Source organism: Helianthus annuus, chromosome 11, assembly GCF_002127325.2.
Source record: "Helianthus annuus cultivar XRQ/B chromosome 11, HanXRQr2.0-SUNRISE, whole genome shotgun sequence".
Classification (NCBI taxonomy): domain Eukaryota; kingdom Viridiplantae; phylum Streptophyta; class Magnoliopsida; order Asterales; family Asteraceae; genus Helianthus; species Helianthus annuus.
Genome location: NC_035443.2, coordinates 110,749,964 through 110,822,052, shown reverse-complemented (window position 1 = coordinate 110,822,052; position 72,089 = coordinate 110,749,964). Strand labels below are relative to the sequence as shown.

The 72,089-nt window shown below is 38.5% G+C and overlaps 2 protein-coding genes across 2 annotated transcripts; one reads left to right on the top strand and one right to left on the bottom strand.

Annotated features, from left to right (window-relative positions):
* Positions 1-12,940: 12,940 nt before the first annotated feature.
* On the bottom strand, positions 12,941-13,858 carry LOC110920139. Its single transcript, XM_022164372.1, has one exon. It carries the CDS (start codon positions 13,856-13,858, stop codon positions 12,941-12,943), a length of 918 nt encoding a protein of 305 aa, XP_022020064.1.
* Positions 13,859-16,711: 2,853 nt separating this feature from the next.
* On the top strand, positions 16,712-29,431 carry LOC110920137. The gene is made up of 3 exons (XM_022164371.1): positions 16,712-17,092; positions 17,195-17,316; positions 29,203-29,431. Exons 1-3 carry the CDS (start codon positions 16,712-16,714, stop codon positions 29,429-29,431), a joined length of 732 nt encoding a protein of 243 aa, XP_022020063.1.
* Positions 29,432-72,089: the final 42,658 nt, after the last annotated feature.

The following is a 72,089-nucleotide window of genomic DNA, read 5'->3' as shown; positions in this document are numbered from 1 at the left end:
ACGAAAGAATACTTACGGAGGGTCCCCGAATGCTAATCTAGATCAGAGAAACTCAGGTATGAAGCAATACTTCAACTTAGAGCTTTTAGATCTGATTCTTGTGATTTTTACACAAAAGGGGGGGGGTATTTATAGGAAAAGTGGAACCGTTAGGATCGTTTATCGAATATCGTGCCGCGATCTCGTGCGTACACTTGTCGAAATGTTGTGGTAAGTCAGAAAATGCCCCTTGGCTCTTGATTGGGTGAAAGGGCATCGCCCCTTGATCGAACGAAAGGCCAACTGCATTAAATGCATACATTGAATCTGCCTGACAGTCCCACGCGCCCCGCGTAAGGATTTGGTCAATCCTTACGCGCCCCGCCTGAGGTTCACAGATCAGAATTTTCAATTTTGGTCCCTGCACTTCAGAAACACGTAATTTGGCCCATTTTTGGCACGTTTAAGCCCCGTTAACCTCATTTCAAGGCTCTAAGATGAAGTTAAAGTGTAGGGGACTTGAAATATGCTCAAAAATATTCCGGATGTCGGTTCGTTTGGCCGTACGATCGCGATATTCGCTTAATTACGACGGAATGCGCATAAGCGCGAAAGACGATCCAAATGACGCGACGAATGGATTTTTCTCATGCCAAACACTAAGGCATAATATTATAATGCTTACATAAATTTTTGGATGTCCGGATGTATTCAGAACGTAAGTTATGCGCGAAAGTGCAAACTTGTGCACTTTTTGACACTTTTAGCCCCTGAATGATCCAAAAGTTTGTTTTAGCATACCAAACCCCTCAAAGCCTATTTCTAAGCTATGTAAAGGATATTTATGGTATGTTTAACTTATGGACATGTTTTGGAATGTCCGTTACAGTTCAAATTGGCATACTTTCGCAGTTTGTCAAGTTTAGTCCCTGTAAGGGAAATTAACTTGTTTTTGCTATACCAAAGCCTTCAAAACTTATTTCTAAGTTATGTAAGGGTTATTTAAGGTATGTTGAGTATATGTTGATGTTCCGGAGTATTTGTCGCATTAAACTGAGTACGTTTACGCACCAGTTTGCGTATAATTCCCCAGAAAGTGATGTAGAGCTCGAAATCGAACAAGAGTTGATATGTGCAAACGATACACATATTTATACAAGTCCAAAGTATGAAATACAATATTTCATTGGTTTGGAGTTTGTTTGATGGTTGAAGTGACACAGGTGTCACAGTCTCCCCTACTTTAGGAAATTTCGTCCCGAAATTTAGTTTTAGAGGAAACTTGTGCGTGCTTGAAATCAGAATTGGGGAGTGTAAGGATAAATGACATTGGTCAAAATCCAAGACTTTTCCCGTATCATTACTCTTGTCACTGTAGGTCTTAACACATGACAAAACTCCCTGTGGTTTCTGTGCACTGAATTCCATAATTATGTAGGCCTCCATAATTACGTACTTCCTTGCACAGTCCGCACAGTTCATTTCATAATGCGTATGGGAAAAATATCAAACGAATAATCTCTTCAGCTAAACTACCCAAGAGAAATATTTAACTACATCAACGTAGGATGTCTTTAACTAGATTGTCGAGCCAATCTATTTAACTTAGATCGACGTAGGATCTCTTTAACTAGACCACCCGAGGGCCTCTTTAACTATATCAACGCCTGACATATTCAACTAGATTGTCGAACCAATCTCTTTAACTTAGATCGACGTAGGATCTCTTTAACTAGACCACCCGAGGGCCTCTTTAACTATATCAACGCATGACATATTCAACTAGATTGTCGAACCAATCTCTTTAACTTAGATCGACGTAGGATCTCTTTAACTAGACCACCCGAGGGCCTCTTTAACTATATCAACACATGATATATTCAACTAGATTGTCAAACCAATCTCTTTAACTTAGATCAACGAATGATCTATTTAACTAAACTACCTATGGGGAATATTTAATTAAACTACCCACGGGGAATATTTAATTAAACTACCCACAGGGAATATTTAACTAAACTACCCACGGGGAATATTTAACTACATCGATGTAGGATGTCTTTAACTAGATTGTCGAACCAATCTCTTCAACTATATCGACGCGTATTGTCCTTAAAGTTTGGAATAGTACTTTATAATCCAAGGGACTTAACTACAACGTAGAAGTCCATTAAGGATTTAAGATAGTACCTTTTTGAATATCCTACTACGAATCCCTCATATGAAGGTATGAAAGATTCTACGAGGATTTGGATAGCGAATATCCAGAGTATACAAAAACACAAAATGCATAAATGGAAAGACAAGATGCATAAACACATAGTCACATAACCACAAAATTGTTTATCTAGATCTTTAATTTGTTAATTTGTTTTGTTGATTACGTACATGCATTTAAAGCACACTAGGAATCCATTTCATGGATTTCATTCGGTACTTTAAACATTAGCAAGAATCTAACTATGAAGATAGAAAGATCTCCTATAAATTCGATTTCGTTTTCAAGAAAACGTAATTTTCGAATTGAGGTACAATAATTTTTGAATATACGGAAATACCCTTAGGTACCCTATTAAGAATTTATAGTGGTACTTTGGGTATTCGTGGAGAACACAAGAGATGATAAAATGGAAAAAAATTACGGGGTAGTCTGTTCTTCAAGGAATACGGTCCCTTGATTGTCGGTATTGAAGAGGATACGTTGTTTATACATAACATCACATTTGAACATTGCAATGTAAAATAAAAAGATTTATTTATAAACAACAACAACTGTTTCATGGGCCTTGATTACAAAAGAAAATACTACATAAGGCTTGATTATCTCTAAACAACATTGTCTTCTAGTTGGTCCGATGCTCATCCTTGCGCTGGATTCGCATTAGCAATCTTTGGGCAATTTCTCCGGAAATGGCCCATTTCGTCACAGTTGAAGCAAGGACCTAGTGGAAGACGAGCTTGAGCAGGATTTACTTGAGGTTGGTTTGGACCACCTTGGTTTGGGGTAAATCGACAAGCATTTGCCAGGTGACCGAGTCGCCCACATGATGCACATAATCGGCACTGTAGGTGAGCTAAGTGGTGTGCATTACATTTGTCGCATTTCGGTGCAGTACCGGCATAAGGTTTCTTTGCAGGAGGTTGAGTTGGTTGGTTGCGGGTGTTTTGGTTGGGTTGAGCAGCAATCGCACAATTCTGCGAAGCCTTACGCTTCTTAGACTTCTCAGGGGATCCAGTTTGTTCATCCATGGTCTTTGATTCCTCGATTGGCTTCTTGTCACCCTTTCGAAAAAGTTTATGCTTTCTGATCTGCGATTCAGTCAAGGTTGCAGATAGCTCAATGGCCTGACAGAGTGTGGTAGGGTTGCTACCAGTGATAATGTCTTGTACCGAGTCAGACAGGCCGTCGATGTACCTTTCGATAGCCTTGTCGAGTGGGGCGACCATAGTCGGGCAAAGTAGACTCAACTCCTCAAACCTATCAGTATATGCCCTGTGTTCGCCACTATCTTGTTTCAAATCATCAAAATCCTTCTCCAATGCTCGTTGTTCATGACGAGGACAAAACTCCCTCATCATAAGAGCTCTCAGTTCAGCCCATGTCTGTGCTAGAGCAACATCTGCACCACGGTCTCTCGTTACCCCGTTCCACCATGTAAGAGTCCTCTTCTGAAACACACTCGAAGAAAACTCGACCTTGCGATTATCCGGACACTGCACGTGGCGAAAAGTATTCTCGATGCTCTCGAACCATTGAAGAAGCCCAGTTGCTCCCTCAGAACCACTAAACTTGAGTGGTTTAGCCGAGTTAAAGTTCTTGAAATTGCATGTGCCATTGTTGTTGTTGTTGGCTTGGTTCCATTGAGCAAAGAGATTTGGGAATTGAGCAGCCATCTGCTGCGCAATAATTTCTGCCAGCTCGGCAGTTGCTATCTGGTGTTCGCGTCGAGGAGGCATTCTAAAAGAGGAAAACATGAAAGGAAACAAATAAAATGGTATTGGGTAAGAATAAGATGTTACAATCAACGACCGTAATCACGGTTGATGGTCATTTGTTTGAATCATGAATCAAACAAACAACACCAAGGCTGAATCAAAGTAAATAGATCCTTATAGTGTATCGCGAAGACATGCTCGCCTATAAGTGGACACTCACCCCAAGAGTTCCCAGGTAAGAGTGACTGGTCCGATTATGTGGATTTGTACGAACACTCTAACCTTAGACAGAAAACCCAGGGTACAGGCATTCACTCTTCCAGTTCGCACGTGTTCACACTATTTCGGACCCAAAACTTTGACGAGAGTTTTGAAAATTCAAAGGGGTTCAAAACCTTATAACAGAGGGTTCAAAACCTAGTAATCAATCATCCTAGAACAGATGATTGGTTTTCAAAGCGGTTTTGAAATTTATGTTCTTGTTGTGGTCGTCGCCTAAGGATAGGTGACGGTATTGTTTTGTGACTAAACGCAAGTAAACTCGCGTTAGGGTCCTAGGAAGGTTATAGACTAGGTCAAAGCATTACTAATAACCTAATTCCCTATAACCATTGGCTCTGATACCAACTTTTCTGTCACACCCCGACCACGTAGAACATACAAAACGTGGCGGAAATGTCGGGGAGTGTTGTAACAGAATTAATTGTTTCAAATCCATGGCAATTGAAGTTCCGTTTTATTGATTAAACATGAAAGTTTACATTGTTCAAACAAGAACCAAATAGTACATAACATAAATTAACTAGTTCTTGTCTCGTTTTAAGTCACTAAGGCACATGTCCGCCTAAGTATATCTTGATAAGTCCTATGCATCATCTCCTGAAAACACATGTGAAAATAGGTACGTCAGCATAAAAATGCCTGTGAGATACATTGGTTTTGGGAAAACGGAATTCATGACTTATGTTTGAGAAAATGTTTAGTCATGAACCTTGTAATTTGCTTTATCTTGTAAATCATTTGAAAAACGATAAAATCAGATGATATGTATAAATAAGAAGACACTGTATGGTTAAACGGATAACCATGTAAAATGTGTTTGTATAAGATAAGTCGTTTGTAAAACAATGTCTCGTAAAAAGTGTGTTATTTGTATAAAATGTCATATGTCTCAAATTGAAATGATTCAAATAACGCTACGATATGTAATACCATACAAACACTTATATATAGGAAGTACCAGCGGCGTATCCACCATGCTTGTATCATATTACACATGCCTCGTTACTTAATCATTTACCCAAACCATCCACCATGTAAGATTGTTCTTGTATAACTCAATTGTTTATTGTGTAAACCATGTCAAATGTCTATGTTCAATGTAAATCACCAAATGTGTATGTCAATGTCAACGTGTTTATGTTCAATGTAAATCATGTAATGTGTATACCAAAATGTATCATGTATGGTAAGCGAGATGTATCAACTTAAACCATATGTAAAATGCACAAAACAAGTCGTTGAAGTAAAACGTGGTTTAAATCAACGTTATGTTCTGTGGAAAAATGCATGCTCTATTAATATTAACATTTATGCGGTATTGTGAAATATGCATACATCCAACCCTTGAGACTGTGGCGATAAACCCTCAAACAAATTAAAGGTTTATCTAAGTTATGTATATCGAATTCGGTCATTCCTTCCAATCCTATCAAACCCAGGATTTCAGAAACGGGAGTTGTCAATTCCTATGGTACCACTACCTACTAACGAACGGCGTAGCTAATGTTAATGAATGTATTGTTCCATGTTAAACAAACCGAATGTCATAACAAAATGAAGGCATGTGATCTAAACAATTTTACTAAGTATGCTAAGTAAACATACGAAGCAGAAATGTTCATGTAAATCAATGTGTCCATATGCTGAGTAAACAGATGCAACAGAAATGTAATGTAAATCAATGTACTAAGTACGCACACAATGGGCATACATAGCATAAAATGTAATGAAATCGTGTACTATAATGTACTAACAACATAGCAGGCATATGATGTGAAAACATGGAAAGCATGAATGTAACAGATAGGCACATGTGTTTCACCCCAAAACAGTTTGGAAAACAGTAAAAGAGGGGTTCAATGTACTCACCTGAGATTGCTTTGGAGTTCTTGTGTAATAACCAAACAATGCTAGGTCACAGAATATCAAACGACACCTAATAGGTAGATTTGTTAATATACCGTACCTAAAATCGGAGGAACGGATAGTATGCGGGTTCGTAAACCAAACGAGTATGGGGACTCGTGTAATATGGTTTAACAAAGCCTACATACTAAAATGAAACTTAACCTAGGTGCTTGTGACCCATCACGACCCGCTTAGGTAGCTTATGCTACCTTACGCGTCGTTCGCGTAGAACGCGTCTGGAACGCCTAACATCGTGACCACAAGGTATAACCTCGGAAGGTTATAGCTATGGTCACCTAATGTGTTTGGTCGGATCCTAATGATCGACCAAATGGGTCGGGTTCGAAAGTATAAGCGATGGTTTAGATCGCTTACCTTACGACCCTATATAAGCACTAAACTAAAAGTGACGAGCTAAGCGTGTTAGAACATGCTTAACTAAGTTTAGAAAACAGGTTTGACATCAAAACAAACGGCTTTGATGCCCACGAGTAGTTTGGTTACAAAATATGCAAGAATGCACATTTTGGCCGAAACTACGACTCGTCACTGAGCCTAGATAACGTGGTGATCAGTAGGTATAGTCACTACGGACTATAACCATCGTGATCACGCTCACGTTATGAAGTTCCATGAACTTCGCATCGACCATAAGCTGGTCAATGCAGAAAGTCAACAAAACGTTGACTTTCGGACTCGAAAAGCGATAAAACAACGAAAGAATACTTACGGAGGGTCCCCGAATGCTAATCTAGATCAGAGAAACTCAGGTATGAAGCAATACTTCAACTTAGAGCTTTTAGATCTGATTCTTGTGATTTTTACACAAAAGGGGGGGGTATTTATAGGAAAAGTGGAACCGTTAGGATCGTTTATCGAATATCGTGCCGCGATCTCGTGCGTACACTTGTCGAAATGTTGTGGTAAGTCAGAAAATGCCCCTTGGCTCTTGATTGGGTGAAAGGGCATCGCCCCTTGATCGAACGAAAGGCCAACTGCATAATGCATACATTGAATCTGCCTGACAGTCCCACGCGCCCCGCGTAAGGATTTGGTCAATCCTTACGCGCCCCGCCTGAGGTTCACAGATCAGAATTTTCAATTTTGGTCCCTGCACTTCAGAAACACGTAACTTGGCCCATTTTTGGCACGTTTAAGCCCCGTTAACCTCATTTCAAGGCTCTAAGATGAAGTTAAAGTGTAGGGGACTTGAAATATGCTCAAAAATATTCCGGATGTCGGTTCGTTTGGCCGTACGATCGCGATATTCGCTTAATTACGACGGAATGCGCATAAGCGCGAAAGACCATCCAAATGACGCGACGAATGGATTTTTCTCATGCCAAACACTAAGGCATAATATTATAATGATTACATAAATTTTTGGATGTCCGGATGTATTCAGAACGTAAGTTATGCGCGAAAGTGCAAACTTGTGCACTTTTTGACACTTTTAGCCCCTGAATGATCCAAAAGTTTGTTTTAGCATACCAAACCCCTCAAAGCCTATTTCTAAGCTATGTAAAGGATATTTATGGTATGTTTAACTTATGGACATGTTCCGGAATGTTCGTTACAGTTCAAATTGGCATACTTTCGCAGTTTGTCAAGTTTAGTCCCTGTAAGCGAAATTAACTTGTTTTTGCTATACCAAAGCCTTCAAAACTTATTTCTAAGTTATGTAAGGGTTATTTAAGGTATGTTGAGTATATGTTGACGTTCCGGAGTATTTGTCGCATTAAACTGAGTACGTTTACGCACCAGTTTGCGTATAATTCCCCAGAAAGTGATGTAGAGCTCGAAATCGAACAAGAGTTGATATGTGCAAACGATACACATATTTATACAAGTCCAAAGTATGAAATACAATATTTCATTGGTTTGGAGTTTGTTTGATGGTTGAAGTGACACAGGGGCAAACCACCGTAAGCATCTGACCTCTACCGTAAGTTACACTAGTCCCTGGAAATCCATATCTTGTTTAATTTGTTCGTTACACTCAACCCCAAATTCCGGATTTCGCTTTTCTAGCATACTATTATTTTAAATTCTTGTATTTCTAATATGTTATCAATCAACCAATATCAAAGATCAATCCATCATATTCCGAAGCATCAACCATGCCTTATTTTGATTATTCGACCCGTTTGGCTCGTCTAAGGAATCCTCCTTTTGTGACGACTACCAACGAGTTCTAACCAACTTTGACCTATTATTCTATGTAGCGACATCTCTGCTTTAATTCAAACAACTCTTATTCTAAAAATTCAATTACGCATTATATGATTATCAAAATCTACTTAATGTAACGGGTCAAGTTACATACCTTCAAAGCAAGCCCTTCAAACGTGTGTCCACACCGGTTTGCCCGCTAGATGTCCCGTCTTCCTTTCCTATAGAGTTCAATCACTGTATGTTCAGAACTCTTTGTTTCACATACATAACGCACATTTTGTCATTCATCATAATCATGCGTTTTTAACTTACAATTCAGTTTTCAAGCCTTCTTTGAGGCATTTCAACAAACACTATAAGGGCAGAATTTTTACATGTTTAAACATCAAATCTCTAGTTTATTATTTAGCCCTAATTTCACATCATTCAACCTTTTTACATGATTGATAATTTCAAATTTTCTGGAATCACTTCAAAATGGTCAAATTACACTAGATTCACAATCTATTTCCTAGTGTTCATCAAATTACACATAACCCACTAATCACCTACAATGGTGTTCATGGATTCACCCAAATTTTCTTATGATTTCAACTTCTATTTGTCTAGGGTTTGTCCCTAAACACCATAGTTGTTCCTAAATCATCATAAGACACACATGCAACTAACAATTCAGATTTTCCCAATTACATGAGAAATTCAAGTTGAGGGTTTTCATGAAATTTTACATACCTTGTAATCCTCTTGTGATGAGGATCAGTAATCTATGCTTTAATTTCGATTTCAACTTGGATTAAGCCTTCAATTTGCAAGTTTAATGAAGTTTGAGGGTTTTGGAAGAGTGGGGATCGCCCCTGGTGTGCTTGTTCGACCAGACACCTCCTTTTTGGGGGTCTTTGGTTTGTTTTAGTTACTTAATTAAAATTAAGTTTCAATTTTTACAACTTAAGCCCCTCCACTTTAATCAATATTAAATTTAGTTGCATTTAACCCTACTATCAGTTATTTCTAAACTTGTAACTAACTAGATTAAAATTTCTAGTTAGTAAAGTCTGGTTTATTTATACTTTATAACTCTAATATAAAGTTTTATATTTTCGGGGTGTTACAAGTCCACCCCCTTAAAAGGGTTTCGTCCCCGAAACCGAAGTACGTACCAAATAATGTTGGGTGGAGACGTCGCATCTCCTCTTCGGACTCCCACATAGTGTCCGAACCTTTCCTGTGCTCCCATTTGACCTTGACTTGATTAATCACCTTGTTCCTCAAACTTTTCTCTTTACGATCTAAAATCGCAATTGGTTTTACTGCACAGTTGAGGTTGTTATCCACCTCGATATCATCGTAGTGGATATGAGCAGTTTCTTCGGCCAAACATTTTCGGAGATGTGACACGTGGAACGTACTATGAATCCCACTCAACTCCTCGGGTAATTCGAGACGATAAGCTACTTTGCCCACCCGTTCAGTGATCCTGAATGGCCCAATAAATCTCGGGCTTAGTTTCCCCCTTTTTCTGAATCTAATAATGCCCTTCCATGGGGAAACTTTTAGCATAACCATGTCGCCAACTCGAAATTCAATTGGCCTATTCCTTTTATCCGCATACGCCTTTTGCCTGTCTTGAGCCGCTTTCAAGTGTGCCCGAACCATGTCGATTTTCTCATTTGTAGTTCGGATTATATCGGTAGGTGCCAGCCCTCGTGGACCCACTTCTCCCCAACATACCGGAGTTCGACATTTTCTGCCATATAACAGTTCATACGGGGCCATCTTAATGCTCGCGTGATAGCTATTGTTATATGCAAATTCGACCAAGGGTAGATGGACATCCCAACTACCTCCGAAGTCAATAATGCAAGCTCGCAGCATATCTCCCAACGTTTGTATTATTCTTTCACTCTGCCCATCCGTTTGTGGATGGTAAGCAGTGCTAATGAACAATTTAGTCCCCATTTGTTCTTGGAATTCCCGCCAAAATTTTGAAGTAAATCGAGTATCTCTGTCTGACACAAAGGATATCGGTACCCCATGCCGTGCTATGATTTCATTGGTGTACACTTCCGACATCTTCTCGGATGTATAGGTCTCACGAATTGGAATGAAGTGAGCGCTTTTCGTCAATCTATCTACAACTACCCATATAGCATCAAACCCGCGGTTAGTTTTGGGCAATTTGGTCAACAAATCCATGGTGATTTGTTCCCATTTCCAAACCGGAATTTCCAACGGTTGAAGTTTACCGTATGGTTTTTGGTGCTCCGCCTTGACTTGTAAACATGTCAAGCATTTCTCTACTTTCTTCACCACATCTGTTTTCATCACGGGCCACCAATAGTTTTGCTTTAAATCATTGTACATTTTGGTCGCTCCCGGATGGATTGAATATCGGGATTTATGAGCTTCCTCAAGTAAAAGTGTCTTCACCCCACAAGTATTTGGAACCTATATTCTCCCGAATCGAGTCTTCAACCCGTTATTCCCATCCGTCAAATCTTTCAACTGCCCAATTATTCTTTCCTTCTTCTAATTCTCCTCTTTTACTGCTTCTAATTGTGCCTCTCGAATACGTTCAAGTATACCTGAGGTCACCACGAGTTGCATCGACCTTACCCGTATTGGGACGTAATCCGCTTTTCTGCTCAGAGCATCCGCTACCACATTTGCCTTTCCGGGGTGGTAGTGTATTTCACAGTCAAAATCCTTCACCGTTTCTAGCCATCGTCTTTGTCGCATATTTAACTCCTTTTGATCGAAGAAGTATTTCAAGCTCTTGTGGTCGGTGAATATGGTGCACTTTACCCCATATAGGTAGTGCCTCCATATTTTTAAGGCAAATACCACCGCAGCTAACTCAAGATCGTGCGTGAGATATTTCTTCTCATGTATTTTCAATTGCCTCGAGGCATAAGCTATAACTTTGCCCCGTTGCATCAAAACGCATCCGAGCCCCGATAGAGAAGCATCCGAATAAACCACCATATCTTCGACTCCGTCCGGCAATGTCAGTACCGGAGCTTGAGTTAACTTTTCTTTTAGCGTTTGAAACGTTTTTTCTTGATCGACACCCCAAACAAACTTTTCTTTCTTTTGGGTTAGCTTTGTTAGCGGTGACGCAATCTTGGAGAAATCTTGAATGAATCTCCTATAGTATCCCGCAAGCCCCAAAAAGCTTCTAATTTCCGAAGGGTTCTTCGGGGAACTCCATTTTGACACGGCCTCGATCTTTGACGGATCCACCAATACTCCGTCGGCACTTATGACGTGGCCAAGGAATTGTACCTCTCGTAACCAAAAGGCACACTTAGAGAATTTCGCATACAGCTTTTCTCGTCTAAGTGTCTCTAACACTTCTTGTAAGTGGTGTGCGTGTTCAGCTTCACTTTTCGAATACACCAAAATATCATCGATAAACACAATGACCGACTTATCCAACATTGGCTTGCAAACTCGGTTCATGAGGTCCATGAAAGCCACGGGTGCATTTGTTAGCCCAAATGACATCACGAGGAATTCATAATGTCCGTATCTCGTGCGGAAAGCCGTCTTCGGCACATCTTCTTCCTTGACCCTTAGTTGGTGATACCCCGATCTAAGGTCAATTTTTGAAAACCAATTCGCACCTTGTAATTGGTCAAATAAATCATCTATCCTCGGAAGCGGGTATCGGTTCTTTACCGTGAGTTTGTTTAACTCCCGGTAATCGATACACATACGCATGCTTCCGTCTTTCTTCCTTACGAACAACACCGGTGCGCCCCAAGGAGACACACTCGGCCTAATGAATCCCTTATCAAGCAGGTCTTGAATTTGGGACATCAACTCTTGTAATTCCGACGGTGCGAGTCGGTACGGAGCTTTAGCTACGGGTTTTGCGCCCGGAATCAATTCGATCCCGAACTCTACTTCCCGTTCAGGGGGTATCCCCGGTAAATCCTCCGGAAACACATCTCCATAATCTCGTACTACCGGTACATCTTCAATCCTCCGTGATTCTTTCTCGGGTTCATTTGCGTATATCATGAATGCCTTGCATCCTTGCTTCATAAGTTTGTGAGCTTTCAACATTGAGCACACTATGGGGTTACCTCCTTTTTCACCATAAATGGTGACGTGTTTCCCGCTCGGAGATGTTAGTTTTATCTCTTTACGAAAACACACGACTTTTGCATGGTGCTGGGCTAACCAATCCATCCCAACGACTACTTGAAATTCCCCCATTGACATCGGGATTAGGTCTATCAAGTATTCCTCTTCGTCAATGTTTAATTTGCAGTCTCGACAAACATTACAAACTATAAAACTTTTGTTATCCCCTATTTCAACTTCTAAGGGCACAGGTAATTTCATCAATACAAATGAAGGATGTCGAATAAATCCATGCGAAATGAAGGATTTATTCGCACCCGTATCAAACAATACACGTGCTGGAATTGAGTTAATTGTGAATATACCTGAAACCACATCGGGTTCTGTCTTTGCTTCAACCGCGGTAAGTTGGAAGGACCTAGCCTTCGCTTTGGGAGCTTCTGTTGGAGATTCTTTAACATCTCTCTTCCCAACTAAGTCCGGACATTCGGACTTTTTGTGGCCGGGTTGATAATAGTTGTAGCAAACAGAGACTTTTCCCGGGCATAGCGAGGCCGTGTGCCCCGTCTTATTACATATGGGGCATGGCTTGTCCTTGAAACGACATTCCCCCTTTGTGTCCCTTCCCACAAACTTTACAACTTGGCGACCCACCTTTAGCATCCACCCTCTTTCCCGATTCTCCCATTCGGGCTTTCTTTGTAGGGCTTGGATTCACATCATGTGTCCTTCGCTCACCTCTTTCCACTTGTTTCTTTAACTCGATTTCCCGTTCCCGGGCGGTGTTAATAATCTCCGTGAGGGTTTCATATTTTGACGGAGTCATAAATTCCCGGTACTCAGCACTCAGCATGTTGTAATAGTAATATATCTTTTGTTCTTCAGTGGTGACTAACTCGTCACAAAATCTGAGCTTATCCATGAAGATGCCTGTGATCTTATCGATTGTTTCACCCTTTTGTCTCAGCTGGATGAATTCTTCTTTGATTCTGTTAATAACCGCTTTGGGACTGTGGTGTTTAAGGAACAGTACCTTAAACTCGTCCCAAGTCATAACCCTCGCCGCTTCGGCTCCCATTTCCCTCTTTTTGTTATCCCACCAATCCTTGGCTTGATTTCTCAATTGACCCGTTCCGTAAGCAACAAAGTCACCTACGTCACAATGGGTTCGTTCAAACACTCCTTCAACATCACTTATCCATCTTTGGCAAATTATCGGGTCAACCTCCCCGTTATAGATTGGCGGTTTACACGCCATGAATTCTTTATATGAGCACCCTTTACGTTCTCCAGTTTTGTCTTTCATAAGGTTGACAGTATCCTCCAACCTTTTAACTCGTTCTTCTACGAGCGACAACACCGTGCTTTGAATCTTGTCTATAAACCCGGATAGACTGCCTTCAATTGCCTTTCCTACTTCCTCGGCAATTATTTCTTTCATTTGTTCGGTGCTTGTCGGCACCGGATCATTATTGTTCCCTTTCGACATCTTGAAACTGAAATGTTTACATCAAACATTAAACATTTCATTCATGACATTGCTTTGTTTGTTTCGGTTTAGCCAAGTTCCTAACTTGCTTTAACCATTCACATTTAATGCACTTTCCGGGTTTGAGTGTGTTAACACGCTCTTCCCATGCATAACAATTCATTTCTCATTCCTTACATAAGACATAATCTACTAACATAATAAGTTAATTCTTATCGGACGATCGATCAAGCTTGAACCGAACACTTTGTTAACAACCTTAAGCTCTGATACCAACTTGTAACACCCGTCTAATTTTCTAAATTTTAATAATAGATTATGCCAATTTTAATAAAATACTTCATAAGTAACACAACTTTCATTAAAGAAGGTCATAAGTAGTACCAACCCTAGTCAACTACGACTAAGTTAAAATGTTTCAAAAAGCTGTTTAGAAATTGTTTACAACCCATACACAAAGTCTATTAGAGTTTTAAAACATTGCGGAAGCTTCAAAATGTAGTGTTCGGTTCTTCATCATTCGCTCGACCGCCATCCGTAAGATCCACTTCGTCACCTATGGTCAAAACCATTAAAACATTAGTTTTGACATTATTATATAGTATATAAACACGAGATCCAACATCTGATTATGAATAATAAATTACAAGTTTTTCTGGTTCCACCGTAACTTACGGTGTCACCGTAAGTTACGGTAGGTCCTGGAAACTTTTGGTCCGCCGTAAGACAGGGGCAAACCACCGTAAGCATCTGACCTCTACCGTAAGTTACACTAGTCCCTGGAAATCCATATCTTGTTTAATTTGTTCGTTACACTCAACCCCAAATTCCGGATTTCGCTTTTCTAGCATAATATTATTTTAAATTCTCGTATTTCTAATATGTTATCAATCAACCAATATCAAAGATCAATCCATTATATTCCGAAGCATCAACCATGCCTTATTTTGATTATTCGACCCGTTTGGCTCGTCTAAGGAATCCTCCTTTTGTGACGACTACCAACGAGTTCTAACCAACTTTGACCTATTATTCTATGTAGCGACATCTCCGCTTTAATTCAAACAACTCTTATTCTAAAAATTCAATTACGCATTATATGATTATCAAAATCTACTTAATGTAACGGGTCAAGTTACATACCTTCAAAGCAAGCCCTTCAAACGTGTGTCCACACCGGTTTGCCCGCTAGATGTCCCGGCTTCCTTTCCTATAGAGTTCAATCACTGTATGTTCAGAACTCTTTGTTTCACATACATAACGCACATTTTGTCATTCATCATAATCATGCATTTTTAACTTACAATTCAGTTTTCAAGCCTTCTTTGAGGCATTTCAACAAACACTATAAGGGCAGAATTTTTACATGTTTAAACATCAAATCTCTAGTTTATTATTTAGCCCTAATTTCACATCATTCAACCTTTTTACATGATTGATAATTTCAAATTTTCTGGAATCACTTCAAAATGGTCAAATTACACTAGATTCACAATCTATTTCCTAGTGTTTATCAAATTACACATAACCCACTAATCACCTACAATGGTGTTCATGGATTCACCCAAATTTTCTTATGATTTCAACTTCTATTTGTCTAGGGTTTGTCCCTAAACACCATAGTTGTTCCTAAATCATCATAAGACACACATGCAACTAACAATTCAGATTTTCCCAATTACATGAGAAACTCAAGTTGAGGGTTTTCATGAAATTTTACATACCTTGTAATCCTCTTGTGATGAGGATCAGTAATCTATGCTTTAATTTCAATTTCAACTTGGATTAAGCCTTCAATTTGCAAGTTTAATGAAGTTTGAGGGTTTTGGAAGAGTGGGGATCGCCCCTGGTGTGCTTGTTCGACCAGCACCTCCTTTTTGGGGGTGTTTGGTTTGTTTTAGTTACTTAATTAAAATTCAGTTTCAATTTTTACCACTTAAGCCCCTCCACTTTAATCAATATTAAATTTAGTTGCGTTTAACCCTACTATCAGTTATTTCTAAACTTGTAACTAACTAGATTAAAATTTCTAGTTAGTAAATTCTTGTGTTTTTATACTTTATAACTCTAATATAAAGTTTTATATTTTCGGGGTGTTACATTCTGGAACTACTAAAGAAAGAGAAGCTCTACGCAAAGTTCTCAAAAAGCGAATTTTGGATTCGCGAGGTACAGTTCCTTGGTCATGTGGTGAACGAGAATGGTATCCATGTGGATCTAGCGAAGATCTAAGCGATAAAGAATTGGGAAAATCCCGAAACACCGACTGAAATTTGGCAGTTTTTGGGATTAGTGGGCTACTACCGCAGATTTATCGAGATTTTCTCCAAAATAGCTCAACCGCTAACTTCCCTTACTCAGAAGGACAAGAAGTATGACTGGGGAGACAAGCAGGAAGAAGCCTTTCAACTACTCAAAAACAAGCTATGCAATGCACTGATACTATCCCTACCCGAAGGCACTGAAGACTTCGTGGTATATTGTGACATTTCGCGTCAGGGGTTGGGTTGCGTGCTCATGCAACGCCAAAAAGTCATTGCTTATGCATCACGACAATTGAAAGTACATGAAAAGAATTATACCACCCATGACCTGGAGCTAGGTGCGGTGGTATTTGCCTTGAAGATTTGGCGACATTATTTGTATGGTACTCGATGTACTATCTTCACAGATCGCAAGAGTCCGCAGCACATATCTGATCAAAAGGAGCTAAATATGCGTCAGCGACGATGGGTTGAGTTGCTGAATGATTATGACTGTCAGATCAAGTATCATCCTGGAAAGGCAAATGTGGTAGTAGACGCATTAAGTCGAAAGGAAAGGGTTAAGACCCTAAGGGTTCGAGCTTTAGAAATGACAATTCGGACGAATCTCACTTCACGCATACATGACGCACAACAAGAAGCCCTTAAGAAGGAAAATCATAAGGCTGAATATCTCCGAGGCATGGAGAAGAAGTTGATGTCAAATGAGGAAGGAATCTTATACGTTATGGGACGCATTTGGGTTCCACTCTATGGCGGGATTCGAGAGGTTATCTTTGACAAAGCTCACAAGTCGAGGTACTCGATTCACCCAGGATCGGACAAAATGTACCAAGACTTGAAAGAGTATTATTGGTGGCCAAAACTCAAAAGTGACGTAGCCGTTTATGTTGGAAAATGCCTAACCTGTGCTAAGGTCAAGGCTGAATACCAGAAACCTTCTGGTCTATTGCAACAACCTGAAATACCCGTATGGAAGTGGGAGCAAATTTCGATGGACTTCATAACGAAATTACCTAGGACTCCTAGAGGACATGATATGATACGGGTAATAGTGGATCGATTAACAAAGTCTGCACACTTCCTGCCAATTCGAGAGAAAGATAGCACTGGAAAATTGGCAGAATTGTACCTTAAGGAGATAGTGGCACGTCATGGAGTGCCTATCTCGATAATCTTAGACAGAGATGGACGGTTTGTATCAAGGATTTGGCAATCCTTTCAAGAGGCCTTTGGATCTCAATTAGATCTAAGCACGACCTTCCACCCGCAAACAGACGGTCAGAGTGAACGAACCATACAAACACTGGAAGATATGCTTCGCGCATGTGTGATGGATTTAGGTGGCAACTGGGATACCCATCTACCTCTAGTTGAGTTTTCCTATAATAACAGCTATCATACGAGCATACAAGCCGGACCATTCGAAGGTCTATATGGCCGTAAGTGCCGCTCACCGTTGTGTTGGGCAGACGCTGGAGGTAGACAGTTGGTTGGTCCCGAACTTGTTCAAGAAACAACCGACAAAATCATGCAGATCCGAGAACGCATCAAGGCGGCTCGTGACCGACAAAAGAGTTACGCCAATCGAAGACAGAAACCTTTAGATTTCGAGGTAGGTGACAGGGTTTTGTTGAAGATCTCACCTTGGAAAGGTGTGGCAATGTTCGGAAAACGTGGGAAGTTGAATCCACGATACATTAGGACATTCAAGATCTTAGTAAAGGTTGGTACCGTAGCATACAAACTGGAATTACCAGAAGAACTGAACGGTGTACATGATACGTTCCATGTGTCAAACCTTAAGAAGAGCCCGACCCAGGAAACAGTTATCGTCCTTGCGGATGAGGTGCATATCGACGACAAACTCCGATTTATAGAACAACCTGTTGAGGTAATGGATTGGAAGATCTAGAAAAAAAAGAAGGAGTCGCATTAAACTTGTCAAGGTACGATGGAACTCTAAGCATGGGCCAGAATACACGTGGGAACGCGAAGACCAGTTCAAAACCAAGTATCCCCACCTTTTCAAGAAAGCTCCTGCGAGAGATAGCTCAGCTTGAATTTCGGGACGAAATTCTCTTAACGGGGGGAGACTGTGACAACTGTCACTTTTCCATGTATTTCCATACAATGTAAACAGTAATTGTTCTTTAATGACTGTGTATGCTTGGACCAATGATATGAATGATTTTCTGATTACTCTTATATACATACAAATGCATTTCATGTTGCAAGAATGTTTATCATTATTAGATGCAACACAATGTGGTTCAATTAGTCCACAGAGCAAAGTTAGCACAGTTATCAGACAAACTAGAAGTACTGACAGGAGTTCAGTACTAAGAAAGACATGATGACAAGACACAGAATGAGCCCTAAAACCAAGAGTTGCACTAGAATACTGTGTAGGAAAGTAGGGATCATAAAACTGGCTTCTGAGTGATGATTTAAGTGCTGGAAAGTGCCCGAAACACACTAAAACTGCAGAATTCTGCAGAAAACCACAAAATTCAGCAATTATCAGCTTTTAAACTCCAAAATATAATGCAGAAATGTGGTTTAATGATCCAGAATACTTTCATAAGTGTTGGGAATCAAAACTGTCATAAAAGACAACATAAACACACTAAACTGTGCAATTTAGCACCTTAATGAACCGGTAACCAACCGGACACTACCCGAAACATCAAAATTTCACTAGAAGCATTGTTTTATGTTTCAAAGCTAGTTATGATCACCAAATATCACAACACATCTTAAAAACCCTAAACATCTAAAACACTAACTAATATACTTGAAATCTAGCTATCTTGCATAACTAAGGATTGAAACCAAACTAACACCCCCCCCCCTCATTTAACGGTCACAAGTGGGTCCCCCCACTTGTGATTTCTTTTGTGTATTTTATTTGATTTGTATTATTGATTTAGAACATAAAAACCAAGGGTTAAAATGTTGTTGGAAGATTTATTTAAAAACCACAAGACATTAAGCTCTTTTCATTTTCACTTCAAACCAACTACATCTTCTTCTCCTCTCCCTCAAGTAGCTACGGCCCAACACCCCCATTATACAACCACTATTTCCAACTCTTTCTCATACAATCCAAGGGTTCTCTAAGGTGTAAGAAGCATATCTAAGAAGCTTGGAAGCAAGGGAGCTTGAAGGACCTCATCTAGGAGCTTTTATCCACTCTATTTCTTCATCATCTTCATACTTGTTCTTCCCTAGCCTTAGAGCTAGTAGTAAGCTCCTTAAACCTTGTTCTTACTTTTAATTTTAGTGGTTCAAGTGTTATGTAACTTGTCAATCTTAAGAATCTCAAGAAAACATAAGCAAGAACACTAACATAAAGCTTAAAAACAAGAAAATCAAAGATGTTTAAGTGTATGTAGTATACTTGTTTGTTGATTTCTTGTGATTATGATGTAGATCATCATATGAAGCTTGCTAGATGATGATTAAACACATGATCTAGCAAGTATAAGGATGGATCTTGAGAAATTTGTGATGATCATCCTTTACGTAAATCATGAACTTGAAGATGAACTTGTTTTAGTGTATGATGAATATTTCTACAAGTTAAAAGTCTTGAAAATAAAAGATTTCAAAAATAATATTTTCAAGAAACTAAAGTTTATTACAAGATTTAACATGAAGTTGGTTTTTAAAGAAAGCAATCATGTATTAAGGGTTAAAACAAAGACAGTAAAGTATATGTAACCAAAAAAATATAAGAAGATTGATTTTTGAAAAATCATCATACAAGTTGTGAAGAATGAAAATTCACAAGAATGAGTTTTATAAACTAAAAACCATGTTTTTAGAGATAAATAAGATTACTAAACAACATGTGAAATTACTACACATTTTTGTTAAACTTCAGGTTCATGACATGTTGTTAAAATGCATATTATGGCTCATGGTAAGTCTTGTGTAAATTGTTGATGATTGATGATGAGTTTTTAAAAGAAAATTATATGTTTTTAAGCATGGAAACCTCCATTTTTAAGGGGAAACTATGGCAAAATTTTTGTAGAAATTAAACACTTAGAAAAACATTTTCAAACAAGTGTTTACAACTAAATTTTGATCATGGTTTTCATATAAAAATTTGCCATAATTTTTATTACAAAAATTACAAATATTGGATGTTGGTTTTTGATAATAAAAATCACTAAATGTATATTTAGGAAAATATATATTTAGATGTCACAAAATTGTGTGTTACTTGTATATTGATTGTATTAGTTATATTATTTTAGGAACTTGAAATAATATAACACATCAAAATACCAAAATTTGAAATATAAAATATTACCAAAATCCCGAGAAAATAAATATATAATTTATACCCAAATATTGGACAATCGGACATATGGACTATAAGTATATATATTCCGGAAATAAATTCGTAACGTAACAAATGTGACGAACGGTATTTTTGAAACCGAAGAAACGGTAAAATATGGATTTTTATAACTATTACAAAATATATCATAGTCAAATAGAAAATATATTATTTTTCTAAAGTTAATCTTAAAAATATATATTATTTTTGAGATATATATGAAGGTATATTTATTTTTGCCAAGTAAAGTTATAGATATTTTCTATAAAAATTCTCTTAAAATATGAATATTTTAAGAATATAAATTTGGTGATTTTTAGTTGTCTAAAAATAATATTCCGGAAGATTAATTACAAAATTAAGTATAAAATACTTAATAAATACAAGAAAATACGTATTCCTATACGTACAAATATACACCGGAATACACCACCAATACTTGGCAAAATACACATGTATGAAAATACACAAGTACAAGTATACCCATACTTGAAAAAATACATATGTGAAAAATACATAATAAACCAAGTTAAAAATATATTGTTTTGACAATATTCCAAATAAATGGATAAATATAATTTAAGTTAAAATATTATTATTTTAACTAATAATTATATACTTTGGACTTATATAATGTACATCAAAGATATAACTCAAGGTATACCAAGAATTCCAAAATAAGTCTTAACGAATAAGACTAAGAGTCGTTACACGACCTAAGCGTCTAATTAAACATAACACGTGTGTAGGTAGTTGCACGACACCAGGAAAAGGCCTTTGAGTTTACGTGACAGCAGGACGCAAAACCGTGAGTTAATGTCCCCCCTTTTCTTTTAACTGTTTTCAGTTTTATAACTTCGGCGGTGAAATACATGTTTCAAATGTTACAAACCTCTACAAATGGTATGGTTAGCTAAGGAATGAACTGTTAGATCATGTGAATGGTGGGTACAACACTTAAGACCATTAATCCTTGTATAAGGACCGAGGGGCATGAGTGATAGATCTTTTTGGGTGTTGCGAGCCCCACCCATGGGACCGGGAGTTGGCCCATGAGGTGACTATGTCGTCCCCGCCGGGTGGACCGGTACAAAATTCGCTAGGTTTGATCCTTCCTACACCATTGCACACATATTAATAACCTTGCAAATCATTAATTGATCTGTTCATAGACGCTTTCATAGCGGTGATCAAAGGCATACTTACAAATGTTTACAAGGATATTCATGCGCACATACAAAAACACATGAACTCGCTCAACTTTTGTTGACGTTTTCAAATTACATGTATTTCAGGAAACTAATGGATCTGGCGGTGTTTGAAATATTTCAAGAAGTCTTTTCAAGAAGTGGGGTCATCCTATTTTGGAAGGGTTTGATTTGGATATCCTATCTTAGATATGACATACTAATCAAAGCCTTGGATTTAAAGTCTTTTGTTTTAAAAGTCCTTCATGGAACTTGTTACTACTTGAATGGTTGTAAACTTAACTTGAAGTTCGTGGTTTGAAACTTAACAATTTATGGTTGTATTATTTTGGAAACTTTTGAATGGATGATTGTCACGTTTTTAATCATATAGTTGTTTGTTATAATTGAATGCAATGATATTGAGCAAGTCACACATCATACTCTTCCGCAAAAGTCAGGGTGTGACACTCCAACCTTCACCCCAAAGATAAAATAACAAGACTAGAACCCAAGCATGGGACCGTGCCAGCCGGGCATGGGCCGTGCCCCATTCAAGATTCCAGAAGATAAAGACAAACAGAAAACAACAAGGGACACGGGTCTGTATACCCTAAAGCGCAGGTAGTGGTCAACTCTCAGATTCGCAAATTTGGGTTTGCACAACAAGTACAGAAGACACGGGGCCGTGCCGTTGATACACGGGGCCGTGTGTGTAGAAGAATTGACACCAGCATTAAATGAAAGCAGAGAAGGGAAGGATACGGGGCCGTGCCAACCAGGCACGGTGCCGTGTGATGTCACACCCTAAAAACATCGCAGCGGAAATACAAATGTGGCGGTGACGGAGGTTGGTACCCTTAAATATCTTAGTAGACGATGCAATGTTTATTTTGGACATACAACTTATTTAAAGCATAAAGTTTAAAGTTTAGAGTTTAAAGTTTAAACATAAACCACAACCATGACTTAGTTATTTTGATCCTTATGGATCCAGATAAACAAGGTCCCAAATTAGTTTTAAAAGTTGTCCAAAGCATTGTTAAACACGACAAGCATCACTACAACAAGATATGCCAAAATCCCGAAGCCGAACTCATGTACCTGAAGAACCCATAAAATCAAGTGTAAACACAAAGGAAGGTGAGTTCACATATTCAAATTCGTAACAATTTGTTTTAGGAAAACTTTCTTACTATGAATTTTTATAGCAAAACATCCATATATAATTAAGAAAGTAAATTTTATTTCCTTCATTGAAATCCGAAGGTCAGCTATCATGAGCGTTTTCTGAAAACCTCCGATACAGATCATTTTCCCAAGGTTTATATATTAAACTTCATCCCAATTGTTCAGATTCGCAAGTTTGCAAGACATTACGAGCTATATATCAACTGTGAGGGTATAATCAAGCTAGACACATAAAAGAATATAAATTCGTCGCTTGACTTGACATGGAGCTACCGGTCACGACGGGATGATCAACCCGATAGACCTATCAACAATTCCACGCATGCAGTATTAATGATTAAATTGGCCAAGATTGCGCCAAGTGCCATGTAATTGGGTCACTCAATATGGCAGCCTCATTGAACAATATAAATATCCTACTAAAAAGTTAAATTTAATATACGGTGTTATTCAAACACTGTCATCCTCCCCATTTCTCCTTGAAACGTATTTATATCAGTCAAGTTCCCGTTTTCCTCGAAAACAAATTTTATACCATACACATCTCCAAAACCATGTTTTCCTTAAAAACATAACATATCATTTCCAAACCATATTTTCCACGAAAATATTTTTATACTTTATTCAAAGGCATATTTTATTCAAAAACGTATAATTATCCTTTTTATGGCATGTTCTTCCCCCAAAACAATATATAAAACAATAAAAGAGGGGTTAGTGACACTCACCTTTGGGTGCGTTTTTATATTAGCACAATCCCTCAAATTGGTCTACATGTCCTAAATTAAGTAGGAACGATTTAATAACCAATTATTCTACTAATACCTAAGTTTCTCCAATACTTAGAATTTTCACATAACTTTGAGATTTTCTCGAAAAGTCTTTATTTTGATTATGTTGGCGTATTTATATATATATATATATATATATATATATATATATATATATATATATATGTGTGTGTGTGTGTTCATATATATATATATATATATAGGACAAAGATCCGTTAGGAACCACCCTTTATTGTGAGAACCGCGAGAACCAGTGTGAACACAAACAGTAATAGCTAAAAAAATCTAAAAAACACCCAAAATTTTTTTTTTTTATTTTTTTACTATTTTTTATATAAAAATCGCTACTTTTAGTATCCAAAAAAAAAAAATTTTTTTTTTTAATTTTTTTTTTTAAAAAAAAATTTTTTTTTGGCTACAAAAAGTAGCGATTTGAACATAAAAAATAGTAAAAAATAAAAAAAATTTTTAGATTTTTTTTTGATTTTTTTTTTTGATTTTTTTAGATTTTTTAGGTTTTTTGGGGGTTTAGTTTTTAGCATTTTAGCTTGGGGGGGTGGGGGGGGGTTTAGGTTTTTGAGGGGTGGGGGAGGGGGGTTTAGGTTTTTGGGGGGGGGGGGTTAGGTTTTTGGGGGGGGGGGGGTTAGGTTTTTTCTTGGGGGGGGGGGTGGGGGGTTTAGGTTTTTGGGGGGTGGGGGTTAGGTTTTTTTTAGGTTTTTTGAGGGTTTTAGTTTTTAGCATTTAGCTTGGGGGGGGGGGGGGGTTAGGTTTTGGGGGGGGGGGGTTAGGTTTTTTTTTTTGGGGGGGGGTGGGGGTTTAGGTTTTTGGGGGGTGGGGGGTGGGGGTTAGGTTTTTTTAGGGTTTTTTTAGGTTTTTTAGCTATTTTAGCTTGTGTTCACATTGGTTCTCGCGGTTCTCGCAATAAAGGTGGTTCTCGCATGAACCTTACCCTATATATATATATATATATATATATATATATATATATATATATATATATATATATATATATAAAGATTTTCGCAACTTGAACAATTTTATTGGTGACCCTCATTATGTTATATCCGTTATCACACCCGTTTATATACAATATATCTATGATTTGCGCTTCGTAATATATTTACATAAACATGAACATATTCATCGAATATCGTAATTCACGTATTTCATCAACTTATATATAGTTTATCATTTTTAAAGTATTCATATACAAAATAACTCATCAAGTTAACCTATGTATTATTTTCATGCTGAACAAATAAATTATATATTTAACGTGACATTTAACGAAATTACCGTTTTAACCATACAAGTGTACATGCATAGTCTTAATTCCTACTATCATGTCAACACTTAATATATCACATTACATATATTCATATTCACATATCATATGATAACACATATAGTTCACCCTTGAAGAACCCGTTTTCGCGTACGTTGAAATATGCGTATTTTAACATTTCGGTAACGTTTTCGGGCGTCGGAAGTCACGTATGACTAGCCAAACACCAAGGATACTTAATATAAGTTAAAATACTTATATTTATCATAAAAATATCAGTTTACAACCTGATCTAAAATAGTTTTACAAAAATCACTTTAAAAGCCGGTTTTTACTGTTTTAACGCATATTCTTGTACCGAACTTTACTATAACTTGATATTTTAACACAACACCCATTATTTATTGAATAAAATGGTACTTATATTCATGTTAGTGCAGATTTCATGAAAGTCACATAAATCATGCAATTTCACCCATTTTACTACTTTTTAAGCTTCATGTACAACATGCAAGACCATCAAATTTATGACACATCTTTGTATCATCAAAACACATCCTATATCATCATTTTAACCTGCATACAACCTAAATTAATTCATCATTCATATATCATATCATTTCATCATCAAATCACCTTCATATCATCATCTAGTCATCACTAACACTTATGTACAAGTATTCAATGCATGACCATTATTTCTACATCATCTTGAAACTTAAATGCTCATCAACACATATTTATCACATCTTCAAATAATCCAAAACATCTACTTCACTTAAATTATTCTTCTAATCATTTTGATTTCATTGCATATAACATTCTTACATATTTATGAACTATCAAACAAAACTCATATACTAGCACATATGCATACATATATATGTATAGGCCACACATATGCATCCCAACATATACTTTTCACCTATTTAACTCAAATCATCATCATCTTCTTTGCATAAATCAACTTTGATCAAACATGCAACAACTTTTCAAGAATCATCACAATCAAATATCAACTTTTAAACAAAACACAATCTCTAGCACATACACACACACACACACTCATGGCCACACACACATATATATATACACACATGCTTCCATTTTTTTATCTTGATTAAAACCATTTTCTTGTTTAGATTTCAAGTTTGTGAAGAATTCCAAGCTTTTGGGAAACTTTCCATCATCATCATCATCAAGAAATAAGAACATAAATTTTTAAAAGGAAGTTTATACCTCACACAAATTTTTAATGAGATTTTTGATGATATGAAGCTTGTTCTTCTTGGAATTCGCCTTGGAAACTTATTTGGATCTTTAAACCAACTTGAAACCTTCTTGAAATGGACTTGATTCTTCAAGATGAGGTTCAAAAAATTAAAATTGGAGGTGTGTATGAGTGTGTACGGTTTTGGAAGAGAGAAGGAGAAGATTTTGTGGAGTTTTGGTCTTTGAAAAAATGCATAATATGGAGTGTTCATGCATTTACAATGATCACCAAACATGTAGACACTTGGCACAAATGGAAAAAGGTGGGCACTCCATGGGGCCGCCACCTACATCCCACTCACACATGAGACGCATATACATATGCATATATTATATATATTAGGCTAAAACAGGTGTTTTACTGACTACATGATATTTTATCTCGCGTTTTAAGACATTTAAAATTATTTTTTTCATTCTATATAAATCAACTCACCATAATATCGTTGAACAATATTTTATTTTCCTTGACTAACTGCATTGTCTGTATTTTGTAATATACGCGCGGTATTGCGCAGTATGCGCTTAAATCCGCAAAATAGAGATTTTAAGCGTTTTAATAAATTTTTCTTTATGGATATGATTAAAAATAGTATTTTAATCATAATGGAATATTTTTAGGATTTTAATACTAACCGGGCAGTCACCGACGTTTGTTTCGCATTTTGTTCGTTACGCGATAAGCGTTTATCTTATTATTGCCAACATAATTTTTAACAAAGTTTGGATTTACCAACACATCAAATATTATATATTAACACCAAATTTAATAAAATATTTCCTTTATTTATTCACACCACATGTCACACTAGTACGGTACAGACTCAAAATAGTCGGGTGTCACATGTGAAACTACTATTTTCAAGTATAAAAGGAGGTGCTTGGCTCATTTGCAAACCAAACCCTTAGCAAACCACTTCTCTCATGCCTGCCACCACTCCACCATCACAATACCACCATCATCCACCACCACTTTCATCCATCATCCATCCTTAGAGTGTGTGTGTAGTCTCAGGATCCAAGATCGTTAGTAAGAGTTTTTGTCAAACAAAAGTCATGCTTGGATAATCTCTTACATCACTTGGTGAAGACAAAATCATTTATGTATTACTTTTGATTTCCTAGCTTTGGTAACTTTTTATTTGGGTTTGTATTAATGACTTTAATAACTAGTTTTTGTATATTGAAGGTGATCTTTACTTAATCATTTCTTCATATTTTGTTGATTCACTCATTCATGTCTTTACGGTCTATATAAAGCTCGTTAACTACTTGGAAGGGGGTTAGAAGGGTGGTTGGGTAAAGTTCTTGCCTCGTTCAGTGTATGGATCCTACGAGGACCTGATTCAAGCTTATTAGGACTTCTCTTGAGGCAGATAGCATCAAATTGGGGGAAGTAAGAATGACTTGTAATCCCTTATAAATTAACTACTATTAAAACTTTAAACCAGCCTTGCGGGACTGTATCCCTGCTGACTCAGACCAATATGGTTGAGGGTAGCGTTGCCTCCAAAAGAGGGACATGCCACTTTTTGCATTAATAACTTACTTAATTATCTTTTAATAATCCGGCCTTGTTGGACTGTATCCCTGCTAACTCAGACCAATATGGTTGAGGATAGCGTTGCCTCCAAAAGAGGGACATGCCACAATAACTAAGATAATCTCTTAAAATATCCAAAGCGAGGAAATCATCAAAGGATAAATAAATAATGAGTCGGATCCAAGTGATTATATCTTGTCTATCTGTTTTAATTATTTTATGTCTTCATTTTTATTTATTTAAAAACAAAAACAAAAAATTTTCTCTATATTCGGTTAGATTAGACGTCGACGATATTCCGGTATTAAAAGCTCTTGTGTCCTTGGCTGACCTCGGTATCTTACCATCACTATACTACGCCAACGATGGGTGCACTTGCCCCAGCGTGTTGTAGAGAGTGATAGTCTTATATCGTGTTTTATAAATTTAAAGCTTGATTAAAGGGTAAAAAAGGTACTAAAATTACATAAAAAAATCGTACACGCTCCGACACGTCATTAAGGTAGATGGATTTCTTAGGTCAGAAGTTATTTGATGAGTTGAGGGAAATTGTTTTCCAAAGACTTGCCCAAGCAGTTCTTTTAGTTTAGCATCTGGATGCCGATACATCAATTCATTTTTGATCGAGTAAACTACCATTTTGGTCCCTATGGTTTAGGCAGTTTTGCCACTTTAGTCCAAATCTCAAACCTTTTACATCTGGGTCACTGTGGTTTCAGTTTTATTGCCATTTTGGTCCAAAAATGAAATCAGGTCTTGTTTGTCTTATAAAACCCTGCTATTTTGTCCTTTTCCTCAAGGGCAAAATGGTTATTTCATTTTTATAAATAAATACCAGCCGACATCTCCTTTCCTCTGCATTCTTCATTCTTGAATAAACCCTAATCTACAACACCTCCATAGCTGCACCCCATCTCTCTCTGTCTATCCGGCGCCTCGTCTTGCTGACAACGAACACCCACAACCATCCCTCAATCTCTTTTTCTCCTTTTCATCTCAAATACACCACACCACACCATCCCCATTCCGCCTCGATTTAATGGCCGGCCACCACTGTGGTGGTGGCGACGAGAGGGAGAGAGAGAGAGAGAGAGAGAGAGAGAGAGATCGGAGAAGATTCTGTCCAGAGTGTTGATTTTAATCGTCGATTTGATTATTTGATTCTGAACGGAAAAACAAACTTCTCCGGTGTCAAAACATAAAACAGGGGTTTTGATTTTTGTGTTTGATTTTGAATTCGAAACGATTCTCGATTGTATGAACGATCTGGGTGTGTATATGATAATTTTGAACAGGATTTGATCACAGGTTTGATCAAATCTTTGAAATGGATTGATTTTGATTCTTGATCGAAAAACAGGGATGGAGTTTTCTAGTTTTGGTTTGATGATAATTCATAGGATTCAAGATTGATTAAACAGGGGATCAGATTGTTGATTGTGTGTTTGTGATTACAGGGATGGTTGTTTCAATGATGAGCGGTGGTGGAGGTTGAATTTGAGAGCGTGTTTGGTGGAGAAGAGTGGTGGTGGTGTGGTGGTGGTAGTGAGGTATGGAGTGCGTAGGATAACTGTGGAGAGGGATGAAGACGCCATTGGAGTAGAGGTTGCAGATAGGGAAGAAGAAGAAAGGGGGTGGGGGGATAGGATAAGGGGATTTAGAGGTTTTGGACCATTTTGCCCCTGAGAAAAGGACAAAATAGCAGGGTTTTATAAGATAAACAAGACCTGATTTCATTTTTGTACCAAAATGGCAATAAAACTGAAACCACAGGGACCCAGATGTAAAAGGTTTGAGATTTGGACTAAAGTAGCAAAACTGCCAAAGCCACAGGGACCAAAATGGCAGTTTACTCTTTTTGATCCCTTCTTTTCTTATTTCATCTTCATATTTCTTCAAATCTTCTGCAGACATCTCTTTTTGCCCTTTGAGATAGTTTTTGATAGCTAAAGAGACATTCTTTGTAGTGGGAGGCTCTTCTTATGGGTATGTTCAAGTCTTCATAATTTGGGCTACTTGGGACTGAGGATTTTTTTTCGTTTTGATAAGGGTGGGGAGTATGGTTAATCACTCTAGGGTGATTGAGTGATTTTCTACCCAATAATATTATGCCATGTCAACTTCCCATTCCACTCCCCATTTTGCACTCAATCAGGGGGTATGGTTAATCACTTTAGGGTGTTTGAGTTATATATTTTTTGATTTGTTCTTCTCTCCTCTCTCCTCTATCTCTCTCCTCCATCACCCTTCTCCACCTTCGGTGACTTTACACCGATTTCTCACCCTCTCTCCTACTCAAACACCCTAACTCAATCATGGGGGTATAGTCACCGATTGGTGACACCCACTCAATCACCCACTCCCCACACATCATACCCCCACCCTAAGACGCTACCGACTCGAGATGAGATTCTAGTTACCAAATAAGAATTACAATTTTTTATTGCAACAAAAATTTTGATTTCGAAAGACCGGTTCTTCTGATTTCTTTTTGATGCATTATGATTGAATCAAAAAGAATTCGATTCTAGTTTCAATTTTTCAAGCCATGGAATCCTTGTGATGCTATGTTCTTCAGATTTTTATTCAAAATTTTGGAGTTGATCAACCGGTTCAAAAGATAATCCAAAATGATGGGTTGGTTTCGGTTTAATGATATCAATTGAAAGGGTGTGATTGGAAAACAGGGGTTAAACACTTTCTTTTGATTATAATTTCTGATTTGATCGTTCCATGATTTCGAGGTCCTTGTTTAGGGTTTAATAATCTAAATACAGAGTGGGAATCTTAGAGAGAATTCTTACCAATTTTATACTTGCATACAGGGGCGGAACTAATGAACACCCAGCCGTAGCATGGGCTACGACTCAACTCCGTAGTCGCAGTGTATTTTTTTAGACGTTTAGCAGTAACTAGGAAGTAGTTTATAATTTTGTATATTTATTATTTGCTAGGTTTTAAGAGTTTATTTTTGTTAAACTAGTTTATAAGATTTAATTCGGTAAAGCCTAAGGGCCTTTTTTTGGCTCGCCTAGAGCACTTGAATATTCAGGATCGGCCCGCCCCGTAATGTAGGTAAAAAAATTTCGTTCTATAAATGTACAGTAAAAAAATTGAGATACCCCTGGATATTTCTTCTAGTTCCGCCACTGCTTGCATATGCATCGATTTAATAGAGTTTGATAATGTTACCGTTGATGTGGAACGTGATTGATGCGTTGGTTTCTATGTACGAAGTGGAACATGAACGATGCGTTGTTTTCGATTCATATAGGGAGTTTGAAGGACTTAGTGAAACAACTTTTTGGATGCCCTATTTCTGCGTTCTTCTAGATTGAAGATTTTGAGGCCATTCTTTCTTAGGCGGTTGGTTAGTTATAGAAGTTATTCTAGTTTTTGTATAGGGCATGTAGATTGCGGTGAGAGGGTTGGTTTTGGTAAATGAAGATGTGCGATACTTGCACCGGTTCGCGAAATATCACATATGTTCATATTGGTTATTTTTAGGTAAAGTAAATGAAGATGTGCGATACCTGAACAGACGAAGGATACAATTTAATTTAAATCTACATTGCATGCCAAATGGTATGTATAATATAATAAAATATTCTAACATATGTGACTTTTAAATGAAAGGGTATGACTCAAGTTGATAATTCTATATACGTATAATTATTTTGGTTATCCAAAATATCTTAAATATGCGATTTAAAAAAATATCTCAAATGTCCGAAAAAGCCAAAATTAATAATTAATATGTATTATTTAATAACTTTTAGAAAATAACAATTCAGATATCTGAAATATCCAAAAGTTTATAAAAATCAATATCCGAATTCGAAAATTTCACATATCCAAATTGTTGGATATTTCGGGTTTGAATTCTGATATTTCATATTCGGTTTCGAATTCAGAATTTTTTTCACACCATTGATACCATATCATGGTTATCCACTAGTTTGGTGTTGCTAATTATTAAATAGAGGTTTAGTATAGTAATTTAATTAAAGAGTAAAGGGTGTTGGCAAAAGATACCTTCTCGGGTATTTCTAAAGAATAAAGATTATTTTTACATGCATACATAATGTACACAATAAATGTTTAACAACGAGTTGGAGTTACCCGCGCGTTGCTGCAGGATATTGACTACATTGATCTCATTTGCTGACGAAAAACCATTTATCATTTATTGAACCGAAATATGCAATTCAATTATGTGTTAATAATTAAAATGAATGGATGTGAAAATACCCTTCATACCTTTCTTGTTTAAAGTGAATCTTTGATGAACGAATGCCTCATTTGACATAACAAAATAAAGAAACACTCTTAAAAAAAGTAAGGAAAACATAATTGATGTAATGATAGTAAAGACTCAATCTAATTCCTATAAGAGCACCCGTAGTGGGCGGGCGAGGTTTTTTTCAAAATCTTCCACCAAAACGCCCAATCTCGCCCGATTCCCACCCCTCGGCATTATATGGTGTTTTTTTCGAAAAAAAATGGTGCAGCGTGGTTTAAATCACACCAAATGGGGGAAGAATTGACCAATCAGATTTGAGCTTGCATTGTTTTGTCCAATAACATTTTTTAAATTGTTTTTTATTTTATTTTATTACAAACATAATGCCCCACAATCCTCATATCTCCACCACACCCATTTTAGAAAACGCTCATAATGTCCCATTGTTAACTGGGCTAACACATGACGGAAAACGCTCAAGGGTTGATCATGCCCAGTACGCATGTTCTAAGCATACTAACACAAAAAAACAACAAAAAGATTAATATCATAACGGTTCTTGTAATCCGTAAATGCTTCAAAAACTTTACCCACAGTTTTAAACTTTTCAACTTCTCTGGTAATTTTACAATTCCCAACATTTTCACTTTTCTTAATTATTATTCATCCATCCATCCATATAAAAGAGCAAATAAAACACATCTCTCCTTTTCTACACATACAATCTAAAAAATTCATAAAAATTCAAGACCACCGCCACAAAAGAACAACCGCCACCACCACGCCACTGATGTACCGAAATTGTTGGGTTTATTTTGGCTCCCCGTCTAAACTCTTCTAACTATTTATTTATTTTGGAAGCCGAGTGATAACATTGCAGGATATTTTTGGTGGTGGTGGTGGCGGTTATATACGGTGTGAAACGGTCGCAGACGATGGGAGAAACGGTGGTCGGAGGAGATGCGCCGTTTGGGTTTCTCTTCCTTTCGAACGGCGATTTGGTTGTTAGTCGTAAAGTCACGACCGGTTTTTTTGACTGTTTTTTGTCGGTGATGGTTTAATGTATATGTATGCATATTTCATTTGAATGGATGTCGGGTTTTTTTTCACTGTTTTTATCAGGCGCGTCATTTGGTTACCAGTTGTGTAGATATATATAATTTCATTTGATACGGCGGTCGCGGGTCAGCGGTAGAGATGGTGACGGGGAATTAGAAAAGAGATGATCGAATCGACGGTGGTTGTGGTGGTGCTGTAAATGTAAAGTCCAGTTGTTGTTCGGTTGATCATTCATGTGCAAGTTTTTTTGTCGGTTTTAATGTTTTTGTTCGCAGCGTCAGTTTGAGAGTTTGAGTGTCTGATTCTTGGCGGGTGCACCGGGTTATATAAAGTCCGATTGTTGTTCGGTTTTTCATTCATGTGAAACTCAGAGAGAAAAACAATCAAAATGAAACGGTGCCTGTATATTATACAAAATCTAAGAATTTTTAGTAAAGACGTATTGGTTAGCCGGTCTTAAATTGAAACGGTGCCTTATCATTGAAGCGGTGCGATGATGCAAAGGCAACTTAAGTTGCTTTTTGTATATATATGAGTTGACGTAACCCGCGCGTTGCGGCGGATTGTTGATTATGAATGACCTTTTTATAAGTATATGAAATGTGAAAATCTTAAGCTTTCTTATAGAACATTCATTTCGTTTTGACTAACATCCCATACGACATCACACTAAAGCATTTTTTTAACAAAGTGTTTTGCCTAACCAAAACTATGATGTCACTTTTTCAAAGCAAACCAAATTAAACCCTTCTTAATTAAATTAACACCAAAATCCCTCTTTTGTTAAGTGTTTTGCTTAACCAATTGCAGAACATCTCCTAAACATTGTAGTTTATACATACACGTTTCTTAAAATACAATATTTTATTTAAAAAACCGTTTAAAAATCATTATTTTAAAAAATCAACGTCCAATATTTAACAAAATAATATAGTTTTTTTGTAGTTAAAGAAAAAAATACCTATATATATTTTTTGTGGCGAATATTCCAATATTTGTTTGATAAAAAAATTCAAGAGTCATATAATGAGAACTTTTTTGACATATGTGTTTAACTTGCGTCTAATTTTAAGTTACTTTCCACATTATTACATATAATATTTATATAAATCTGTTTTCAAAACAGAATTCAAACCCAATTATAAACAACGATCTGTATCCCACTCCATTCAAATCTGTTTTAAAAACAGAATTCAAACCCAATTTATATAAATCTGTTTTAAAAACAGAATTCAAACCCAATTACAAATCATTTTTTCTAGAAATACACTTTTATTTATTTTCTTTTATATTAATATTTTTTTTCTAGTTAATAAAAGTGTTCTTTATTATACGAGATTTTATGTTCATAACAATTTACTTAGAAAAATACAGTAAATATAAATTATCACATACCATGTACATTGTTCTGTAACTTCTTATATCTATTAATTTGACATATAATAATAATAATAATAATAATAATAATAATAATAATAATAATAATAATAATAATAATAATAATAATGTATAAACTTTGCCATCACTATAATTTCTTATGTATAGATTAGAAAATAAATTTATCACATATTAAAATAAAAAAAAGCATCTTGAGAAATGTTGTTTAAAAAAAATGTAGTTTTAACCGATAAAATTTATCAATCTCATTCATTTATCTCCTGTTAAAATTTATGAAATGTAGTTTTAATACTTTTTTCAAAATCGAAGATGGTTTGGTAAAACCATCAAACGTCATCAAGGTATGGTTTTGTGAAACCATCAAACACAATCATAAAACCATTTTCTTTTATATCACTGTACACAACTTTTGCATTTTAGAGAGATTGTAGATATAGAGAGTGAAATTGATGCATTTTATAGAGAGAGATCGTAGATATAGAGAGCGAAATTGATATGCGAGAAAAAGAGTGAGTGGCCGACCAGAATTCTGGGTGGCGGCGACCATCCATATCAGTCGGTCAGTGCTCCGGTGATATCCTTGGTGGAAGAAGATGACGGTTTTAGGAAAACCGATGAAATGTTCAAATCACTTAGGCGAGCGATGAAGAGTTCCGGTAGGACGAAAGCGTTTCAAAAAAGAAAACACAGAAAATGTTATCTTTCTCTTTATCTCACACTCTCTCTTTCTAGATCCGACATCCGATCAGCGGCGGATATAACGTCTTCGTCGTTGTCCTACACATATCTCTGTTCAGTGTTCACTCGCTCAACGTTGTCGTGACAAAATCGAAGCAGTCAGCGTCGTTAAATCGATGGGGAGAAAACAATTTCAGATACTTTGCCGCATTCCACACAGATGGCGATTTGCAGTGATAATTGGGAGGATTGAATCAAATTGTTGGGACATGACATGTGGTTTTCTGGTGGTGGTGGTGGTGATGGTTATATAGGGTAGTGGAAAGGTGGCAAACGATTAGAGGAACGGTAGTGGGAGGAGGCATGTTGTTTCGGTAATTAACTGTAATCAAGTGACAACCATAGTTGAATGGTTGTGTCTGTTCCATTAAGGTGTATCCGTCTTAACGTGGGGCGTCGGTTAATTCACGGAGTTGGTTGGACGGTAAGAATGTTGATCTGCGGTGGATGGTGAAGTTGACTTTTATAAAGAGGGTGTTTGTGTGGACACGACGGTTAGATAAGCCGGTGGTGCCCAAACTTTTTGTAATATTATGAATGGATGTGTCGTATCATGTTACGGTTTCTTTTGAACGCAACCTTTAATTGCTTTTTGTATTAGATAGATAATAGATAATATGTCTCTTACATGGGACTATTTTAACCATTAATTGTGCTTACACACAACTAAAAAAAATCATCTAATTATAGGTTGCAGTTAAAGAGTACATTAATTGATCAAAGTTAATGGTATTTATGAAACGATCTATTTGCGAAGGATCAAATGAATCTAGAAAGATGCATTGGGTTGTTTGGGAGAGAGTCGCATTGTCAGAGTATAAGGGTGGGCTCGGTATTTGTTGGGATTGAACCCTATCAGAGTAACATATAATTAAAGCCAAAACTGGATCAGAGCAGTGGATCCAAAATAAGCAGAAGTTATGTTTTCATTCTCTCCCTTTGAAAGTGGTTTCAACATCTGATGACTTCCATCCACTGATCATTTACATCAACTGCTGATTAACAACTGCTGACCAAGATAAATGCTGATGAAGACTAAAGCCCTGTTGATCAATCTACTGCTATGGGTCAAGCACTGTTGAAGTTATCATGTACAGCTCGAGTCACAACAGTGGAAGGATATAGCAGTAGTTTAGTTTTCTTATGTAATGAATTGTAATCACTAGTTAGAATAGCAGTGTTTGTATCAGATCAGTTGTTAGAGTTTGTTAGGAGGTTAGATGTCACTTTCACGGTGACGTCAGCAAAGATGCCACAGTGGTTTGGGTGTGCCTATAAATAGAACAGTACCCTGTACTGTTCTATTAGCTCTTCACCACTTTTCTTCCTGTGTGAACAAACACTATGAGCTCAGGCTGAGGGGGAGTTTGTTACATGCATGCATTGTAATTGGAATTGAAATAAATTCAAGCATTCGGTTCTTTGTTGAAAATGTGTGTTGAAAGCAATTGTCATGTTTGATTGTGTGCAAAGTTTACTTCCATTTATATTCCGCTGCATTACTTGTTCATCTTTCATCTTAAATCAAACATAAAACACAATCAATCCAAAATCAGATCCTAACAATTGGTATCAGAGCTCGGACAGTAAAATTTGATTTAACAATCATTTTGACATAAATAGTTCAGCTCACAATCATTGATACTGATAGTTGTTCGTTTTGTTGAAAAGCATAGTAAGGTTTAATCATGTTCAAAGTTGATAATCAGTACCTGTAAAACAACCAGGATGACGTCACAATCACAAGATGATAAGAATAACATTGGTTCACTTTTCAAACCACCCATGCCTAAACGTAATGAATACAACATATGGGAGAGAAGGATGGGTCACATCCTTGCTCAACAAAATACTGGATGTTGGAGATCTGTTGTTTTTGGACCACATGTTCCCATGGTGCCAAGTGCTGAGGATACAAAGAAGATCGAACCCAAAAAACCTGAAAACTATACTTAAACTGATTTTCAAAAGTTCGAACTCGATGCCAAAGCATTTAGCATCATTGCATCTGCATTACCCAATGAAATTTATGCTGGCTGTTACACTGTAACAGTGCCAAGGAATTATGGGATGCACTTAAGGAACAATTTAGGGGAACTGAAGAAGTTATTGAAAATAATAGGGAAATTCTGAATCAGCAGTATGAAACCTTTTGTCATATTAAGGGTGAATCATTGACTCAACAGTTTGAGCGATTCAGTTGTCTCATTAGTGAGCTAAGACTTGTTAAAGTTACATTTGCTAATTCTACACAAAATAGCAGGTTTCTTAGATCACTACCTGAAAAATGGGATACACTTACCTTTGTAACCAGAAATTCTGCTGAGTTCAAAGATCTGTCACTGACCTAACTTCATGGTAGACTCCTGACCTATGAAAGGGAGTTAAACCGGAAAAAGAAGTTGCAAGAGTCTGGAAAAGTTGCTGATGACTACTCATTTGGCAGCACAACTCTTTTTGGTCAGGAAGAATCTGGTAGCAGTGGTAAGGATCAGAGTTATGATCATTACATTGACATAACTGCTGGAGGAAACTTTAACAACTCTGATTCTCACTCTACAAATTATGCTTTTACTGCAAATTGTGAGAACCAGATGTCAGATAACTTGTGCTTTGAATTAAATGCTTTACAGCACTTTGATCCAACTGACCTTGAAGAAATGGACATTTTGCATCAATTGGCATTGCTTAGTGTAAGAACAAGCAAATTTTACAAAAGGACAAGGAGAAAATCCCAGGGTTACATGGGAATTTAAAAGTGGAGTTGGATAAGTCTAAGATCAAGTGCTATAAGTGCAATAGGCTAGGACACTTTGCTAGGGAATGTAGGAGTCAAGCCACTGGTCCAATTGTTACTCATCCCAGCTCAAACCCTAGGCCACAGAACCAAAGCACTGTGCACTATTCCCATTATACCTCTGTTGCCCATGTAAACACTACTAATTATGCAAACCCTGTTCCTGTGCATTATGTTCAAACCACTGTCCCTCAAATGCAGTATGTTCAGGCTCCTGTACCTCAGATTCAAGTCTAACCAGTTGCACCACAACAAGCTGCACCACCAGCAGTGGTTCAACCAGATCAACAAAGCTTTTTCACCCAAGGCTTTGTTGACTGGAGCAGCTTACCTGATGAACTAGGTGATAAAAATTTTGCACTCTATGCTACTAATGATGCTTCTAATGATGAATTTTGTCTTATGGCACTAGAGTCAATACCAGAAGAGCTGGATGCTGAAAAAGGGAAAACAAGTGCTGAAACAGTGGATGAAGTTGCTAAAGCAGTGGTTACTGTTGTTGCTAGTGAACCACTGCTAGGGGAAAATTCAGAAACCCTGATTGAACCACTGTTTGACCCCTGGTCCAAAGAAGAAGAAAAGGGAGAGAAGAAAGAAGGTGAGAAAGAAGAGAGAGCTGATGAAGAAAATGATCATCAATGTGATTGTGCCATGATGGCTGCAGCTAAGGTATCATCTCAGGTTCTTGAAAATCTGTGTTCAGACAAATGCATCATAGCATTTGCTAACATTAAAGAGGTGAATGAAAACCTTAGGGATAGAGTGTTGAATGATGAGGTCAAGTTTGAAAAATCTTTAAAAGAACTTAAAAACAAATTGGCTGAAAAAGACAAAGAAATCTGCAGTCTAAAAGAAGAGCAAAGCAAAACCAAGAACCAACTCCAAACTATGGTAGAAAAATATCAAGTTTGCAAAAAGGAGTTAGAATCCCCCCAAATCACTTGTGAAAGATGGGTGGAATCTTGCAAAGGTTATGAGGTCATGTTAGAAAAACAGCTTGAAAGCAATCAAAAATTTGGCATAGGCTTTAGAAAATATGATGAAATCGAAAACACTGCTGTTAAACAAGCTGGTTCAGTTGAAATAACACCAACCAACAAGAATGGCCAAGAAGTTAAAATAACTGACAAACTTGGTAACAAGATCACTCTTGAAAAATCTGTGGGGTCCTCAACCTTTGAGGAAATTGAGAAATACCAATTTAAACCCACATGGTCTGATGAGTGTGACATTCTTGAGAATTTTAAACAATGGACTTCATAACTACTGATGGTGTAAAAGCTCCTAAAGCAAAGGTCATTCCTCTCAAAGACATCCCAACAGTGGTTCAAAACTCTGTTGCTAAGGAGTCTGAGAAGAAGAAAAGAAGAGAAAAAGTTAAAAACCCGTTTTGTGATTTCTGTGAAAAGAAGAATCATCTAACAAAAGACTGTTTTCATCTAAAAGCATATGATCTCAACAAAACAAGTGTAATTGAACCTGCTGAGAGCTGCACCATCTGCGGCAAAACAAACCACAAAACTCAAGAATGTGTGTATCTCAAAAACTTTGAGGTAAAAAAGAATGAGTACACTGCAAAAGCATTCTTAAGTTCATCAACATCATCTATCAAGTTCACCAAAAGTCAACCACTGTTTGTGCCAGTTCAAACAGCTGTCACAAAACAACTGAACCAAACATCTGTCAAAAGAGATGTTCAGGTGACTGATGCACCCCCTGCCAATCAATACAGAAGTGGTAAGGGACAACCACCATACCAAAGGATCCCACATGTTTATGAGGTTTATAAAAAGCCTTCTAAACCAAGAGTGAACAGGTATCCTTTTGGTTATCAGTAAGTGATTGGTCAAGATCCCCAACAGTGGTTAGAGACAAACATTCCCAGAAATGTTCAAACCCCTGAGCTAACCACTGTCCATCAACCTGAACTCATCCCAGACACTGTTGAGACCCCATCCAAAGCCTTATTGGCTTTGGAGACCCTAAAGAACTAATCCTTTTACTTCATGTGCAGGGAGCTTCTGCATGCTTAGATAGCCTTTGGTATATAGATAGTGGAGGCTCCAGGCACATGACAGGATGTAAAGCCCTACTAAGAGATTTCAAAATCCATGGCGGGGGTGATATATCCTTTGGTAATAATAGTAAAGGGAAAGTTCTGGGGTCTGGTACTGTACAGTCTGGTAATGTAAAATTTAAAAATGTCAATCTGATAGACAATCTAAAATTCAACCTCTTGAGTGTCTCAGAAATGAGTGATAAGGGCTATGGCTAATTCTTCACAAAGGATTGTTGTATGATTGTTGGACAGAAATGGTTGAAAAGATTGAAGCAATAAAAATGGAAAAACCAAACTTGTTGCTCAAAGAAGTGGCAATGTTTATGTAGTTGATATGTCAAAAGAGAGCCCGAGGACTGATGCCTGTCTGTTCTCAGCTGCCTCAAACAAAGAGACATAATAATGGCACAGGAGATTGGGGCACACAAATCTCAAGACAATCACTGCTATTTCAAAACAGGGGTTAGTAAGAGGTTTACCTCAAAAACTGTTCACCTGTCCTGAGCATTGTGTTTCCTCCCTAAAAGGAAAACAACATAAAAGCTCATACAAATCAATTGAAGAGCCCAAACAACCAAATGTTTGCAAATGATTCACATGGATTTGTTTGGCCCAGTTAAAGTCATGAGTCTCAAGAAAAAGAGATATTGTTTGGTTATTGTTGATGACTTTTCTAGGTTTACATGGACTTACTTTTTATACTCAAAAGATGAGACTGCATTCTACAAGACTTTGTGAAACAGGTTGAAAAGCAGTTTGACTTGCCAGTAAAAATCTTCAGAAGTGATAATGGCACAGAGTTCAGAAATAAGGAGTTAGATGATTTCTGTGTGTCAAAAGGAATTGTGAGGCAGTACAGCATTCCAAGAACACCAGAACAAAATGGGGTTGTTGAGAGAAAGAACAGGACCTTGATTGAGGCTGCTAGAACCATGCTTGCTGATTCAGGTTTGCCACTAACTTTTTGGGCAGAGGCAGTAAACACTGCTTGCTATGTCCAAAACAGAGTTTTAATCAACCCCAGGCATCAAAAGACTGCCTATGAACTGCTGTATAAAATAAAGCCATTAATTTCATATTTCAAAGTTTTTGGCTACCCATGCTTCATTTTAAACTTAAAAGATTCTATCTCAAAATTTGCAGCCAAAATTGATTGTGGTTATCATCTGGGATACCAACCACTGCTAAGGCCTACAAAGTGTTTAACACAAGGACTAAAACAGTGGAAGAGACTTTGAATGTAAAGTTCAATGAACTTTCATCAATGAAAATCCCAGCAAATCCTGCAGACTTATTTGATCTTGATAAATTCACATTTGAAAGTGTTGCTGTCAAGCCTAACAATGGAGGTCCATCAGAAAATTCATCATCATACTATGGATATGAAATCATCATTCCACAACAAAAGTCTGCATCAAGTAGAAGAGCATCAGATGTTCAAAACAACTGTCAAAGTTCAACCACTGCTACCTCAACAGTTGTTGACCAAAGTAGCCCATCAACCCCTGCTTCAACATCATCAAACAATGTTGATAAAAGTCCTCAAACAGTGGATCAAAGTTAGCATGTGTCCACTCCATTACCTCCTATTCCACCACCTTTTGAAGCCACTGCTGGATCATCAAAGTCACCAGCAGTGGTTAGCTCAGATGATTCACATCTGCAACCCTCCCCACTTAATGCCATTATTCCATACCAATGAGATCTTATCTTCTTGAAATCTCATCCACATGACCAAATCATTGGCAACATCAATGAAGGGGTGCTCACAAGAAGTCAATCTAAAAACATTTGTCTTTTTGCTGGTTTCCTATCTCTCCATCAGCCAGTCAAGTACCAAGAGGCACTAAAAGACAACAGCTGGGTAGAAGCCATGCAAGAAGAGCTCAAACAGTTTAGAAGACAACAAGTTTGGGAGCTTGTACCATTGCTAGAGGGTGTAAGTCCTATTGGCACAAAATGGGTTTTAAAAAATAAAACGGATAAAAGGGGTATTGTTGTCAAGAATAAAGCCAGGCTTGTGGTTCAAGGGTTCAGACAGGAAGAGGGCATTGACTATGATGAAACATTTGCCCCTATAGTAAGACTTGAAGCTATCAGATTATTCCTAGCCTTTGCTGTCAACCACAACATCAAGGTGTATCAAATGGATATCAAATGTGCATTCCTCTATGGTAAGATTCAAGAAGAGGTATATGTTTGTCAACCTCCAGGCTTTGAGGATCCATTTAATCCAAGTCATGTCTACAAGCTAAATAAAGCTTTGTATGGCCTGAAACAAGCACCAAGGGCCTGGTATGAAACTCTTTCCACCTTTCTACTTTCCACTGTTTTCACAAGAGGTAAAATAGACAAAACACTGTTTTTAAAATGGAGAGGAAAGGATTTGATGATTGTCCAGATTTATGTGGATGACATCATTTTTGGAAGCACATGTAACAAAATATGTGAAGAGTTTAGGAAACTCATGAGAGCTGAGTTTGAAATGAGTGCAATGGGTGAACTCTAGTGCTTTCTATGCCAAAGAACTTTTGAAGAAATTTGATATGGATGATTGTAAGCCATGCAGTACACCCATTGCAACCAATAAAATAGTCATGTCTGATGAGAAGGATGATTTGGTTGATCAAACTTTATATAGAAGCATGATTGGGTCTTTAATGTACCTAACTGCATCTAGGCCAGACATCATGTTTGCAACATGTGTTTGTGCAAGATCCCAGTCAGCCCCTAGAAAGTCAAACCTTATTGCTGTAAAAAGGATATTCAGATACCTAAAAGGTGCTCCCACACTTGGTATCTGGTATCCAGCTGATGGTAAAATTGAGCTTTCAGGTTTCTCAGATAGTGACTTTGCTGGATGTAACAAGACAAGGAAGTCCACTTCAAGAGGGTCCCAATTCCTAGGCAGTTGCTTAGTGTCTTGGCAAAGCAAAAAGCAAGCAGCTGTTTCCACATCCACTGCTGAGGCAGAGTATATAGCTGCTGCAAGCTGTACAGCCCAACTGCTTTGGCTTCAAAATCAGTTGCTGGATTTTGGTATCACTGCCCTAAAGACACCTATCATGTTGGACAGTCAGGCAGCAGAAAATATCATCAAAAATCCAGCTTCCCATTCAACCACCAAGCACATTGATATCAGACATCACTTTGTGAGGGATTGCTATGAAAAAGATTTGATTTCTCTGCACCATGTTCCAACTAAAGATCAGCTGGCAGATGTGCTAACCAAAGCATTAGATACATCCACCTTTGAAAGCTTGATCTCTAGGATTGGCATGCTGAACATGGAATAACAGGCAAAATCCTGTTTTTCTATGAACAAAAGCATTAAAATGTTTTCAGAAAATCAAAAATCCATCCTTAAAAATAGCTAAAAATGAATTTTTCATTAAATTCTTAAAAGTCTGCCATAACCACTGTTCTGTTCAAACATCTGTTCTGCTTAAAAATCTATCCACTACTGAAAGTCAACCCATGTTTTCTCATTCCCTTGATAAGCACTGTTGTTCAAAATCAGTGGTTTTATCCACTGATATGCTATCCACTGATAGTAAAAATCACCTACTGCTTTCATTATTACCGTTGCAACCACTGATCTTGTTCCGTCAGTGGTTTTCATAAAACACTTGTCCTTCATTTCATCAAGGGTTGGCACGTGGACAGTACATAGTGGTCAGATCTTTTGTAACCGCTGCCACGTCAGCATTCACTTTTTCCACTATAAAACCCTGAGCAAAACCCCCAAATAGGGTTTTACTATTGAATCGGATTCACAAAAATTCCTTTCTCAAAGCAGTTTCCATCTCCCTCTCTCTCAAATCATTCATCGTTCTTCTTCTTCAAAAATGACAAAATAAAAATCTTCTTCATCTGCAAAATCCACTTCAAAATCATCTTCTAAAAAGGCCACTCAAATGGCTACCACACCCATTGAACTTCCATACAAAGCTCCTCACAATTATCTTGGTCTCCTCACAAAACCCGGTACCATCGATACCTACGATTCCATCATTGACATTATGTCGTCTTCAAAGTATAAAACTTTGTTGACAGCAGATGCTCCGATTTTCCTGAAAACCCAGAGATAATTTTGGAAAAATGCTACTCTTGAAACACAAGGTGAAGACATCATAGCCATTAATTCCTCTATAATGGGTAAAACAGTCAAAATCACACCACAATCCATTTCAGAAGTATTTGAACTCGATGATCAGCAAGGTAAAACTTCTTTTCCCAAAAACGAGTATCAAATTGATTTTCTTGAGAGGGGGTATGCAGCAGAGATGAAAAGGGATACCTTAGAAAAAGGTAACTTTCCTCCTGTAACAAGATTTTTATTTCATACCCTCTTGATGTGTGTTTCAAATAAAACAACTGCTTTTAATGAGATACCATTAAAGATTCAATACCTGGGATATGCTATTTTACAAAATGAAAATTTTAACTATTCCAAGGAAATCTTCGATGACATGGTCAAAAATGTCTCTGCAAAATCATTTTTATTATTTCCAAGGTTCTTAAGTTATTACTTTCAAAAGAAATTTGAAAAGGATGATGCACATGTGCTCGTCCAAGGTGATTCTTTTCAAATAAACAGCTTAACTGCTGAAACTTTTACAAGATTATCAACACCTTGCAAAACAAAAGCAGAGGTTCCTGAGCAGAATTTAGCAGCTACCACTGCTCCTCAGGTATCTGCTGCTGAGCCTACTGCTCTAGTTGATCACAGCAGCAAAACAACTGCTGTGAAACCCACACCTAAAATCACCAAAAAGCCACGACAAAAGAAAACTCAACCCCCCCCCTAAACCTACAAAAAAGGCAACTCTGGAAGATGAGATCCCAGAGCAACTGCCAGTGACAACACAAAAGTTAAAGAAACCACTGCTGCTATTTCCTCACAGCAGTTGGTAGAAAGATCTCAACCCATGCCTGAAACTCCTCCTGCTTCTTCTCAAAAAGAACAGGTTGTAAGAATGGGGACACCACAATATGATGCTCTGGAATCACTTGTTTCCATCATCCACAACCCACTGCCCGGGGCAAATTCGCTTTCTACACCCAACCTCACCTCCACAATTCCCCCACAAACAAAATTATTGTTGGATGCTCTTGATCTGAACCATACACAAACCAGTCCTTCTCAATCACCTGTCAATGAGAACATACCTCAACAAGTGACTGGATCTGATGTTTCCGTCATTGCTAACCCACCAACTACACCTGAGGAGGTTACACCCCTTGAGTTACAAGTAACTCTTGGTGGTAGTCCAAGTGAAGCAGCCACTACAAGTGCTGAACCCACTGGTTTGCATTTGGACAGTGGTTACATCAATAAGACTCCTTGGAGGCAATTTCTTCTCTGGGAACACTGGTGAATCTAGTTTTCACTGGTTCACTAAAAAGTGTCTCTCAACTTGAAGGAAGAAGTCCCCAGTTCCAAGATAAAGGGGCATCAATGGATGACTTTTGAAATACATTCCCTGAGTCAACCACTGTTACAACCACTGAATGTGGGAAATCAGATGATCCCATTAAGTTGGGTGATAGTTTAATGTACCGAGAATTGACAAGCTTGATACATCTGTTGCAGAAATCAAAGACATGCTGCAACAGTTGTTAAAAGTTCAAAAGGTACCCACTGCTGCACCAACTCCAACAACTGCTTCATCATCTGCTCCTTCAACAGATGAGCTGTGGAGTTTATTTCAACCACTGCTCCAACATCAAAGAGAACTAGCTGATTAGCAACATGAGATTCATGTCCAAAAGATCAGAAATCTCATGGAGTCCAGGTTCAAAGACACACAGGCTGATATTAAGGCTATAAAGGCCCATTTGCAGAGCACCACTGGCATTGCACCTCCCACAGTTATCTTTGTGGACAACCCTCCAACTGATAATGCCAAAAGGGGGAGAAATTAAAGAAATTCAAAAAGAAAGGGTATGAAGATGGGGTATATATAGAACCAGACAAGTCAAGCATGCTTGCAGACATTCCCTTGCCAAATGGAACCAAAAAGCCTGATGTAACTACAAATGCACTTGATGCTGCAAAAGCAAGTGTAAAAAGGGATAAGGGGGCTAAGGATAAAGCCAGGTGGGAACAGGAGAAAAGAGGTTTTATGAAGCTAAATGAGCAGGGTGTTTCTGAGCCAAAGGATGATAAAAATCCTAAGCCAAAAAGAAAGAATCCCACTAGAAAAGTGAGGGAACCCAAAAAGCAAACTCCTAAACCTACTAAAGCCTCCACACTTCAATCTTCCATCCAAACAGCTGTTGTAACACCTGTTGTATCAACAACTGTTGGTACTTCAGTAGTTTCAGCAGTTGTTAAACCAAAAACCACCACTCCAATCACAACAACTGCTCTCACTACAACCACAGCCCCACCAAAACAACCATCATCACCAAAAACAATCTCACCACCATCACCTCCTGCCAAAAAGCAGAAGACAGCTGATGACACATCATCAGTTGTAATGGCAAAAGTGGTTGAAACACCAGTTGTTGCAACAATTGTTAGTAAAAAACCTTCCACTTCAATCACTTCCACTACAATAACCACCATTCAGATCACCACCACTGAACCATCCAAAACATCATCAGCCTCTCCTCAACCAAAAAGGAGGAGGTTAATTCTGAAAGATGATGATTCTTCACCACCACCAACATCTTCACAACCTTTATCACTTGTCAATATACCAAACCCTGTTCCTCTCTCATCAGCTCAGGTTCAAAAGCTAATCACTGACATTACTCCTGTAGGTGTCCAATATCCTCTCGAGCTTATAGCAGTCAGAGAAGAGATCAAATCCTTCTACTTTGAGGATGACCCTGCTAAAAGGAGTTTGCCATCTGTTGAAGGATATCCCAGGCCTAACAACATTGAAGAATACTTGAAAGTTAAGGCTCAACAAGCAGAGGATATCTCCAAAAGAAATTCACAAGGAAAGACTGACAAAGAAATTCAAAGGCATTATCAATTTCTGCTTACACAAGTCAGATCTTTGGAGCAGTTTGCAAAGAATGTATGTCAGCAAATTTCAGAAAGAGCAGATGAATCCCTGAGAAAAGACTACATTGAAAACATCATGACTTACAAGAAATACAAGGGAGAAAAATACATGTACAAAGAATGGACCATTCCTGAGCTTGAAAGTGAAGCAGCCAGGATTCAAGAAATGATTAAAAACAAGGTCAAACATACCCCTCCTGATTAGGCAAAATTCAAGAAGAATGTACGTGATAAGGTACTGGAGCTGAAGAGAATGAAAGAGGAATTAATCACTGCTGATTTTGGGTCAAGAAACCAAGTGTTGAGGTGGAAAGAAGACAAGGTCAGGGCCACTTACAAAAAGTTGGATGAACTTAGGAAGAAAAATCCAAAGATTCCACAAAAACCTGACTATCCTGAAGCAGAGGTTTCAACAAGACCACCAAAGCTGCAAGTAAGGAAAGCCACTGCTCCACCTGGTGCCATTCTTTATCAAAGAAGAATTCAAACAGATGGTTGCAGAGACAACAGAGGATATAGCTGCTGGTAATGAAGTCATAAAAATGGTTATGAAACAACTGATGGCTGATATCCCTAAACATTGTAACATTTGTGCTTGTAACCATTGTGAACAGTTCAGTTATCAATAAAACAATGTTATTTGACCCCAATGTTTGTTTGGTTGTGTTTTACATTTTTCATGTTTTGACTTTTGTTCAATTTCAAACTCTACATCGCTTTCTGGAGAGTTATACGCTAACTGGTACTTAAACGTACTCAGTTTAATGCGAAAAATACTCTGGAACATCAACATATACTCAACATACCTTAAATAACCTTTACATAACTTAGAAATAAGTTTTGAAGGCTTTGGTATAGCAAAAACAAGTTAATTCGCTTACAGGGACTAAACTTGACAAACTGCGAAAGTATGCCAATTTAAATTGTAACGAACATTCCGGAACATGTCCATAAGTTAAACATACCATAAATATCCTTTACATAGCTTAGAAATAGGCTTCGAGGGGTTTGGTATGCTAAAACAAACTTTTGGATCATTCAGGGGCTAAAAGTGTCAAAAAGTGCACAAGTTTGCTCTTTCGCGCATAACTTACGTTCTGAATACATCCGGACATCCAAAAATTTATGTAAGCATCCTAGTATTATGCCTTAGTGTTTGGCATGAGAAAAATCCATTCGTCGCGCAATTTGGATCGTCTTTCGCGCTTATGCGCATTCCGTCGTAATTAACCGAACATCGCGACCGTACGGCCAAACGAACCGACATCCGACATATTTTTGAGCACATTTTCAGTTCTTTATACTTTAACATCATTTTAGAGCTTTGAAATGAGGTTAACGGGGCTTAAACGTGCCAAAAACGCATCAAATACCAAGTTTTGGTGCTGCAGGGACCAAAACTGTAAATCTGCCAAACTAGGGGCTTACGGACCGTAAGCCAAAGCCCATACGGTCCGTATGGGGTCCCCAGTACAGCAGAACCCACATTTAATGCTGATTGGCTCTTCAAATGGCGAAAGGTCCAAATGCCTTTTCACCCAATCAAAGGCCAAGGGCCATATTCAGTGAACCATAACATTTTGACACATGTACGCACAAGATCGTGGCACGTTATTCGATGAACGATCCTAACGGTTCCACTTTTCCTATAAATACCCCCCCCCATTTTGCTCAAAACCCACACAATCTGATCTTAAGGCTCTAAGTTGGAACCATTGTTTCATACCTGAGCCATTTTGGTCTAGATTAGCATTCGGGGACCCTCCATAAGTATTCTTTCGTTCTTTTATTCGCTTTTTCGAGTCCGAAAGTCAACGTTTTGTTGACTTTCTGCATTGACCAGCTTATGGTCGATGCGAAGTTCATTAGAACTTCATAACGTGAGCGTGATCATGATGGTTATAGTCCGTAGTGACTATACCTACTGATCACCACGTTATCTAGGCTCAGTGACGAGTCGTAGTTTCGGCCAAAATGTGCATTCTTGCAGATTTTGTAACCAAACTACTCATGGGCATCAAAGCCGTTTGTTTTGATGTCAAACCTGTTTTCAAACTTAGTTAAGCATGTTCTAACATGCTTAGCTCGTCACTTTTAGTTTAGTGTTTATATAGGGTCGTAAGGTAAGCGATCTAAACCATCGCTTATACTTTCGAACCCGACCCATTTGGTCGATCATTAGGATCCGACCAAACACATTAGGTGACCATAGCTATAACCTTCCGAGGTTATGCCTTGTGGTCACGATGTTAGGCGTTCCAGACGCGTTTTACGCGAACGACGTGTAAGGTAGCAAAAGCTACCTAAACGGGTCGTGATGGGTCGCAAGCACCTAGGTTAAGTTTCATTTTAGTATGTAGGCTTTGTTAAACCATATTACACGAGTCTCCATACTCGTTTGGTTTACGAACCCGCATACTATTCGTTCCTCCGATTTTAGGTCCGGTATATTAACATAGCTACCTATTAGGTGCCGTTTGATATTCCGTGATCTAGCATTGTTTGGTTATTACACAAGAACTCCAAAGCAATCTCAGGTGAGTACATTGAACCCCTCTTTTACTGTTTTCCAAACTGTTTTGGGGTGAAACACATGTGCTTATCGGTTACATTCATGCTTTCCATGTTTTCACATCATATGCCTGCTATGTTGTTAGTACATTATAGTACACGATTTCATTACATTTCATGCTATGTATGCCCATTGTGTGCGTACTTAGTACATTGATTTACATTACATTTCTGTTGCATATGTTTACTCAGCATATGGACACATTGATTTACATTACATTTTTGTTGCATATGTTTACTCAGCATATGGACACATTGATTTACATTACATTTCTGTTGCATATGTTTACTCAGCATATGGACACATTGATTTACATGAACATTTCTGCTGCATATGTTTACTCAGCATATGGGCACATTGATTTACATGAGCACTTCTGCTTCGTATGTTTACTTAGCATACTTAGTACAATTGTTTACATCACATGCCTTCATTTTGTTATGACATTTGGTTTGTTTAACATGGGACAATACATTCATTAACATTGATCACGCCGTTTGTTAGTAGGTAGTGGTACCATAGGAATTGACAACTCCCGTTTCTGAAATCCTGGGTTTGATAGGATTGGAAGGAATGACCGAATTCGATATACATAACTTAGATAAGCCTTTAATTTGTTTAAGGGTTTATCGCCGCAGTCTCAAGGCTTGGATGTATGCATAGTTTACAATACCGCATAAATGTTAATATCAATAGAGCATGCATTTTTTCCACAGAACATAACGTTGATTTAAACCACGTTTTACTTCAACGACTTGTTTTGTGCATTTTACATATGGTTTAAGTTGATACATTTCGCTTACCATACATGATACATTTTGGGATACACATTACATGATTTACATTGAACATAAACACGTTGACATTGACATACACATTTGGTGGTTTACATTGAACATAAACACATGGTTTACATAATAACACTTGACATTTGGTTTATACATGAACAATTTACATGGTGGATTGGTTTGGGTAAATGGTTTGAGTAACGTGGAGTATGTAATATGATGCAAACATGGTGGATACGCCACTGGTACTTCCTATATATAAATGTTTGTATTATATTACATATCTTAGCGTTATCTAAATCATTTTAGTTTAGACATATAAACATTTTATACAAATAACATACTTTTCATAAAACATTGTCTTACAAAACAACTTATTATATTCAACTCATTTTACTTGGTTACTCGTTTAACCTTGCACTTATCTATACATATCATCTGATGTTATCGTTTTTCAAATGATTTACAATGCAAGACAAATTACAAGGTTCATGACTCACTGTTATTAAACATTTCTTTAAACTCAAGTCATGAATCCCATTTTCACAAAACCTATGTATCTCACAGGCATTTTTATGCTGACGTACCTACTTTCACATGTGTTTTCAGGAGCTATTCCATAGGATGTTGATCATGATACTAGGGCGGACCTGTGCCTTAGAGACTAAAACTGAAGATAGACTTAGTTAACTATGTTATAAACTCTTTGTTTTCCTGTTTAAGACAATGTACTACCCTTGTTTAATAAATAAAATGTAACTTTAATTTCCATGGTTGTATAACAATTAATTCTGTCCACAACACTCCCCGGCGTTTCCGCCGCGGTTGCATGTTACACGCGGTCGGGGTGTGACAAACTTGCTCAAGCTCAAAGCACTGCTAAGTCAGTCATCACCAGGCCACCATCTCCCAATTCCTCTTCTAATAAAAATCTCCCAAGAAACCCACCAGACTCAAAAGTACTAAAGTGGAAAACTGATAAACAGACCAATGTACTGACTGTGATCAAGTCTAGTGGAGAAGTGAAGAAAATTGCAAGGGAACAAGCACTTGGCCTAAGTGTTGAAGATCTGCAGGATCTCCTTGATCTTCCACTATGCAGGGATGAAGATGACACAGATGCCTTAGACTTTGATTTACAACTCAAAGGGCAAATAAGGGAACTGTTGATGAGGCAATAAAGTTCCACAATAATGAAGGGTTTTGGCATTATTTGTTCCAGGGGGAGATTGTTGGGATTGAACCTTATCAGAGGAACATATAATTAAAGCCAAAACAGGATCAGAGCAGTGGATCCAAAATAAGCAGAAGTTATGTTTTCATTCTCTCCCTTTGAAAGTGGTTTCAACATCTGATGACCTCCATCCACTGATCATTTACATCAACTGCTTATTAACAACTGCTGACCAAGATAAATGCTGATGAAGACTAAAGCCCTGTTGATCAATCTACTGCTATGGGTCAAGCACTGCTGAAGTTATCAAGTATTGCTGGAGTCACAACAGTGGAAGGATATAGCAGTAGTTTAGTTTTCTTATGTAATGAATTGTAATCAGTAGTTAGAATAGCAGTGTTTGTATCAGATCAGTTGTTAGAGTTTGTTAGGAGGTTAGATGTCATTTTCATGGTGACGTCAGCAAAGATGCCACAGTAGTTTGGGCGTGCCTATAAATAGGACAGTACCTTGTACTGTTCTATTAGCTCTTCACCACTTTTCTTCCTGTATGAACAAACACTGTGAGCTCAGGATGAGGGGGAGTTTGTTACATGCATGCATTGTAATCGGAATTGAAATAAATTCAAGCATTCTGTTCTTTGTTTAAAATGTGTGTTGAAAGCAATTCTCCTATTTGATTGTGTGCAAAGTTTACTTCCATTTATATTCCGCTGCATTACTTGTTCATCTTTCATCTTAAATCAAACATAAACACAATCAATCCAAACTCGGATCCTAACAGTATTATTAGGTTAAGAATCGCCAATCAAGCTCTTCTCTCAAAGTGCATCTGCCGTTATAAAACCATAAAATCTCAAACCTGATGCAAAATCATAAAATCTCAAACCTGCTCAATTGAACAACTTGCTTCGATTTAGAAGGTTAGGTTAAGTTTTGGGTTGGTCGTGTTGAGGTTAACCTAACTAACCCGTTTATGGACCAAAACATGGACCATCATCAAGCATATATAATCTTTAATCCACGCCTATTAGTGTCAAGCATCCTCAGTGAGTGATTTTGGTGTTAATTATACGTGCGGACGAGCTTGAGCGTTTAGTTATTATTGGATGCAACTTTATGTTTTCTGTTTTTGGTTCAATAATTATATCATATACATAGGTATATATTTGTATTCTAGTTTTGCTACCGTTCAGTTTCACAATCGTTCTATTATATAAGCTTTCTATTTGTATATGTATCCTTTTATACATATTATATAATCTACCCATTGGATGTTATAAATTTATACACTAGTTTAATGTATTCGTGTGTTACAAGGGTTACTCAAAGTAAATTATATAATTTAAAAGTGTTGCCAGAAACTATAAATGAAATAAACGTTCCATTACTTTTGTAAATGTTGGTCCCAGTTGGACTAAAAACCTTTCTTTTCTGGTAATATGGCAAGTGATTTTAACAAATGTGAAAATAGTGTGCGGAAATAGAAATCAGACTTTCAAGAAACAAGGACTACAGAATTTTCAAGTTTATATCACTTTGAAACAAACTGGTTTACAAGGTGATTGTGAGATTATTATCTATTACAAATGAATACTTGTGTAATTCTGAGGTGAAAGGACAATGGAGTTTTTGTTGTATGTATTGAATGCTTGGCTTAACTCATCGTCCTTTGCTAAAGAGCTTTCTATTTATAGAAAGCCGAGAGGCATGAATAAACATTTGTTTATTCATGCACTTGTCCTGCAAAAAGTAGTTTCTTAACATATTTATTGAATCCAATTATCAAGTTGGTTATCGTGGGATCCAATAATGTCAAGTTGCTTCGGTTATTGTGGCAGGATAGAACTTCATCAGAAATTCTTATGAACAAATCATCAGAAAGTCTGATGATCAGATTTACCAGAAACTGATGATATTTCATCAGATCCATCAGAATGGTCTTTTTTGATAACCTTCTCTTGTTCTTGATCAGCTTTTGATTCTTTGATGAAGATGTGTTGTTCTTTTCAAGCGTCCTATCTTGTTTCTTCTTGTTGTTTGATCTTCAGAACTTTATCTTCTTCTTTACATCAGGCTGAATAAGTTTTTCTTCAATACTTACATAAAAAGTTTCCTAACAGTAAATATTGAATCTAGTTTATTACTTCACATGTATTGATGTCATATTTAGTAGGACAATAAGTAATAAGATATTCCCCATGCACGTTATGACGGGGATTCAGTTATTATTGTAATCATAACTAAAGATTATAATCGTTACAATACTAAATCCTATAATATTTCTAATAATATCTTTAATAATACTTCTAGTAATGTTTTTAATAGTGGAAGTATAATAAAGATAATAATGTGTTCTAATATATATACACACACACACACTAGAAGGCTACCTGAGTGATGTAGCAGCAAACATAAACACTATCAAGGTGTGCATTATTCGGTTGATTTGAGTATTATCCTCAACCGAAACCGAAGTCATCAGTTAGTCTATTATATAAGCCATTCGGTTTTCGGTTAATCAGTTCAGTTTATTCGGTTAGATTGAGGGTTTTTGGTTTGAGTCTTTTACTTTCGGTTATTAGTCAAAACCAAACTTGGGCTAAAAATTTTGCTTTGAAATACATGAAATTAAGGTATAAATACATGAAATGAATGTATAAATACATAAAATGGAGGTATAAAATATGAAATACATGAACTGAAGGTAAAAAGCTAATAATATATGAAACTATGAATGATTCGGTTCGGTTCGGTTATTTTGGTTAAACAACGGTACAAAAACATCGATAACTAATTTTGGTTAATTTGGGTTTCAGTTAAACAATCTTTCAGTTAATTTAGTTTATAATTGATTTTGGTTTGATTTCGTCTGTTTTTGGTTCCGTAACAATTCAGTTATTGTTCACCTTAGACATTGTTAATCATATAACATGTTAATTTATTTTTTAATTAAAAAAACTATAGCAATACTATACTCAAATTAAAAAGAATAAAATACTCATTTTATGGTGTATTTTTTTAAATATTAATGTACAAAAATTTATGACTATTTAAAAATCGTTGGGTGTAACAACCCGAACTTTTGGTTGTTCCTATTTTATCGTTGATTCATTCGTAAACAATTGTACTCCGAAATTTGCTTATTACCAAGGGTTAACTACATTTTAAATGCGATAAATAAGCAATTTAAACGCTTATTACTTAAACGCTCATTGCAACGCAAACTCAATGAGAACTCAAAATGCGGATCTAATTATATTATTTGTATTAATTGTGTGTTTAAATGTTAGGTATGTTATATGTGTTAATACTCGCTTGAAACACTCAATCACTTACTCGCACAACTCGACTTACCCCGCTAAAACCCAACGCAACGCCATACATAATACCTCGTTCAAATACTTAAAGTACTCGAACTAATTAAAGCAACCAAACGTACCAAACGAACATCCGATACGCGAAACTGGAATCTCTCGTACAAAAACAGACCCTTCGTACGAAGGCCCTGCCTTCGTACAGAACCCAGCGAACCATCCACTCTCTCTATAAATACCTAACTCACTCCTTTCTTCACTACTTGCTGCCATTTCGCACAAAAACGCTCCCAACCTGCTGTCTCTCTCTTTTACAAGTAAGATTCATTATTTTTACATGTTTCACAACAATTTCCACCATGATTTTTCACGAGTTTATCTCCGATTTCATCTAAACTTCTCTATTTTCATCTAAACTTCATCTTTTTCACCTAAACTTCTCTTTTTTTATGAAAACCTTCATCTTTTTCATCGAAACTTCTGATTTTGCTATGGATTTACACCTAAACGAGTGTATTGAGCTTAGCTTTGGCTTCCCAAGATGTAGATCTGAATATCTCGCACTCATCAAGTGTTTAATCCAAGGAAAAAGTGTTTTTAACTCAATTTCTACACCAAAAAGGACCAAAACCGACACATGTTTCGTTCACTAAGTAGTGGGACGAAGCCGTGTCAAAATCGTCATGAAAAGGACTCGAAAACACATCCGATTCAGGCGAAAACGCTGTACCGAATGCAGGAAGATGCTGAAACTGCACCTGTGCGAAGCCAGACTGGCTTGTGCGAAGGTGCTGGCCTCGTACGAAGGCGCTGGCCTCGTACGAAGGCGCTGGCCTCGTACAAACCAGTCTATTTTTCCACATGTGACTCAATCACTCCAAAAGACCTCTCCGGCTCTAAGTTTAATCAGTAGCTTAAGGTTGGAGGGATGAACACTCGATTTCCCAAAGAAAGACGCGAAGAACACTCGATTTTGGACACGGAAACAAACAACTTGTACGAAGCATCCCTTCGTATGAAGGCACGCCTTCGTACAAAGACACTGACTTCGTACGAAGACTCTGGATCCCACTCGACACTTCAACTCGACCGTTTCAGCACTTTGGAAGACTTATGCACTTCTGTTCCCGTACGCAGGCTGACCCGGCGCTCCCTCCACTATTTTCCAGACCGTGTTTAACCGTTAAGCACGCACTGTGTGTGACAACTGCCACTTTCTAGTAATTTTCGTACTAATAAAGCAATCATTCAAGTCATACAATTATCTGTATTGAATGTCCGAACTGCATGATTTCATGACATACACTTAGAATACTCATAAAATACATCTTTATGGTGCACATTATTCATTTTATTGGTTATATCTGAAACAATTTAAACAATGCATCGAAACAACTAGTACAGTTACCTAGTAGAGTATTAGTGCAGATAGAAACGCATGAAGCGCAGAACTCGACTTAATGACATATTTAGGACTTAGACGAGAGTCCAACATCAATTATACATTAAACCCTAAGTTGGAATGCAAGGGTTTAGCTTAACCCTTTCCCGAATTCCAACAAACACTAAAAACTGTCCGAAAAGCACTATAAGGTGCTGTTCGTTTTTGCAGCTGATTTCATCTGTTCTTATGTCTGCAACTGAAGATGTGGTCTGAAGCTCTGCAAGCTGAAAATATAAGACTGTTTGTTTTTATAAATTGATAATCTCTGCACATAATCACAATACTATCAAATAACATAACATGTTCAGCTGTTCATAAATCACAATACTATCAAATGAGTAATAGTACAAGCTCTTGTTATTTTACATTCTAAAGCACACTTTGAACAAAATTGTGACAACTCGTGATTTCGAGGTTAGAACCGTTCATTTCGCATTTATAGGTCGAGTCTTATACTTATTTCTTTTGACGAGTTAATTTTACGTAACTAAATCATATTTTAAGTTCATTCTATTCAAGCGATTAACTAGATACTAAATCTTTATCCATTTGAAACCAACCCGAACCGTAGCCCATGTCTCGCTAGTTGACCCTAATCGTTTGAACCAAAACAATTGTCTTGCTTTCGATCAAACCCGCTCGCGTAACTCGAAACCCATAAGGTTCGAACCATGGCAAATATTATGCATTTTAGTGGTTATTTATTGTTCATTAGTTTAATAATAATAACAATAATAATAATAATAACAATAATAATAATAATAATAATAATAATAATAATAATAATAATAACAATACCACAATATATATTAGTTGTAAGGTAATGAAACATCAGTGTTGCATCCGACTATAGGACCCAGCCCAATCTTTCTTTTCCTCCATACTTCTCGGCCCACCCCTCCCCCAGCCAAGCTCCTTGTCTTTCGGCCCAAGCATTAACCAAACTGCCATTGTCACACCCCCAAAATCCACTCGCGGATATCACCGCTTCGAGGCGTGACTGACCAGGATCAAGCCACCAATCATATTGAACATAGTATATAATTAAAAGTAGTTTATGAAATCCAACACAATACAATTGGTGTCCAAACAAAACATAGTTTAAGTAGCGGAAGCATAATATGAAAACCTAACATAAGTATTAAGTTCAAAATGTCATAATGTTTTTAACATGGCATCCACAGTCCATGTCCCACAACGACCGCGCCTCCCAGTGCAAGCTTCATGAGTACCTAACGACCTGCAAGGCATGTAACAGAGTGTCAACAACAAAGTTGAGCGAGTTCACAGTTGATTTTTCAGTTAATGAGTTCGTTTCAGAAATTGTAAGTTCGTTTCATAACCATGCGTTACCCAGTATCCTTGTTTCCAAACCTTTATAATGATAAGTGGGGGCTTCCCATGTTGTATGTACTAGACTAGATGTATCTATAGGTGTCCTTCCCAATCCGAGGACAATGGTATGTATGAGTTTACGTAGGTTTTACGTAAGTGCCCTTCCCTAACCGAGGACAGTACGTAGCGAGTACGTAGGTTTAGCGCTGGTGTCCTTCCCAAACCGAGGACAATAGCACGTAGGTTTTACGTAGATTCTAACATTGGTGTCCTTCCCAAACCGAGCACAATAGTACGTAGGCTTGACGTAGGTTTTAGCACTGGCGTCCTTCCAAAACCGAGGACGGTGTTAAGTAGTCTAGTAGTGATGAAAGTACGGGTAGTCATACAATCCCATTCCCAACCCACCGGGAATCCCATGCCTTGGAAGAGTGTGAACTCACCTTGGTTTGCTCAGTATGCTAAAGTATGTGCTCACAAATAATCAGTCAAGGCCTAAAGTACGCACGTGTACAAAATCAGTTCACATTCACGAAGTTCACGTATAAATACAATCACAGTGGGCATTGAATCAGTGATCACCAAATAACACAAAGCACATATTCAATCTCATGCAAGTCATGCTTAACATTTTAACAATAGTTAGCTAACCCAGTTAACCCTTAACAGAACTAAACTAAGTTACTGTGCAGGTTGACAACTCGACGAAACACCCTTGTTTCATCGTGATTTCCCTTCGACGAAACACCCCTTTGTTTCGTCGTGCTATCCCTCGGCGAAACACACTTGATTCGTCATGCTAGTTTCGTCGTGAATGGTCTCGGCGAAACACAACCGTTTCGTCGTTACCATTGTTTCGTCAGAATGCATCAGTTACGTCGTTTTATCAGTTACATACAGAAAACCTAATCGTCGATCAACAGTTTACAGCAATCATTCAATCATACAGAATTTATCGATACCATTGATCTTACCGATTCATCATGGCACATAACATCTAGCATATACCCTAATCCACAAACAACCTCATAAGATCCGGATTGTAACCCGTATGCATTTCAATGATAAGATCTATTTAACACAATACAATATCAACAGAATCATGAGCAGTGAATGTAACTAATTACAATCATAAACGACAGAACTATCAAACTTTCATAAAAACCACATCACATACAATCACTGGATTATCGGCACAACGATTCTAGGCTCACAATGTTTTCAAAAACCCTAACCTTACACACAAAAGCATCACATAGTTATTACATCGAACCGTAGAGTTTTTACACTAACCGTGATGGACATAATTAACAACTTGATCAATCTAGAGGTCTTTGAAAACACAAGATTGCCGTCACATAGAAGAGGGGCTCTAGGGTTTCTGATTGCTAAAAGTGTGACGAATGAACAGTGGGACTCAATAAATATCCGTGTAACGTACTGGGCCCTTAATGGGCTTCGGTGAATCATGGGCCGGCGAAACACTATGTTTTGTCGAGATAGGGATGACGAAACAAGCCCCGTTTCGTCGTGATTGGTTATGGCGAAACACTTTGTTTCGTCGGGCTTGTTCAATGTTTAAATATTTTAAGTTTTCCAAACAGGTCACATGTTATATCAACAAACATATAATGCAACAATCACAAAACGTCTCAACATATATCAGACACGTGTACGATTACAAGGGAAACAAGTCGTGCAAACAAACAACTTAACAATTATCGTGCAATAAATGCGAAAGTGGAATCTTGGAAACTCGAGTTGTCTCATTATCCCCAACTTGAAAGAAATTTCATCCCGAAATTTAGCATATGGTTACTGAGGAAGCTAGTTGTGTTATGTAGTTTACTGGTTTTCCTGGGGTGTCACATCATCCCCCCGTTTATTTGGAATTTCGTCCTGAAATTCTGTAGTAGCTTCAGCCTCAGTAGTGGTTGCATTGTTCTCAAACAACTGGGGATACTTGAGTTTCATTTGATCTTCTCGTTCCCAGGTGAACTCTGGGCCATGACGGGAGTTCCAACGAACTCAAACAAGAGGTATTCAGGTGTGCTTGAGGACCTTAACGGGAGTTCCAACGAACTCAAACAAGAGGTATTCAGGTGTGCTTGAGGACCTTAACATCCCGGTCCGTGACTTCAACTAGTTCCTCGACGAATCGCAATTGATCGTCGATAGTGAGCTCCTTCAAAGGAACTATGTGGGTCTCATCTGACAGACACTTCTTCAGATTTGACACGTGAAAAACGTTGTGAACTCTACCAAGTTCTGCTAGTAGGTTCAGTTTGTAGGCCACCTTGCCTATTTTTTCAATGATTTCGAACGGTCTGACATATCACGGATTGAGTTTGCCCCGTTTGCCAAAACGAACTACACCTTTCCACGGTGAGACTTTGAGTAGCACTCGATCCCCAACCTGGAACTCGAGTGGTTTCCTGCGCTTATCAGCGTAACTTTTCTGACGGTCGCGAGCTGCCGCCATTCGTTGTCGTATCTGAGCAATTCTTTCCGTTGCGTCTACTACAAGTTCTGGACCCGTGATCTGACTATCACCCACCTCTGCCCAACAAAGAGGTGATCGGCATTTACGCCCATACAATGCCTCAAATGTAGCGGTTTGAATGCTGGTGTGGTAACTGTTATTATATGAAAACTCCACCAAAGGGAGATATTTTTCCCAGCCGTTGCCAAAATCTATTACACATGCACGTAGCATGTCTTCTAGAGTTTGAATAGTGCGCTCAGACTGCCCATCCTTCTGAGGGTGATAAGCTGTGCTCATGTCTAATCGAGAGCCAAAAGATTTGTGCATTGCTTGCCATAGTTCCGAAGTAAAACGTGCATCACGATCGGAAATAATGGAGGTTGGCACCCCGTGCCTCGAAAGCACTTCCTTTAAGTAAATGTCTGCTAAGGTAGAGAACTTGTCTGTTTCCTTGATAGCCAAGAAGTGTGCAGACTTAGTGAGTCGATCCACGATCACCCAAATAGTATCATTCCCACGTTGAGATCTAGGCAGGCCAGTAACAAAATCCATGGAAATTCCCTCCCATATCCATTGTGGTATCTTTGGTTGCTGGAGTAGGCCTGATGGTTTCTGATATTCCGTCTTGACTCTCGCACAGGTCAAACACTTGCTAACGTAAGTTGCTATGTGAGCTTTCATGCTAGGCCACTAATACGTAGTTCTGAGATCATGGTACATCTTATCTGAACCTGGATGTACTGAGTAGCGAGACTTATGTGCTTCATCCATCACCAGCTCGCGTAAGTTTCCATAATGTGGGACCCAAATGCGTCCTGTTACATAGTAGGCGCCATCTTCCTTTTGCTCTAACCGTTGCCTTGAGCCACGTAAGGCTTCAGCCTTGACATTTTCTGGTTTCAATGCTTCTACCTGAGCATCTCATATCTGTGCCGGAAGACAAGACTGAATAGTGAGTTGCAACGCTCGTACATGCCTAGGTGTAGTATCCTTTCGACTGAGGGCATCAGCCACCACATTGGCTTTGCCCGGATGGTACTTAATTGCGCATTCGTAATCGTTTAATAGCTCAACCCATGGACGTTGACGCATGTTTAATTCCTTCTGTTTGAAGATATGCTCGAGACTCCTATGATCGGTGTAAATGGTGCACTTGGTACCGTACAGGTAATGTCTCCATATCTTAAGCACGAAAACAACAGCTCCCAGCTCCAGATCGTGTGTAGTATAATTCCTTTTGTGAATCTTAAGTTGGCGCGAGGCGTAAGCAATGACTTTATCCCGTTGCATCAACACACAACCAAGACCCTGAATCGATGCGTCGCAGTAAACCACAAAGTCGTCTGTGCCCTCTGGCAATGAAAGAATAGGTGCGCTGCAAAGTCTATCCTTTAAGTGCTGAAATGCAGATTCTTGTGTATTACCCCAACGATAAGTAACGTCCTTCTGCGTTAGTGAGGTGAGAGGTTGCGCAATCTTTGAAAAATCCTTGATAAACCTCCTCGCCAAACCCAAGAATTGGCGTATTTCCGTTGGTGTGCGGGGTGCAGGCCAGTTCTTAATCGAGTCTACCTTGGATGGATCAACATGAATCCCATCCTTGTTTACCACGTGGCCTAGAAAGTGGACTTCACGAAGCCAGAAGTCGCATTTTGAAAACTTAGCGTACAGCTGTTCTGTTCGAAGGAGTTCCAAAATAAGTCGTAAATGCTGCTCGTGTTCCTCCTGACTCTTAGAGTAGATCAGAATGTCGTCGATGAAGACAATAACAAATTTGTCTAGCTAGGGCTTGCACACTCTGTTCATAAGATCCATGAAAACTGCAGGTGCATTTGTCAGCCCGAATGGCATGACCAGAAACTCGTAGTGGCCATAGCGAGTTCTGAATGCTGTTTTGGAGACGTCCTCGTCCCGGACTCTCAATTGATGGTAGCCTGACCTCAGATCAATCTTTGAGTAGTAGCTCGACCCTTGCAACTGGTCGAATAAGTCATCGATGCGTGGAAGAGGATAGTGATTCTTCACGGTCACCTTGTTGAGTTCGCGGTAATCTATGCACATACAAAAGGTACCGTCTTTCTTCTTCACAAACAACACTGGAGCTCCCCAGGGCGAAGAGCTAGGACGAATAAAACCTTTTTCCAACATTTCTTGCAATTGTTTGGACAGTTCTTTCAGTTCGGTTGGAGCTAAGCGATAAGGTGCTCGAGCTATGGGTGCTGCCCCAGGAGCTAGTTCGATCTGGAATTCGACCTGGCGATGAGGTGGTAGACCAGGTAAATCTTCAGGAAATACTTGAGGAAAGTCGCGTACTACTGGGATATCCTCTAATCTCCTCTCTTTCGTTGATGCGTCAGTAACAAGTGCTAAGATAGCGGTGTGGCCCTTGCGCAAACACTTCTGGGCCTTAAGAAAGGAGATGATGCCCACCATGGCACCACTCTTGTCTCCTTGAACTTCGAGAGGTTCTTTATCAGAACGGGGAATACGAACAATCTTCTCTTTGCATAGGATCTTTGCTTGTTGTTGGGACAACCAATCCATCCCGATGACGATGTCGAAACTACCCAGAACTATAGGAATGAGATCGATAAAGAAGGTCTGACCAGCGAGGACAAGATTACAACCCTGAACTATGTGTGTGGCCTCTAGACTTTTACCATTTGCTAACTCTACAACATGCTTGGTATTCAAAAGTGTTGGTGTGCGCTTGAGCATTTGACTAACTTTTAGAGACACATAACCGGTATCGGCACCCGAATCAAATAAAACAGTAACATAAAAGTCATCGAGAAGAAACTTACCCATCACCACATTAGGATCATTCCTTGCTTCACCCTGACCCAACACGAACACTCGACCCCTAGCACCGTTGTCATTATTGTTTCCCCCATTGTTGTTTCCATTTCCTTGGTTGTTGTTCTGATTCTGATTCTGGTTTAACTGGGGGCAGTGTCTATTGAAGTGACCTTCAGCGCCACACTGAAAACATTCTTTGTTTCCCTGATGCCGTTGCTGATTCTGCGGTGCTTGCTGTTGCTGCTGACGATTCTGATTTGCAGGCCGTGAGCTCCTGCAATCCTTAGCTTCATGACCCACCTTGAGACACCTCTGACAACGTCCCTTGTTACACTGACCATTGTGGTGTCTGTTGCATCTATTGCACTTTGGGTGATTTCCTCGATATCCACCCTGCCCCTGACTACCAGAAGATTGCTGACCAGGACTCTGGTAGTCATCAATCTTTCTCTGCTCTGCCTGGGACTGAACTGTAGTCGAACCCTTGCTGGAATCCCCATCCCATTTTCGCTTGTTGTCATTGGGGATAGCAGAAGTAGTAGTAGCGGTAGCAGCACTGTTACGTTTAGGTAGCTTGTTCTGTTCCACTGCCTGGTCTGTGAGACGATGAGCAAGACGAGTAACATCCTGGATGGTAGCAAGATTAGCAGAGGTCACATGGCTTTGAATCTCTGGTACTAAGCCTTTAAGGTACAACTCAATGCGCTTGATAGGAGGATCCACCATAGTTGGACACAAGATGGCCAACTCGTTTGACCTTTTCGTATACGCCTCTATCTCTGACCCTGTCATCACGAGTGCAGTATTCCCGCTTGATCAATTCAGGTTAAAGAACTCCACTTCCAACTTGTGGATGTCATCACGAGTGCAGCATTCCCGCTTGATCGATTCTTTGAAGTCGTTCCATGGGGTGGCATTAGCAGCCGCCAACCCCAGCATCTGAACTTGCGCATTCCACCAAGTCAGCGCAATGCCTTCGAGAGTACCAGTGGCATACTTCACCCTGCGAGCCTCAGGGCATTCACACATCTCGAAGACCGATTCAAGCTTCTCGAACCAGTGGAGGAGTCCAACGGCCCCTTCAGTGCCACTGAAAGTGCTAGGACGACAGTCCATAAAAGTCTTGAACGTGCATACAGGTGGCTGAGCATACTGACCTGTTGTGTATAAGAACAGGACAAGGTTAAACACAAGAGTTGGTTTAGGAGTGTAGGATCTAAAGATCCTAGAGTGAGTTGCGACTGCAGGGTATACCTCCTGCTTGAGCGGCTGCAAGTGCCGCAACAACTTGTTCGTTAATCAGAGCCGTCAACTGGGCTTGGGTCATGTTAACACGTCCACTCATGATCTTCATACCAAAAAGGAAACATGAGTGAGAGAGGTCCGCGAAAGTGCGATGACAGAAGAGAGTAAGCACACCTGTGTTTCAAACAATAGTTGCTACATTTATCTAAGCATACCATGAGCAAAGTTCTATGTAACTAACAAGTAGGCAATAAAACATAAACCATATCACCTATAGTGTTGAGTCTTGCACGTGGAGCGAAGCGTCGTTGTGGATCGTTGAGCACTGTTCTGGTTATAGTCTGGTTTTATCCAAAAGTTTTCCCCTTTTTAAAACCAAGTTCACTATAACCAATGGCTCTAATACCAATCTGTCACACCCCCAAAATCCACTCGCGGAGTATCACCGCTTCGAGGCGTGAATGACCAGGATCAAGCCACCAATCATATTGAACATAGTATATAATTAAAAGTAGTTTATGAAATCCAACACAATACAATTGGTGTCCAAACAAAACATAGTTTAAGTAGCGGAAGCATAATATGAAAACCCAACATAAGTATTAAGTTCAAAATGTCATAATGTTTTTAACATGGCATCCACAGTCCATGTCCCACAACGACCGCGCCTCCCAGTGCAAGCTTCATGAGTACCTAACGACCCGCAAGGCATGTAACAGAGTGTCAACAACAAAGTTGAGCGAGTTCACAGTTGATTTTTCAGTTAATGAGTTCATTTCAGAAATTATAAGTTCGTTTCATAACCATGCGTTACCCAGTATCTTTGTTTCCAAACCTTTATAATGATAAGTGGGGGCTTCCCATGTTGTACGTACTAGACTAGATGTATCTATAGGTGTCCTTCCCAATCCGAGGACAATGGTAAGTATGAGTTTACGTAGGTTTTATGTAAGTGCCCTTCCCTAACCGAGGACAGTACGTAGCGAGTACGTAGGTTTAGCGCTGGTGTCCTTCCCAAACCGAGGACAATAGTACGTAGGTTTTACGTAGATTCTAACACTGGTGTCCTTCCCAAACCGAGGACAATAGTACGTAGGCTTTACGTAGGTTTTAGCACTGGCGTCCTTCCAAAGCCGAGGACGGTGTTAAGTAGTCTAGTAGTGATGAAAGTACGGGTAGTCATACAATCCCATTCCCAACCCACCGGGAATCCCATGCCATGGAAGAGTGTGAACTCACCTTGGTTTGCTCGGTATACTAAAGTATGTGCTCACAAATAATCAGTCAAGGCCTAAAGTACGCACGTGTACATAATCAGTTCACATTCACGAAGTTCACGTATAAATACAATCACAGTGGGCAATGAATCAGTGATCACCAAATAACACAAAGCACATATTCAATCTCATGCAAGTCATGCTTAACATTTTAACAATAGTTAGCTAACCCAGTTAACCCTTAACAGAACTAAACTAAGTTACTGTGCAGGTTGACAACTCGACGAAACACCCTTGTTTCGTCGTGATTTCCCTTCGACGAAACACCCCTTTGTTTCATCGTGCTATCCCTCGTCGAAACACACTTGATTCGTCGTGCTAGTTTCGTCGTGAATGGTCTCGGCGAAACACATCCGTTTCGTCGTTACCATTGTTTCGTCAGAATGCATCAGTTACGTCGTTTTATCAGTTACATACAGAAAACCTAATCGTCGATCAACAGTTTACAGCAATCATTCAATCATACAGAATTTATCGATACCATTGATCTTACCGATTCATCATGGCACATAACATCTAGCATATACCCTAATCCACAAACAACCTCATACGATCCGGATTGTAACCCGTATGCATTTCAATGATAAGATCTATTTAACACAATACAATATCAACAGAATCATGAGCAGTGAATGTAACTAATTACAATCATAAACCACAGAACTATCAAACTTTCATAAAAACCACATCACATACAATCATTGGATTATCGGCACAACGATTCTAGGCTCACAATGTTTTCAAAAACCCTAACCTTACACACAAAAGCATCACATAGTTATTACATCAAACCGTAGAGTTTTTACACTAACCGTGATGGACATAATTAACAACTTGATCAATCTAGAGGTCTTTGAAAACACAAGATTGCCGTCACATAGAAGAGGGGCTCTAGGGTTTCTGATTGCTAAAAGTGTGACGAATGAACAGTGGGACTCAATAAATATCCGTGTAACGTACTGGGCCCTTAATGGGCTTCGGCGAATCATGGGCCGGCGAAACACTCTGTTTCGTCGAGATAGGGATGACGAAACAAGCCCCGTTTCGTCGTGATTGGTTATGGCGAAACACTTTGTTTCGTCGGGCTTGTTCAAGGTTTAAATATTTTAAGTTTTCCAAACATGTCACATGCTATATGAACAAACATATAATGCAAAAATCACAAAACGTCTCAACGTATATCAGACACGTGTACAATTACAAGGGAAACAAGTCGTGCAAACAAACAACTTAACAATTATCGTGCAATAAATGCGAAAGTGGAATCTTGGAAACTCGAGTTGTCACAACCATCATGAACTCTTTTATATATTATGTCACGTATCATGCAACCGAATGGAACTTTCACAAACCCTACCAGCTGTTTCGCATAATCCGCTCACCGTCACCCGAAACTCCACGACAACCACTGCCACTTTCTTCTCCGGCGAGTTCGAAACCCCGACGACACCGTTGTACCTCTGGTGACTCACGACAGAACTCCGTTTACGTCCCTTCCTAACGCGCACTCTATTACGGCAGCAAAAATCAGGTTAGAATGTCATCTTTATTGTGTGCTCGATGAAGGTTGATTCTGTGTAAATCTTGATATATGCTAATAGTGTAATGATGAGTTTCATGATTTTCTTGTTCACGTAAATAATGGTCCAACTGGATAGCAAGAATTTTTGCAACGAATGTTGATATTTATGTCTGTTAAGTGTTGAAGTTAATGTGAATTCTGAGATAATAGTGATGTTAGGATGTTGATGCTTTGTAGTTGCTGGGTTCTTGAAATAGTACAACTGATTATGCGAGATGTACACTTGGTCATGCATGATATTGAAGTATGAAAGATAATAAAGGTCATTATAAATGTCTTAAAAGATGATAATAAACCATTGTTTGATTCATGAGATAATAACTGTTTTAAGTGTTGATGCCGATGATGTCCGAGGTGGTTTGTTTTGTGATTAAGTGCCGATGATGAATCTGTTTTATGATAGGATGCCTTGTATGAATTTGTTAGAGGAATAATGATGTCCATGAGTGAAGTTGATCAAGTGTTAATGATGAGGGTATATGATAGTCTGAACGGCAGTAGGTTTCATGAAGGTGTGTAGGCACGAAACGGGTTATCGATGTCGAACATATATGAATGAATGCATGCGATTTGGTATGTAAACATGAGTGTTAGCTGTTTGGTTCATATGATGTTTATAACCGATGGGTTATGTCTTCGGTTAAGGGGTTGATATAAGATTGAACTAATAAATTTATAAATTCGTTTGGGCCAAAGTAGTAGGTAGTTACTGTTGGGGATCTCGTGAGTGGACTGCAGATTGGGTTGGGATTTTATTGAGATTAGTTTTGTTTGGCAGATGGGCCGCACACACAAGCAGCCCCTTAGAATGGTGGCTGGGTACTTCTGGGCTCGCATGCTTGGGCTTTAGGGGTGTTGGGATTTAAAAGTTAAACTAGTCTAATTAATGTGATGGGCTGATGGTGGCTTGTCATACATATGTATAGGATGTGGGCCGAAGGAGTATTGGGCAGGACCGGGTAATGTAAACTGAATAGAAGTTGGGCTGCTTGTTATACAGAAAGTAAATTACATGTTATTAAAAGTTATATGCACTAAGTTGGGCCGAGTAATAGGGAGCACAACCACCTTCATTCCGGGTAGTTAAATTTGCACAGTGGGCTGGAGGTTGTTATACATTGGGCGGCATTTGGTTAATTAAGCTAGGGTGGACGGTTGGGTATTAATTGTAGCCGGGCCAATGGCGAGCGGGTCATTAGTTAGATAGCGCTATTTAGGTTTGACAAGCCTCACACCGTGCCGCAGAGGACGGGCGTGAACTAATGGATCTGGGCACTAGTCAATGATGATGGACATTGACGTCAGGGCACCAACTTACTTTAGTCAGTGGTCGATATGGTAAACGGGTCCAGTGGTTAACATGGGGAAGCCCCCACCAACTATGGATATGTTTGAGAAACAGGGTAAACGGATTAACTTACAACTTACAAATGAACTCCTGGTTTTGAAACAACTTAATAATGAACACCAACTGTGAACTCGCTCAACTTTATTGGTGACTCGTTGTTACATGCCTTGCAGGTCGTTAGGTGCGTAGATGGAGCTTGCACGAGGAGGAGAGGTCGTTGTGGGACATGGACTGTTGAGTTCCATGTTAAACTTATGAACTTTTAACTAATGTTTTGGGTTTTGAACTTTCCGCTGATAACTTTAACTTCGTTGAATTATTTTAACACCAATTATATTGATTGGATTGGACTTTATTTACTTAATTTATATTGTTCAATATGATAGGTGGCTGGATCCTGGTCAGTCGGTGATACTCCGCATGTGGATTTTGGGGGTGTGACAGATTGGTATCAGAGCCATTGGTTATAGTGAACTTGGTTTTAAAAAGGGGAAAAGCTTTTTGATAAAACCAGACTATAACCTGTACAGTGCTCAACGATCCACAACAACACTTCGCTCCACGTGCAAGACTCGACACAATAGGTGTTATGCACTAAGTTTATATTGCCTGTCTGCTAGTTTTTGTAGTGCATTAGTCAACATAGCATCAGCTGTTTGAAACCTTGTGTGCTTACCCTATTCTGTCACCCCACACTTACACATTTCACAACACTTTTTTTCACCCATGCTCTCTTTATTGTTAAGATCATGAGTGGACGAATCAACCTAACTCAAGCACAGCTGACGGCTTTAATCAATGAACAAGTTGCTGCAGCACTCACAGCCGCTCAGGCAGGAGGTCAACCTGCTCAGCCTCCTGTGTGCACTTTCAAAACTTTTATGGACTGTCGACCTACTACTTTCAACGGCACTGAAGGAGCTGTAGGCCTCCTCCACTGGTTCGAGAAGCTCGAATCTGTCTTCGAGATGTGTGAATGCCCTGAGGCTCGTAGGGTGAAATATGCTACTGGTACTCTTGAAGGTGTAGCGCTCACATGGTGGAACACTCAGGTTCAAATGTTGGGAATAGTTGCTGCTAATGCCACCCCATGGAATGACTTCAAGGATTTGATCAAAAAGGAATACTGCAACCGTGATGACATCCACAAGCTGTAAGTAGAGTTCTTCAACTTAAGGATGACAGGGTTGGAAATCGAAGCGTATACGAAGAGATCAAACGAACTGGCTATCTTGTGTCCTACTATGGTGGATCCTCCTATCAAGCGTATCGAGCCGTACCTTAAGGGTTTAGTGCCAGAGATCCAGAGTCATGTGATAGCCGCAAACCTCGCCACTATCCAATGAGTTATTCGTTTGGCTCATCGTCTCACTAATCAGGCAGTCGAGCAGAACAGACTGGCCAAGCGTATTGGTACTACCACTACTACTGCTGATGCCCCCAGCGACAACAAGCGCAAATGGGATGGAGTCTCAAGCAAGGGTTCAACATCAGCTCAGTCTCAGTCTCAGCAGCGAAAGACGGATGACTACAAGAGCCCTAGTCAACAGGCTTCTGGTAGTCACGGGCAGAGTGGGTACAAGGGGAACCACCCCAAATGCAATCAATGTGGTTTCCATCATAGCGGACCGTGTACTAAGGGCACTTGTCAGAGGTGTAACAAACCCGGCCATGCAGCAAAGGATTGCAGGAGTCTCTACCCTGCAAATCAGCGACGACAGAACCAACAGCAGCAGTAGGGTAACAACAAAGGATGCTTTCAGTGTGGTGCTGAAGGCCATTTCAAAAGAGACTGCCCCCAGCTGAATCAGAATCAGAACAACAACAACCAAGGAAATGGGAACAACAATTGGGGTAACAACGACGGCAATGGTGCTAGGGGACGTGTCTTCGTGATCGGTCAGGGTGAGTTCCTACTTGACGACTTTTGTGTTACTGTTTTATTTTATTCGGGTGCCGATACTAGTTTCGTGTCTTTAAAAGTTAGTCAAATTGTGACACCCCAGGAAAACCAGTGAACGATATAACTTACCTAGCTTCCTCAGTGAGTGCGTACCAAATTTCGGGACGAAATTTCTTTTTAGTTGGGGATAATGTGACAACTCGTAATACGAACCTACCTTGTATAACGTTACGTGCTTATGTGATGCTTTGATGTAATGGTATGATATGTTAAATGTTATGTTTTATTATGTGATAAGTGCTATGAGATTGTAGTGTGTTATGTTTACATACGTGTAACATATGTGGATTGAACAACACACAACCGATCGCACAAGGTATGGGCTTGACTCATGCAACTCTCGGCCCACTTCTCCTTGAACTCGGAACACATAGGCAGCCCATGATGGGGTTCGGCCTACTTCTCCTACGCATAACCTCATGTTGAGGGTCACACTTCACACTTGTTGCAAAACATAAGACACACAAAAAAACCCTATTGCTTCCTCTCTCCCTCTCACGGACCCGACGGCAGCCAAACATCCCCTCCATCGGAATTTGTGGTGTTCGGATCAATCCCTGCCCTCTCTCCTCAATCGGTTAGTGTACCACTTGTTTGTATGATTATTGATATTATGTTTGCCATGATACAATGTGTATGAATGATATTCTTGTGAATCGGATATGCATAATAATGTTAATCGGCTATGAGGTATTGTTTTCGGATTTATTACATGATGTGTTAATGGTATCTTGTGATTGTTAGCTAGTAATCAAGGATATGAATCGGTTTGATGTAGATGTTAATCCACTGTTATGTTTCTATGATTTTTTTGTTGGTCTAGTGAATCGGGTTATGATGATATAATCGGCTACATGTTCATGTGAATCGTTAGAGTATTGATCATGCTTTGATTAGGGTTATGTGGATTGGTTGTAACCTTGTTTGATCGAAAATCATCGTGATTGAAACTGATTTTTCTGTTGATTGATTTGTAAAGTTGGAAACTAATTGACTATGTAACCGATTGCCATAAGTTTCGGGTAAATTAAATGGGCCGCACAAGATCAGGTCACATGAGACCTGATCTGATCGCACAAGACCCTTTGATCGCACAAGTTGAAATGTCTGTTTATATGTTGGGTCACACACACATATGCTAAAGGTTGTTAGGCTGTTGGGCCGATATATTTTTGGACTACTCATGTCATTGGGCCGGACATAAGGCTGATCGCACAACCAATTGTGGATCGCACAAGTGTGCTGATCGCACAATCGGTTGGGCCGACTATCTTTGGGCTTTGACTTTCAAGTCGCACAAGTTGAATATATTATTTTGACTGTTAAAGTGTTGCCATAATTTACGTGCTTGTAACGTGTTAAGTTGTGTGAAACATACGTGCTTTACTTGAACCAAAAACCTGACTTGTATGGTAACCCTGTTAGGACGTGGTTGACCACCCTTAGTTCAAGAACCTTTTGTGTATCTGCCGAGCAAACCAAGGTGAGTTCACACAGCCAAGGCATGGGGTTCCCGGGTGGGAATGGGATTGGATGACTTATTGTATATACTCAGATGGTAGAACCTAACGATAAGATACGGCTAGACTAGTAACACTTATTGAACTGATCTTCGCACACCTGCCAAGGGTTGGCCGCGATATTATGACTGACTTCGCACACCTGCCATAGGAAGGCCGCGAACTAAATGTACTAATCTT

Coding starts and splice junctions, on each gene's coding strand:
- LOC110920139 (XM_022164372.1), bottom strand. CDS start 13,858: ATGTCGAAAGGGAACAATAATGATCCGGTGCCGACAAGCACCGAACAA.
- LOC110920137 (XM_022164371.1), top strand. CDS start 16,712: ATGACAATTCGGACGAATCTCACTTCACGCATACATGACGCACAACAA. Junction 17,093..17,194: donor TGCAACAACCTGAAATACCC/GTATGGAAGTGG, acceptor CGATTAACAAAG/TCTGCACACTTCCTGCCAAT. Junction 17,317..29,202: donor ATCTTAGACAGAGATGGACG/GTTTGTATCAAG, acceptor TTGTGATTACAG/GGATGGTTGTTTCAATGATG.